The sequence below is a fragment of the Lepus europaeus genome, chromosome 10 (assembly GCF_033115175.1).
Source record: "Lepus europaeus isolate LE1 chromosome 10, mLepTim1.pri, whole genome shotgun sequence".
Lineage (NCBI taxonomy): Eukaryota > Metazoa > Chordata > Mammalia > Lagomorpha > Leporidae > Lepus > Lepus europaeus.
The window spans coordinates 52,518,775-52,590,863 of NC_084836.1; the positions used below are offsets into that span (position 1 = coordinate 52,518,775).

Sequence of the window (72,089 nt, forward strand, 5' to 3'; positions counted from 1 at the left end):
AGAGAAAGAAAGAGAGAGCACGCATGAAAGGAATCTTCCATCTTCTAGTTCACTCTCCAAATGCCTGTAACAGCCAGGGCTGAGCCAGGCAGAAGCCAGGAATTCAGAACACAATCAGGGTCTCTTATGAGTGTGGCAGGGACCCAAGTACTTGAGTCATCTGCTGCCTCCCAGGGTGTGCATTAGCAGGAATCTGGAACTGAAAACATAACTGGGACTTGAACCTGCACTCCAATGTGGGATGCAAGCACGCCAAGTCCTATCTCCTTCCTTCCCTCTCTCCCTCCCTCCCTCCCTCCTTCCCTTTTTCCCTCCTTCTTTCCTTCCTAATATATTTAAAAAATATTTACTTGAAAGGCAGCACAACACAGAAAAAGGGAAAGGGAAAGGAAGAGAGAGAGAGAGAGAGAGGTTCCATTCGCTGGTTCACTCCCCAAATGATCGCAACATCCAGGGCTGGGCCATGTGAAAGTCAAAAGCCAGGAACTCCATCCGGGTCTCCCACGTGGGTAGCAGGGGCCCAAGCACTTGTGCCATCTTCCATTGCTTTCCCAGACATGTTTGCAGGAAGCTGGATCAGAAAGGGTCTTGAGCTGGTGGTGTTGCAGGTGGCAGTTTAATCAGCTGTACCACACTGCCAGCTCCTCAAATCAAGTCTTTCTTAACCAGCACACCAAACACCCGTCCCAGTAAGTATGTTCTAATTGGAGAATCTATGAAGATATATCGTTAAGAGGATGCATCATGCATCCACGATGCCATGAATCTACTTAAAAACAACATTTTCAAGGTGTTAATGATTGAACATGTAGCATATTTAGTTCATAAATCAAGAGCAGGAATTGACCTTTAAAGCACTTTGATCATATTTTGAGCTACAAACCCACTGACATCCAAGAGCAAACTATGCAGTCTATAAATAGCAGTGCATTTATAAGCATAAAAGGGTGGAATGTAAGTGCTGGCAATGCAACATAATGCTAAGGAGAAGTTGTGCGTGTCACGAATGTTGCCCTTGGAATTTGTTTGGGACCTTGAGTCTGTGTTGCAAAAGGACATTAGGTAGATTTGTGCTTCAAAATCCATCCTGGCTTCCTGTGTGCGATTGAAAATGATTGAGTTTAATCCTTAGGAAAAGCCTGCCAGCCTAGGAGGGTCCTCCTGCCTTTTTGTCCTTCCTAAGATCAACTGAAGTACTTCAGCTGTACAAAAAAGTTGATTTTCAGGTGATAGAGAAAGGTAAGCTCCTTCGGCTATTCGAATGTTTCTTCCCCCTGATGTATGAAGTTCTGGTAATTATTTTGAACACTCTTCCATTATTTACTTAAATATAGAAGAACAATGTTCAGGAAAAAGAAAGCGTTGACGTCTTCCACGTTCCTATTGCTAGCATAGTAATTTTTATTTATTTATTTATTTATTTGAAAGTCAGAGTTACACAGAGAGAGGAGAGGCAGAAGAGAGAGAGAGAGAGAGAGAGAGAGAGAGAGAGAGAGAGGTCTTCCATCCGATGGTTCACTCCCCAATTGGATGCAATGGCCGGAGCTGCGCCGATCCGAAGCCAGGAGCCAGGAGCTTCCTTTAGGTCTCCCACGTGGGTGCAGGGGCCCAAGCACTTGGGCCATCCTCCACTGCTTTCCCAGGCCATAGCAGAGAGCTGGATCGCAAGTGGAGCAGCCGGGACTCGAACCGGCACCCATATGGGATGCTGGCGCTTCAGGCCTGGGCGTTAATCTGCTGTGCCAAAGCGTCGGCCCCATAGCGTAGTAATTTTTATTATTGCACAGGATCCCCGCCATGAACCTACATTCGTGCTTTCCACATAATGACATCCATATAGCCCCTAAAGCCTCATACCAGAACCTTGCTGTTAACAATGAGGACACCCCTCCAGACCCCTTGGTGAGCTTGCTCCCTGTCCTCCCAACTGCACAGCCCTGCTTTTCTGCACTTCCTCACCCCTCCCTTCTGCATCACCATGGGAGCGGCAACCCACCCGGACCACCTGGGCTGTACCCTCCAGCCCCTTTCCCAGGCTCATGTATCACACAGACAAGCATCCCATGGCCTTCTCTGTTTTGCTGTGCTGATTTCTGATACTTCATATGAGTAGGCTACATCATCCAAAGTAGGGTTGTTGGGTCCAATACGCTAGTTTGAATTTTAATAGAAGTTAGCCTATGCTAAAGTTCTTCCCAAAGGCTCTACAATTCACATTTCAGCGATACGTGACTCCTTCCTTGCCCTGAGTCTCCTCCCGGGACTGGAGCCTTCTCTGTAATTTCTGCCCAGGGTTCAGGATTTCTGATATTTTGACATGCCTTTCTCTGGCTATAGGTTAGAGCAACTTTGTATGCTTATGGGTCATTTGGAGTTGCTCTTCTCTGTACTGTCTAGCTCTTTGACTGATTTTTCTTTTGGATTCTCAACTTTTTTTTTTTTTTCCAGGATGGATTCTCAACTTCTAAGAATCCTTTTTATGTTATAGACATTAACCCTTTGTCTTTATTTATACATTGTAGAATATTTTATCGAATGTTTTAAATATATACACATACATTTTTACCTAAATATAAATGTTTTAGATTGATTTATTTATTTGAAAGGCAGAGTCAGAGAATCTTCCATCTGCTGGTTTACTCCCCAAATGGCTGCAACAACTGGGGCTAGGCCAGGCTGAAGCCAGGAGCCAGGAGCCAGGAGCCAGGAGCTTTTTTTGGGTCTCCCATGTGGGTGCAGCGACCCAAGCACTTGGATCATCCTCTGCTGCTTTCCCAGGCACATTAGCAGGGAGCTGGATTGGAAGCGGAGCAGCCGGAACTAAAATCTGCACCCATATGGGATGTCGGTGCTGCAGGTGGTGGCTTAACCCTCTAAGCCTTAGTGCTGGCCACAAAATATAAAGATATTTTAACTTAAAAATAGCTTCTGTGTTTTTAGAACTCATCAAGAAGATGGCTTCTTCTTCTTCTTCTTTTTTTTTTTTAAGGTTATTTATTTGAAAGGCAGAGTTAGAGAGAGGCAGATGCAGAGAGAGAGAGAGAGAGAGAGATCTTCCATCAGCTGCTTTACTCCCCAGATGGCTGCAATGGCCGGAGCTACAATGATCCGAAGCCAAGAGCCAGGAGCTTCTTTAGGGTCTCCCATGCAAGTGCGGGGGTCCAAGAACTTGGGCCATCTTCTACTGCTATCCCAGGCCATAGCAGAGAGCTGGATTGGAAGAGCAGCAGCTGGGTCTCAAACCGGTGCATGGGAAGACTTGGAAGAAGCTCCTAGCTCTTGGCTTGGATTGGCGCAGCTCCGGTTATTGCAGTGGATTGGGGAGTGAACTGGTGGATGGAACACCTCTCTTTCTGCCTCTCCTTCTCTGTGTAACCCTTTCAAATAAATAAGTAAATACATAAATCTTAAAAAAGAAAAGAGAGATTTCTGTATTTGAAAGAGTGATAGAGAGAGAAAGAGAGAGAGAAACCTTGCATATGTAAGTTTACTCCCTTAATGGCTACAATAGCCTGGGCTGGTGGAGTCAGGAATCCAGAACTCCACCAGGATCTACCATGTGGTGACAGAGACGCAGATGGTCCTCAGGCCACCTTTCACTGCTCTTAGAGGCATTAGCAGGGAACTGGATCAGAGGTGGAGCAGTCAGTACTCTAATTGGCGCTCTTATGTGGCATACTAGTGTCACAGGTGGTGGCTTAACCCACTGAGCCACAACACCAGTCCCAATTCATGTAAATTGCTTACTGGTGCAATGTCCAAGAAAATAACTATTATTTCTCATCTATCAGGCATTGTCAGTTTTTCAATCTTGAGTCTGTTTCATGGAAACATCAAGAGAATAAATTAATCTTCTTGGTTTTTTTTTGGCTTGTTATTCCTTTATCATTCTCCATTTCAGTTCCTTTAGGGAGCCTAGCATGACAGCTTTCTTAAGACTATTTATTTGAGAGGTAGAGGTAGAGAGAAGGAGGGACTAAGAAAGGCCTTCCACCTGCCAGTTCACTCCCTAAATGACCACAACAGCCAGAGCTGGGCTGACCTGAAGCCAAGAGCAGAGCTTCTTCCCGGTCTCCCATGTGGGTGCAGGGGCCCAAGGACTTGGGCCATCTTCCACTGCTTTCCCAGGCCATAGCAGAGAGCTATCCAGCAGCTGGAAGAGGTGCAGCTGGCGTATAAACCAGTGCCCATCTGGGATGCTGGCACTGAAGGCAGAGGCTTAGTTCCCTACACCATGAGCGCTGGCCCTGACAGCTTTCTTAAACTTCTATTTGCAATGATAGATCTTATCTTAAGATGATGGCAGAAAAGAACAGTCTATGTATGGAGATGGTTTCAGATTATTAGGGTTACTATCCTTTGGAATAGATGTCATTTAGCTTTGGGGCTGGTGCTGTGGCACAGTGGGTTAAGCTGCCACCTATGATGTTATCATCCCATATGGGTGCCAGTTTGAGTCCTGGCTGTTCCACTTCTGATCCAGGGTCCAGGTATGTGTCCAAGAAAGCCATGGAAGATGATCTGATTGCTCCCATATGGGAGACCTGGATGCAGTTCCAGGCTCCTGTCTTGGCCCAGCCACCAGCAGATTGAAGATAAATCTCTCTCTTCTCTCTGTGTCTGTCTCTCTGTAACTCTTTCAAATAAATAAATGTAAAGAAAAAGTCACTGAGCTTTAAGGTTAGACACTACACATATTCTGATCTAATACAGGTTGTTTGTTTTGTGCAGGTTGACAACCAGGCCACAAAAATCTTTTGCTTCCTAGAACTTGTACTTTTTTCTTTAAAGTGAGATAAACACATAATAAGGAAGATGGGCATTGGGCAACTGCCTGTTTGATGGCAGTGGTGGAGGGCACTGGAAAATGTCTTACTTCCCAGGGCTGTCCTGCTTGGCATTCTACATCCATCCTCCCTGGATGACATCCCAAGTCCTGTCCTCTTTACTGTCCCTTGAACAAGACATTTGGCAGGGTGCCCAGGCCAACCACATCCTTAATTGTGCATCTGTCATTAGCCATATCCTGTCAAGGGGGGGCCTGGCCCATGTTTGGTGACCTCTTTTATGAAAGCATCAGTGGAATGTTAGCGGTACGGTAGGGGCTAACAATCTTTGTTTCTGCAAAATGAGGACTCCTAGGTATCTGCTAAGTAGGCATTACCAGATAGTTCAGCTTCTGCATCCTACCATGATGTATTTCAGGAAGCACTATTGCCTTTCAGTCTAATAAAGCCAATTCTGCAGTCTCCAGTTGAAATCTTGTTACTGAAGTCGGGAAATTCAAATGAGTGAACTGAGAATCTTTTCCACAATAGCTCTATAGAGAACGACTGAAACAACTTCTGGGAACCTGAAGTTTGTATCTCAAACACGCAAACCACACAGATGGTTTCAAGCCCCTTACTTCATTACTTGAAATAATGAATGAATAAACAGGCTATCTGAGAAGGTTATTTCATTTCTGAGGAGTAGAGAGATACCCCACTCCTAGTGCTGGTTGTATATAAAAAGCACAAAACTCACTGGGGAAAAGTAACTCTAACTTGTTCAAATATTCACTGTACTTAATTCCAATGACAGATTTTGTCATTTCATTCTATGCTTGTCCCTCCTTCTCGTTTCTTAAAAGACAAAAACACAGGCTGGCGCCGTGGCTCACTTGGCTAATCCTCCGCCTGCGGCACCGGCACCCCGGGTTCTAGTCCCGGTTGGGGCGCCAGGTACTAGTCTCGGTTGCTCCTCTTCCAGTCCAGCTCTCTGCTGTGGCCCGGGAAGGCAGTGGAGGATGGCCCAAGTGCTTGGGCTCCTGCACCCGCATGGGAGACCAGCAGGAAGTACCTGGTTCCTGGCTTCAGATTGGTGCAGTGCGCCAGCCGTGGCAGCCATTAGGGGAGTGAACCAACAGAAGTAAAATCTTTCTCTCTGTCTCTCTCTCATTGTCTATAACTCTCTCACTGCCTGGCAAAAAAAAAAAAAAAAAAAAAAAAAAAAAAAAAAAAAAAAGCATTCGTTCAGTACAAACAATTGCTTGCAGAAGCACTCACTGTTGTCTAATATGAACCACAGAGGTCTGATTAGGTGGAGGGAGATGTGGAACAAAAACCTGCTGGACATGTCTGAAAATAAAAAGCCTGAAAGTTAAAACTTCCTATTTAGGGCTAGCATTGTAGCACAGTAAGCTAGATGAGCTGCCAATCCATACTGGAGCACAGGTTCATGTCCTGGCTGCTCTGCTTCTGATCCAGCTCCTCACCAATGAGACTGGGGAGGCAGTGGAGGATGGTTCAAGTACTTGGGCTCACCCACCAGGGAGACCAGGATGGAACTCCGAACTCCTACTACCTGTGGCATGGGCCATCCCTGGCCATTGCAGTCATATGGGGAGTGAACCAGCAGATAGGACATCTGTCTGCCGTGTTCAAATAAACCAATCAATCTTTAAAACAACCCCAAAACTCAGTACTTGTCATCACTTCTAATCCAAGTCAGTACAAGGAGGAAGTTTCTATCACTGAATGCTACACAGAACGTGCAGGGAAGACAGGCTATACAACAAAAGTGGAAGATAATTTTGTGCGATGACAATGGTTAACGGCATTCCATGGCCATTATATTGGTTCTGGAATTGTGGAACTAACGAGTTTCACCCCAACCTAGGTTCTCGGTAAATCACTTAACCTTGGGGCTTTCTTAGGAGCTTAAGAGCTCTGCTGGGAGACCCCAGTCTGCTGGTTCAGGTATCCTTACAAAGGGTAGGAAGAGGGAGCTCAGACACAGAAGACAGGAAAATGGAGGCAGGGACTGAAGTGCAGGCCAAGGAACGTGCATTTGCTAGAGCCTTTTAGGAGTGCAGCCTGATGATGTCTTGACTTTGGACTTCTGGCCTCCAAAACTGTGAGGGAGTTTATTTCTGTCACTTTAGGCCAATGAATTTGTGATAATTTCTTATTGCAGTCCTAGACAATTTAACACACGAGGGATCTCCATCTTTTTTTTTGTTGCACCAAAATAAGCATTTCTTTCAATTAATAGTTTAACCATGACTTTTTTTTTTTTTTTTTTAAAGAAAATCAGAGAAACAAATCAACATCATGAGAACCTAGTAAATAATAAAAATTTATCTCCTTGGCTGGCACCGTGGCTTAACAGGCTAATCCTCCACCTTGCGGCTCCGGCACACCGGGTTCTCGTCCCGGTTGGGGCGCCGGATTCTATCCTGGTTGCCCTTCTTCCAGGCCAGCTCTCTGCTATGGCCCAAGTCCTTGGGCCCTGCACCCGCACGGGAGACCAGGAGAAGCACCTGGCTCCTGGCTTCGGATCAGCGAGATGCGCCGGCCGCAGCGGCCACTGGAGGGTGAACCAACAGCAAAAAGGAAGACCTTTCTCTCTGTCTCTCTCTCACTATCCACTCTGCCTGTCAAAAAAAAAAAAAAAAATCTCCTTAACATTTGGGGCAAAGCACCAAAATGCTATTTAAGAAAAGTGTTTACATAATTGGGAAAGTATGTAGAGAAACAGTGCAAAAGCATGAATCTGAGATGACCTGTGGCTGTGGTACAGTTGTATTTTAACAGAAGTTAGCCAGCAGTGCTCTGAAGCAGACTTCAGAGTTGCTGCACCGATAGATACACAGGGCTGTTTCCAAAACTACCTTATCAGCTCCTTAGATTAGTGGCAATTCCCCACCAAAAAAGTATATAGCTATAAACTGAAGTTTGGAGAATCACGACACACCAGATTGCTGCTGGCCTGCAGCCAACAAGTACAGGACAACACTCCCTGGCCATCAAGGATGCTGGATTCCCAACTGCAGCACAGCGCTTCCCCTCTCCTTCTGATTTTTTTTTCCTCCACACTCAATTCTTGTAAAATAATTCCATTCACCCTTGGAAGGTTTCAGTTGCCTCCATCCAAGGGCTAACTTCAAATGTGGGTATCTACAATCACCAAAATCTCTCTGGTTCTGCTAATCTAATCATACAGCTCACCCTTTCTTTCGGTCCCTACCTAGCCACTAAGCAACTCCCCAGTTCTTTCTTTTTAGTTTCTTTGGTTTCCCTTCTCACCACAGCCACAACCCTGAATAACTTCATGTTTTCCTTTCAAACACAGTCTACAAATTGGCTAGGTCTACTCCAGTTCTAGCATATTTATCTTTCAGATGACTGACAGATTTTCTTTTAGTCATATTACTTCCATTTAGAAGAGTAGAGGTCTGGCTCCCTCTTAACTAGCCACTTGATCCCACACTCATCTGATCATTTGGACTATGGGAAGACTTCGTGTGTGTGGCTTTTTTTTTTTTTTTGCCATCCGTGTAGTTCTCTCAAACTGCCTGACTTATTCAGGAGTTAACAGTGATGTTAACAGCATGTACTGTCTATGGTTAGATGAGTTATCAGACTTGAGTTTGTCTGGTCTTTCCCACCACTGACTCATTAAACACATCGCCTGTGTGGTTAGGGTTTATTGTATCATTTACTCCTTAATCACCTCTGCCCCAAGTCTGATGCAGTGCACATTAAAGTATTCGACAGTAGTAACAGCTTCCTGTTTTGAAATTAGTGCTCACAAGGGACATAAACTAGCACACTATAAACAGAAATTTGAATGGGCAATAATAGCAGATGACAAAAACATTAAAGGCTTTTGATGTCTGCCTATTTAAAAACTGCTTTAAGCTTCTCACTCATGGAGTATCTTCATAAAAAATTCTGTAAGGGGTTATATTTTCAGCATTGTCTCAGATGCTGAAACTGGACAATTTTCTCATCACTCTGTAAGGAAAATTAGGCTGAACAAGGTTCATAACTAAAAAAAAAAAAAAAAAAAGAAAATCTCTATACCCTTTTGGACAAAAAAATTATTGCCTTTATATAAACAATAAAAATCATTATACAGGGGCCGACTTTGTGGCATAGTGGGTTAGGCTGCCCACTGAATGCCAGCATCTCATGTAGGCAACAGTTTGAGTCCCAGCTGCTCCACTTCTGATTCAGCTCCCTGCTAATGACTAGCAAAGTAGCAGAGCATGGCCCAAGCACTTGGGCCCCTTCACCCACCTGGGAGACCCAGATGAAGCTCCTGGCTTCGGCCTGGTCCAAACCCTGGCAATTGCAACCATTTGGGAAATGAACCAGCAGACGGAAGATCACTTAACTCTGCCTTTCAAATAAATCCTTAAAAAAAAAAAAAACTTTACGTATATGAAAAATGATAGCATATTTTTCTAAAACAATTTAAATTGTCCCATTTGGAAAGCTCTAAGGAAGTTTAAAAGATGGTTACTGGCCGGTGCCGTGGCTCAACAGGCTAATCCTCCACCTTGCGGTGCCGGCACACCGGGTTCTTGTCCCGGTTGGGGCGCCGGATTCTATCCCGGCTGCCCCTCTTCCAGGCCAGCTCTCTGCTATGGCCTGGGAAGGCAGTGGAGGATGGCCCAAGTTCTTGGGCCCTGCACCTGCATGGGAGACCAGAAGCACCTAGCTCCTAGCTTTGGATCAGCGCGATGTGCCGGCCGCAGCGGCCATTGGAGGGTGAACCAACGGCAAAAAGGAAGACCTTTCTCTCTGTCTCTCTGTTCACTCTGCCTGTCAAAAAAAAAAAAAGATGGTTACCAATAGAAAAACTTTGTTCATTTACTGTCAGCTTTTCCCATGTGGGCAGAACATCCCTGCTTTCTCTAGCATCCTCAACAGTCTCTGGAACATGGCAGACAAGTAATAGTGAGAAACCAGTTGGTTTTTTAAGATATAAAACCAGGTAGATATCCCTAATTAGTTGGATAAAAACTTTTAACTCCTGTGATTAGGAACCTTCAGGCCGCTAACAGGAATGTTTTAAGGAAGTAAGTACTAAAAACATGTGACATGTAGAATACTTAATAAAATAAAATATTGCAGCATTAAAAAAACAGACCTAGTTAGCAGTAAGTATTTTATTTCTACTTTTCAAAGATAAACTAATGTCAAGCCTACAGACTTAGTTGCTCAGTTAATAGATTTAAGTAGCCAGGTTGGCAAGTTATCATCACCATCAAGTATCCCAACACAGACTCATGCATTTTTCTCTCAATAGTCAGTTAAGGAAACATACATTAGGTTTAGTTCTCTCAATCTACTACACTTCTCTCATGCATTCATAAAATACCAGATGTACTGATGAACTGAACAATTATGAAGCAAATTTATTTTCAAAAAATTTTATGTTCTGTAAATCACAATGTTAAGGCTCACAGTTTAAGAAGGATGAGCCTGCAAACACTTTGATTGCTAAGATAATAGGAGGATTAATTATAAAATACTGTACTCCTTTTTACATTTCTAAGATTGAAAAGAAAGGAGACAGGATACATGGAGATTAAATTTAATGAAGTCACAAATAAAAAAAATACCATAGTAATGAGTTCTGATTCAGAGTATGCTGCAAAACTTAATTTCATAAATGGAATTTAAAAAGAACTTTTGATTCTTAATATCCACTGTGGTAAAATTATATATTTACATTTATGAGGAAAGAAACTAAACCAACATGAAAGTCAAAACAGTGTTTTGTACATTTTTTAGAAAAATATGTGAAACATTCTGGTTTCCTCCTAAAATACAAGTTTTCCAAGTATTTTTGGGGACATGAAAAGGAATTCAGGACTTTTTCAAAGAATTATTTTGATGTTTTCCCATCAAAAGTACCAGAAAGTTCATCAACATATGATCTACCTTTCTAAGCTGCAGTTACTGTTCTGCATGGAAGAAAAAGGTACTTTTTGCCAAACCATAGCCTTATTTTTTTATGATTAAAAGAATACTTAAGAGGATGGCATGGATACTCACTTCTAACTCCTATGATAGGTGCCATTATCACTGTCATTTTATAGAGGAGGTAACCAAGGTCACATCTAGGAAGTAGCCAGAGCTGGGATTAGAAACCCTGAAAATCCAGGTCTAGAGCCCATATTCTTACTTTCCATGCCCAACCGCCCATCTTCTAACACCTGCTTGTAACTAATTTGCTTGTTTCCTAGCAGATCAGGAAGTCTCAAGCAGGGTGATCTGGACCTTCAAATCTTCTCCTTAGCCCAACTGCAGGACATCTGGCAAAGTCTGGAGACACTTTGGGTCATCACAAGGTGGGATTACTGGCATCCAGTGGGCAGAGATCAGGTCTGTTACTAAAAAGCCTATTATGTACAAGATAATTTCACAACACATGAAATTATTTAGCACAAAATCTTCTGTAGTGCTGAGAATGAAAAACCCAGTAATTGAATATAAATTTGAGGAGGGCATGGTTTTGCTTTTAGTAGATCTTAGTTGCTGCTGTATTCTTAAATCTAGAACAATTCTTGTCATTTAAAAACCTGAAGTTTTTCTTAAGAGCCTAGAATTGTGCCTTGTACACAGCTGGTAGGAAATAAACACTTATTACAGGTAGCTGAATTAATGAGTATGCCTTCAGTGGTTCTAGTGGAACATAGCTTTTTTTTTTTAAAGAGATCATAGTTAATGTTAGTGCTTCCCAGTTGCACTATTTGGGGCTTTCCTCCCTAATGACTTATAAATAAAATCAGTTCTGCCAAAACAAGTCTCTTAATTAAGTGGAACTTCCGGAGAATCTTTTCCTTATACCTTTCAATATATGGGACACTGAGTTAAACATGTAAAGAGTGTTTGTCTTCTTAAGATAGAAGCTTTTCCATGTCCCATTCAAAAAGCATGTACAAAAGCTCTTCAAAAAGTTCACGGATAATGCGTTCTATGAAAAAACAGCATGAGCTAAAAATTTTTTTGCACCAAAATAAAGTTATCTTTTAATCTCATTTCCCACAAACCTTTTGAAAAAGTTTGAGTTAAGAGCTTCTTTACAAATTTCACAAAACTGAATAACAGCATATAAGACAAAGACAGATCTATCTCCAAAAAAGAAAGTAATACTTGAGTCCATGTCATTCAGATTTTTAGAGCCATTAATATTCTACCTTTATCCTACGTGTATTTTAAAAAATCCATAGTATAACATCTGCCAAAGTATTTCAATCCATCCTCATTTATCCAAAAGAGCTACTGCACATACCTAAAGGCATTTGTTCATAAGTAATATTGCTTCATTTACAAACTTCTTTCTTAAGGAAAAGTTCAAAGCGCAGTTACTGGATTTCCAATAACACTAGGAAAAAAAAAAAACAAACAAAACCTGATATCTTTCACTTAACTCCTATACTTAATGAGTCTGTTTTACCCAAATATTAAATTACAAGACCACATTGTGTAAAATGCACCTATTACATTTACAAAGAATGTAAACCCATATTTATTTACTAGCATTGTTAAAACATTACACAAAACACATTCAAGTGGCAAGTAATTATAATGCAAGCCCTTGCATGGCAATCCAAATTTATTGAACTACTGATGCTAAGTTATACAAAATTGCACCACTTTAATTAAGGCTTTTAGTTTACATTTGGCCACCTCAAAAGTAGTTGTAACATTAGGTTGGTCAATTTAAATACTGTGGCTCCCTGTTGGATAGACACACAATCTTTACACCCAAACGTTAATGCATACAAAGCAACAAGGCATTGTTAAATAAAACAGCAATAATTACTGCAAATTAGGCCTTGTGACCAATTACACATGATTAAAATTACTTCCCACATTCACATCCACAGTACTCGTCCACCATTTAACATCTCAACCAAAACGTTACACATGTGAAACAATCACTAACAGGCAAAAGTACTAAACCTGTATATTTGGTATTGCAAATACACTTATGCATGAGCAAGCAAGGGATTCACAGTGAGAATCTACAGCTGCAGAAGCCTGAAAATGATTTACAAAAACTGTTAAATCATTAAAAAACTGTTTGAAAATATACACTTCTTGTTGTAGACCCCCACTGTACACACAACTATAAACATTGTTCCCTATGTAAACAAAAAAGGAAACATATAATAAGGAGATTTGAAAAGTCTGGACATTTCCTTCCCAACAGATATTAAAGGCAACGTCTTTAATCTAAGACATTATACTGAAAGGACTATCATATTTTAAAGACAAGATCACTGTCTCCACAGGTTTTTTAAAAATTAAAAAAACTATATAGCTGTGTTAATCAAAGCGCTTATTTTGTACAATACAATGATAATGACCTTGAATTTCTTAAAAAAAATTACAATAAGCTACAAGTATCAAAGAAGCGAAGTTATCTGGAGTAGTCTATATAGGAGCTCTTTGGACTTTCTTTTATTATGCTAAAATAGTGGTGCTTTTAGGATTTACATTATTGTACTCTCCAATACAAAGTATGGGGCATGTTAAAGTATACAGTACACCATTTTCATACATGTACAACATTGGTGGATGAAGAATGTCTCTTAGCAGTAATACTGGATGTAGCCTCTGGTTTTACCAGCTGCATACTCTAGGGCTATTATATAAGTAAAAATCTCTCTTGTGATACTGGAAAGTGATTAGAATGTGCAAACTGATAGAGTAGCTTTCATCCGCCTTTTAAAGGGTACCACCACAGGAAAGTCCATTTAAGATGTTGGTAGGTTTTAACAAAGTTGGAATGCTGGCACTGTTGAATTGGGCAACAGTTCTTCAGACCTGTCAAAAGGAAAACAACTGAATGAAAACAGCACACTAAAGATCCAAAGAAGCCATAAGACAATAGTTTTATAAATGTATATAATATAGGCTCACATTTTATTTATTACATTAGTAACAATGTACCAAACTTATAGCAAAAACATTTTCATTCAAAACAGATGAATTCTATTTATTCTGCTACCTGCCCTTTTGACCATCCAATGAAAATTTTAGATATAATGTACTTTTGCGCAAATTCCCATGTATTGCCTTCCAAAGATTAAAAAGAAAAAAGCCTCATTAAAATTTTAGGTCAAGTCAACCTTACTGGAATCAGGATTAAAAGGCAGCAATATTAACAAAATGGGTGAATTTACAAATGCTCACAATTCTAGAATTACAACCCAAATATAAAATGCATGTTTAACCAGGGTTTCTACAATCAGAAAACCAAGACCTTTCTTTCTTAGTCTTCCAATAAAAGTTGTTAAAAAGTTCCTTCAGAGGCCGGCGCCGTGGCTTAACAGGCTAATCCTCCACCTTGCGGCGCCGGCACACCGGGTTCTAGTCCCGGTTGGGGCGCCGGATTCTATCCCGGTTGCCCCTCTTCCAGGCCAGCTCTCTGCTATGGCCCACGTGTTTGGGCCCTGCACCCGCATGGGAGACCAGGAGAAGCACCTGGCTCCTGGCTTCGGATCAGCGCGATGCGCCGGCCCCAGCGGCCATTGGAGGGTGAACCAACGGCAAAAAGGAAGACCTTTCTCTCTGTCTCTCTCACTATCCACTCTGCCTGTCAAACCAGACCAAAACAAAACAAAACCATTCCTTCAGAAGAGTAGACAGACCTTACTTCATAATGGCTCTTTGCAGCTTTACAGTTGCAGTTAAGTACTTTCTAATTCTGTATGTAAATAGGCCTTATTGATTTTAAGATGGATGTTAGAAAAAGTTGGTATTACCCTAAAATCACATGTAATTAGGTTGTAAGGTAATATTTGAATGATGTTAAAAGAAGTACCACCTGAACTCCCTGTGTTAGGTAAATACTTTGGATGATTTGTGCATAGATTCATGGACTAAAAGTTTCCTTTTTACTTGGGGATCAGACTTACTGCAAGCTCCAGAAGGGTTGTTAATATAGGTGTGCTGCCAAAATAATTTTCGCAAATGCCTAGAACTTTAGGTCTTCATTCTAAATCTGAATCAGGTTTGTAATCTAATTTTCTAAATCCTAGCAGGCTGAATATAGCAAATTGGAAAGGACAGATGGAGTGTGTGAGCTCAGGCACATGTGTGTTGCTAAGAATGGGCATGTGGTCAGGAATGAGAGGATATCAGAATGAGAGTATCACCAAACAGGTATCTAAATGCAGGGTAGAGATAAAACTCTTAAAAAAAAAGATACAGACTCAAAGTACTATAGTAGTATGAGGTCATTTAACATATGAGAAAGCAAAGCCACAAATGTCAAAGTTTTCAAGGACAATGGTATTGTGAAATAATAACTGAATAGGAAATCATTATTAGTGGCAAACAGCAGCAACTAATAGTTGGGTGTTTACTATGTGCTGGGGACTGACTTAACTGCTTTACAGGTTTATCCTCTTTTAAGACGATTGTTTTCAAAATCTATATAAATGTTGTATATTTGTCTTCCTTTGCACAAGTCTCATCTCTGAGCTGTATTTGTGGGCTCTCTGCCTGGGAACCCTTCATTTACAACAGAGGTAATTTGTATGTGTCCTTCAGATCCAAGCTTAGCAATCTCTTACTCTTGACAGATTTTTCCTGAATCCTCAGTCTGTATCTGACAGGTCTGGCACCCCAATGATACGCTCCTACAGTACCATAATAGCACAGTGGCTAAGAATGGACTCAGGAACCAGCCTGCTCATTCAAATTCTGACTCTGCTACTTATTAAATGGCAGGGCTTAAACCAGAAACAATCTGTGCCTTAATTCCTTCATCTGTAATAACGGGTAATAACAGTTCTTGTCTCACAGGGTTGTCATGAGAATCCAATAAATCAACATATGGACAGTACTTAAGAGTGCCTGGCTTAAGGCAAACGTGTCCGGGATTTTTACTATTACTAAGTACTATGCTGGGTTTGTCCTACCATGTTATTGCTTATCTCTCTCTTCTATACCTTAATTAGCCTAAGGCATTTAAGAGGCAAGTACATAGAGTTGTAGGTGTTACTTACCACTGTACTGCCAGTACCAACCAGTGTTCCATCACAGCATTAGTATATACTGAATGAAGTTATTTAGAATATTCACTTATGTGGAACATCTTACTTATGATGACAAGTATATGAAATAACAGGATATCATACTAACTCATAGATATTTTTAAGAGTAACATTTGTCTTATAGAACAAGAATCTCTCTTTGCTTTTATGACAGTGTCCTTAATGTAGCTGAGTGGTAAAAAGAGGAAAGGTAAGTCAACATACCTACCTGGCTCAGAGCTACAGCACATTTAGTATATTAAAGCAGCTGACATGATGACTTTTTGCGGGCCTTCCCAGGCACTGGGGTTTTTCTGTTAATTTGCCGCACTAGGTCATAAAAGATCTGCAAACAGATTATTACTTTAATTTACAGGAGAAAAAAAATACACACAAAAAAGGGAAAATGTCAAACGAAAGAATTTCCATGGTTTTAAATAAACCCCCCTCCAAGTGCAAATATTCTGTTAAGGAATGAGTGTAAAACCAGGTGTTTTTATAACCGCCAAGTTCTTTTTTGCTTATCTTTTGGCAGAGTTAAAACTGTTCTTAAAATAAGTAGGTTGTTGAAGGAGCTGCAGAGATCCTATCTTAGTTCAATTAAAACATCTATCATTACACAAAGAAAAAAATCCTTTATTCTTCTTTAATATTTTCTGTGTCTTTGTTCAAACTACAACATGACTTTAAACTCCTTCCAGAATCATCCATGTTTTAAAAAATTTTGGTCAATCTTTTAATATCTTTTATATGCCAAAAACTTAATCTGACTCCCCACTTCTATGTTCTGCCCATTTTCATGATAATTTTCACTATACTAGCATATAATAAAGACAATGAGTAGTACTATTGCTTACTTACATGCATATATTTAACATGACTTTTGCCTGCATGATCAACATATCACCCTGAGTACATATTTTTTTTAAAGATTTATTTATTTTACTTGAAAGTCACAGTTACACATAAAGAGAGAAGGAGAGGCAGAGAGACCCTTGGGTCTATGTTATTAATACGCACACATTTTCCCTATTTATTTTAAATCCCATATTCCAGATAAAGGGCTATCTTAAATATATTCAATCATACCTCATTAACATTTATTTTTGATTTTGCAGAAGATTCTAAGAATGCACAGTTGTTCCATTGTCTTGCTAGATTTTGACCTTGTTCCTTTCCTACAACTCTTTCATCTTCCAAGTCACACTTATTACCAACCAGAATCATTGGAACCTAAAAACACATTTGTGAGGGTAAAAATAATTAAGCAATTATGCTATATAATTCAAATAAAAAGAATTCTAAGAGTCAACTCTGTGGATTACTTTTCATATGATGCCAGAGAAAACTATTAAATTAACAATATGTAATAAAAATTACACTTGTAATAATATGAAAGCCTTAACAATGTTAAACTGACTTAAACAATGAGTATTGACTTAACATTGTCAGATATTTTCACTGCCTTCTCTTCTCATAGACATAACCTAGTCAATGCAGACGTAAGAATCTTTCATATAAAATTTTTAGAAACTTATCTATATATAAAAGAGGTGAAAAAAACCCTTACAATTATGTCACAGTGGACTTAATTATAGTAAGCAAATCATACAAGCTTTTAAAAAGGAAGTGCCAAAGGTGTTACTGTGAAGACCAATGTATGTTAACCTTTTAAAAAGTTTCTCTCAAGGGTATGAATCAACTTCAAGTTTTCTGGTTTCCTGACATGTAGTTCTCAAATAAACATTCTCAATTGCAAACCACTAGAAGAAGAAATTTGAAAGCCCCTGAAGTAGAATTTCCAGTTTCTCACATATTCTTTTTTTTTTTATTCTAAAGACTTTATTTATTTCTTTGAAAGGCAGAGTCACAAAGGGACAGAGGGAGATCTTCCATCCTTTAGCTCATTTCCTAAATGGCTGCAAAGTCCAGGACAGGGACAGGCCCAAGACAGGAGCAAGGAATTCCATCTGGCTCTCTACTTGGGCCATTTTTTGCTTTCCCAGGTGCTTTTGCAGGGAGCTGGATCAGAAAGGAGCAGCTAGGACTCAAACTGGTGCTCACATGGGATGCTGGTCACAAGGGCAGCCTAACCTGCTGTGTCACAATGCTGGCCCCAGCGTCTCATGTAGTCTTGCATTAAAATAAGAACTAAATACATTTAATTTACTAAAAATAAAGACTATTTATTACCTGCATCATGTATTTAGATACATGTAATTCTTGCAATTTTAAAAGAACATTATAGGGAAAAAGAATATTTATTCTACAAAGGCACTACCTTGGGTTTTAACATCACTTTTGGAAAATCTCAAGCTAGAAAAGCAAGAATTTTAGCCTCAGAATAAGAACAGACACAGAGCTTATTATTAGGCACTTAACAAATTCTTATTTAAAGCAACTGACAGAGGAAAACTATAGTAGATACCAGACAGTTAAGAAACTGATGTACTACTTGAAAAATGCTCAGAGGTTGCTATAAATATGTAGGGTTCTCCCAAAATTCACTTGTTTCAGAAGTCCAGAAAATGGTGGCATTTACCATGGTGTCTCCCAGCACTCAGAACATTTCAACTGCTGTACAGTGGTTCTTAAGCTGTAGTATCCAGATAAGCAACATCAATACCACCTGGAAACTTGTTAGAAATGCAACTTCTCTGGCCCTACTCCAGCTCCAGTGTCCAAAGCTCCAGGGGTCGAGCCCAACACCAGGTGACTCTAATGCAAGATCATGTTTGAGACCCACTGCTGTATACAGTATAGTATGACAAGGAATTGAAATAATCTTTTTGAAGCTTCCTTAGGATTAAATTTGATTATGGTATACACTGCAGAGGTACCTTAATCTAATGTCAGAATCTAATATATTCGTTGCTTTTTTTTTCTTTTTCTTTTTGATGTAGAACATTTATTTTTCCATGAAACACACAAAGTTTAGGACAATGGGAAATAATTTTAATCAAAGAATTGTACATTTTCTTCCCACATATCCTGCTTTGTATTAGGAAATGACATCGTGATCCATTTCACTACAAGTAAAATATTACAAAATATTTACAGGAAAATATTAAAAATAAATCAAACACGAAAGGCAAATGAAATAAACTGGTTTATTCCAGTGCCCACAGCACACAAGAAGAGAGTCAAAACAAATAATAACTAAGATTCCCCTGATCACAAATTTCCAACGAGCTGGAGAAGGGGTGAAACAGGATGAAATTGGTGGTGTGACAGGGAATGGTGTTAGCAGCACTGCTTCAATAGCCCATCTATTCTAAATGCAACACCCTCTCTTGTATGCAGTAAATTCCGAACATGGCTAAACTTTAGGATATTCCTTGAACTGAAATTAGAAAATACCCTGACAATGGAAGAAGCTCTTTCCCCTAAGTCTAATAACAGCCTCTTTCTCCATGAGCTGCTGTTGTAATAGAAACCTGCTCGGGCATCAAGCGCTGTCACAGTAGCCCTTCCTTCCTTCCATCTCTTTCATGAAAGCTTCATAAACACCATCCTTAGTTTGTACTGACACAGGAACAGCAGGAGACCAGATTTGGGGGCTGCTTTGGCAAGAGGCACAGCAGAATCTGACTTTCTTTGGGGAGCAGAGCAGTAGCCCCTTTATTCTCCCGAAGTACTCTCATTGTAGTGGGCACAAATCGAGTAATCTCTGCCTTGGGATTAGTGATCTGTGGCTTTGTTGCCTTTTTTTTTTTTTTTTTTAAGATTTATTTATTTATTTGAAAGGCAGTTATGGAGAGGCAGAGAGAGAGAGAGAGCGAGCACCGAGCAAGTGCGCATGCATGCACGCTCAGTCTTCCACCTGCCGGTTCACTCCCCAGATGGCCACAATGGCTGGAGCTGCACTGATCCGAAGGCAGGAGCCAGGAGCTTCTTCTGGGTCTCCCACATGGGTGCAGGGGTCCAAGGCCTTAGGCCATCTTCCACTGCTTTCCCAGGCCATAGCAGAGTGCTGGATCGGAAGTGGAGCAGCCGGAACTTGAACTGGCACCTTTACCAGCTCTACTAGCTACGCCACACCGCTGGCCTTGCCTTTCTTTTTAAATTATGTCCCTTCTGTCAGTTGCTTGAGAATGTTCATATCTAAATCTGATTCTTGTTAAAAAGGCCCTAATATCTGCCAGAAACACAGCCAGATGATTTGCTCTATTAGTAACACTTGCCTCCTACATCCTTCCTTCCTCCCTACTGAATGATTTAAAAACAGGAAGGGGATGACTTTTTTTTTTTTTTAAGATTTATTTTATTTATTTGAAAGAGCTAGAGAGGTAGACAGAGAGAGGTCTTCTATCCGCTGGTTCAATCCCCAGATGGCTGCAATGGCTGGAGCTGAGCCGATCCAAAGCCAGGAGCCAGGAGCTTCCTCTGGGACTCCCATGTGCGAACAGGGGCCCAAGGACTTGGGCCATCTCCTACTGCTTTCCCACGCCATAGCAGAGAGCTAGATCAGAAGAGGAGCAGCTGGGACTAGAACTGGCACCCGTATAGGATGCCGACGCTTCAGGTCAGGGCTTTAACCTGCTCTGCCACAGTGCCGGCCCCAGGGGATAACTTTTAGTTTTCACAAGGTAAAGGAAAGGAGGGAATTTTTCTCACACAATATATATTTGAAAACGTGAGGAGTGGTGAGATGGTGCACCAATATAGGACACCTGTGTCCTATATTGCAGTGCGGTTTGACTTCTGGCTACTCTGCTTCTGATCCAGCTTCTTCCAATGTATCCTGGGAGACAGAAGATGGCTCAAGGGGAGTGTTGTGGTGTAGCAGTTAAAGCTGCTGCTGGTGATGCTGTTAACCATGGTTTGAGTCCTGGCTGCTCTACTTCTGATCAACTTTGTGCTAATGGCCTGGGAAAAGCAGAAGATGGTCCAAATGTTTGGATCCCTGACATCTATGTGGGAGACCTGGATGAAGCTTCTAGTTTCTTGCTTTGGCCTGGTTCGGCCCTGACTATTGTGGCCATAAGGAGAGTGAACCAGGATGAAGTCTCCCCCATTCTCCCAAACTCTGACTTTCAAATTAAATAAATAAAAATAATAAAGATGGCTCAAGTGCTTGGGCCCCTGCCATCTACATGGTAGACCTGAATTAAGTTCTGGGCTCCTGGTTTCAGCTTGGCTCAGCCCTAGGGGCACTTGAGGAGTGAACCAGAGGATGCAAGAGATCTCTCCTTTCCCTTTCAGGTAGATAAAAATAAACAGGAAGTCAGCTTACATCATCAGTGTCTTTAACTCGAAGAATCTGTTCTCTCAGATCTTGTAAATCATTAAATGTGGACTGTGCTGTGATGGAATAAACTAATGCAAATCCTTGTCCATTTTTCATGTACAAATCCCTCATTGCTGTAAATTGTTCCTGTAATAGAAAGAAAAGAATATTAGAAAACAAAAATGTTTTGACAGTTTGACAATTTTCAAAGTCTAAAATTATAGCTTAATGAAGAATGTCGTAGTATTATGTAACTTTCCTTAAGATTACAGTTCATGGTCAGATACCATTTGGAACTGATAACAGTCTGTCCCCAAGAGCTACTTAAAGAGATAGCTCTTTAATATATCCAAAAGAGCAGAGTGCCCCAAATGTATCCCCCATTTATAGCTAACTCATAGTGATCTTTTCTGGGGTCCATCCATCAGTATGCTACCTGTATCTGGTCCCTTCCCTACACTCCTCCTTCCCTACACTATCAGCACTGGAGGGTAAGAATATAGTGCCTGAGACAAAACAGGTACTGAAACACTACCTGAATGAATGCCATACACCAGGAATAATCTTTCCCTTGCCTTCTGATACGTACAAATGTAGTTTGTCTATAAATATATTGGAGGGGTTTTAAGGTACCAATTCAAAAATTTTATGCAGCCTATGTTGACTGAATGTATGTCCTAGTGTTTTCCACATTATTTGAAACATGGTAATATATCAAGTTGTTTCAAAAGCACTAGTGGAATTATGAAAATTTTCATTCTAACCAATTTTCTGATTAACTCTTCAATAACTGACCCAGTTAATTACAACCTGCAATGTAAAAAAAAAAAAAAAGAATTCAAGAGAATAAGAGCTTTTAAGCTTAATGCGAGTAGAACATTTAAGTTAGTTCAACTAATATTTATGTATAAAGTACTAGCATTTAAAAAGTCAGTATTATACAAATGGTGCATTTACTATTTCATTTTACATACCGTTCCCGCAGTATCCAAGATTTCAAGCATACATTGTTGTGCATCTACTTCAACTTGCTAGGGAAAAATTTAAAAATACACCATCATCATTTTTTATGCATGCAAGACTATGTTAATATGCACAAAAGCTAAAATAGTAAAAACAGAGACACAGACTATGGTAATTTACAAGCTAATTTAACCAAACAATAGTTTAATAAAACAGGAGAAAAAAAGTTAAGTAATCAAGACTCAGAGACCTACAAATTGCATTTGGTATAAAAATCATGTGTTCTCCAATCAACACAAGGATACCTATGATATCTATTCTGTCTCAATATAAATAATTCAGCAATTAATTCGGGAGAAGAAATGACTTTAAAGTAGCTTAAACAAATATAAGAGAAACAGTAGTTCCAACAATATCCGAAATAGAAACTCTATCTATCTTAATTGCCTTGTAAATCTTTAAGATATACCTTCATTTTTCTAGATCACTATATCCCCCTTACCACACTGGAACAAGAACAGGTAGCCAAGGAGGCAGTATCATGGTTAATAAATAGGAAGGAGGAATGGAAAAGTATTTGCAAAAAAGCTAGGCCTAGGATGGCTGCTACATAAATGTGGAGAGACAACCTCTTCTGCTACTAAGTCACAAATGCACACACACTGACTTATTGTCACATGTTAAATTAGTGTACATTCTTTTTTGTGTTGTAAGCAGAGGCACTTTCCCAAAGAATTAATAAGTGGGAGAGTTAGAAAGACTTTGCATGTTTATCTACAGGATAAAAAGGAGTTTGAGCGTAATCATTCTAGAGGGATGGAGGGGAAAATGGGGCTACCATTTGAAATGGATGGCTTGGCTATAAAGTTTGTGCATCAAATTGCAATTTTGGGTTCAGGATAAACTTAAAGTTCTGTAAGAGTGTGTGTAGGAGTGTCTGGTTCTCCTAAACTGGTAAACATTCAACACTAGGAAATAATAAAGTGTAAACTTTTACCGCTAATTTTACAAATTAACTGTCTCTTTATCCTGTTTTTGTATACAGTATTCAATAATTATAAAGGTAAAAACAAGTACTAATGTTTAATTTCAAAAGCAAATGGGCTTCTAAAGTAATACATACCTTTCTGTAAGAATCTTCTATCGTAGGATCATATTTTTCAACAAAAATTCCTTGAACAAACTGTACAGTCTGAAAAAAAATTAACATACTATCATAAGTCTAAAGAAAAGAACAAATTCAAATCTTTAAATTTCAAACTATAGTAGGCTCTCTGCATCCAGATTCAAACAAGCACAGATCACAAATAATTGAGGAAAAATAACCTGCATTTGTACTGAGCATATAGAGGCTATTTTAAAAAATCATTTATTCCTAAATAATACAGTATAACAACTATTTACATGGTATTACATTAGGTATTGTAAGTATTCTAGAGATGATTTAAAGTATACAGGAGGAAGTGGATAGGTGCAAATACCATAGCCTTTCACTTAAGGGACTTCAGTTTCTGAGGATTCTAGTATTCTCAGAGGATCCTGAATAAAGCCCCCAGGGATACCAACAGATGAATGTAGTGATTTTACAGTAATACCACTGATGAAAAAAGAAGCATAACCAATACAACATGTGAATGTGTGCATTTGGTTAAAAATTACCCTGAAGAAGCCTGTCTTTAATACACAAAGACTTACATTTGAATTGTAACTAGAAATTGGCTAGTTATTGTATAGACACATTTAACATTCCTTTCCATCACTTTATACACAAATGAAAAAGCACTCATTTCACATTGTATACATTTCTCAGGTTGATCCAAAAAAATCAAGTGCTGTGCTAGGTGTTTATTCTAAATGTGTTATCTCATAGGGAGAAAGAGAAGGTCAGTTTCCCTTCTTGTGGAGCTTTGTTAAACCCTGAACTATTCATCAAGTTATGTTCCCTTCATCAACCTTTACAGGTTTTATCTTTATTCTTGATATATTATTACTTGATGCAGAAAACATGGCTGTTAACTAGACAGTCAAAAGCACTATTTGAAACATTTTGTATTTTCTTAAAAAATATATATAGTACGATCCTATTCACGAGGAAAAAGAACCAAAATTCATTACTACTTGACTCCGAAATGCACAGACACATTTAAATGCACAGACATTTATATGCTCTCATCTTCTCTGCTTAGCTCAAACTATATTCTAGTAAACCTCATGCTAGTCTGAACCAGTATTCCAGGGAAAAATGATTGACTTAGATATAACTGAAAGTTGACTAAAATTACAAGAAAAAGCTTCTAATATCATTATGGGATTTCAACTTAACAATAAAGACAAATAATCAAAACCTAAAACTTAAAAATATGCTGGAATAAAAAGTTCAGGTACAGTGAGCATGACTTACCAGAGCAGACTTTCCAACACCTCCTGAACCAAGAACGACTAGTTTATATTCACGCATGATGCAACCTTTCTAAAACTTAGTACCCTGATAAAGAAAAAAACAGTATTTAAATAAAGTCTTTGTATTCATGTACTTCTTATAAGACATTCAAGCAAGTACAATTATTTAAAATGATTACCATGAAAATGAAGCACTCTAAAAACAGACTTAAAAGACTTGTACAGAGGTAGAAGCAAACTACACACTAACAGATACTAACTTTCTGCCACATCCCAACTTCAATTAGAATAAAGTATTAGGGACTGGTGCTGTGGCATAGCAGGTAAAGCCGCTGCAGCATCCCACATGGGTGCTGGTTCAAATCTTGGCTGCTCCACTTCTGATCCAGCTCCCTGGTAATGTGCTTGGGAAGGCAGTGGAGAATGGCCTGGGTGCTTGGGCCCTTGCACCTCTGTGGAGACCTGGATGAAGCTCCTGGCTTCAGCCCTGGCTCTTGCGGCCTTTTGGAGAGTGAACCAGCAGAAGAGTTCTCTCTGTGTCTCTGCCTCTCCCTCCTATAACTCTCTATTTCAAAAAATAAATAAATCTTTTTTTTTTAAGAGTAAAGTTTTAAGGAAAAATGGGAGCACTGAAAAACAGCAAAAAGGCTATTCTATTGGTTATGACTATGACGGGTTATGTCTACCTCTTTCTCAGAAGCCATCTACTCCAAAGACCAGGAAAATAATTACAAGCATGCGATAAACCACCTGTAACTGAGCCACAAGCAAAAGCAGAGTGTCTGAGTGCAGAGATATATGATCAAAATTTATCTAATGAACGAAACAGACAAAAATCCCTGCCCTCATTGAACTAATGTTCTAGAAAGATGAATGGGATCCAGCAGAGTCTGCAACAAATCTAGCCCCGCATTTGTTATGTAAAGTTTTATTTAAACACAGCCACATTCACTCCTTTGTGAATTGTCCCTGGTTTCTTTCATGTTGTAAAACAGTGTATAGTTGATAAAGCCCAGTTATCTAGTCCTGAAGTGAGGGAAGATATAGATAAGGAGACAGTAAATGGGTCTAATCAGGTGCAAAACTAGAGGATGAGTTCCCACAGTGAAAAATTCTGAGTGTTCAGTATGGTACAATAAAAATCAAGAGAAAATAAAACCAAACCAAACAACTTCCTATTATCATTAGGAAATCTAAATATAAGGCCAGAGAGAAGATTCTAAGTTTTCATGGCAGGGGATTAAGTGAGAATAAAAAGTTCCCACATCGGGGCTGGCGCTAGGGCATAGCAAGTAAAGGTGCTGCCTGTAGTGCCAGCATCCCATATGGGCACCGGTTCGAGTCCTGGCTGCTCCACTTCTGATCCAGCTCTTTGCTATGGCCTGGCAAAGCAGAAGATAGCCCAAGCCCTTGGGCCCTGCACCTGCATTGGAAACCCGGAGCAGACTCCTGGCTCCTGGTTTTGGATCAGCACAGCTCCTGCTGCGGCCATCTGGGAAGCGAGGATAGAAGACTAGTCCCTGCTTCTCCTCCCTGTAACTAAGAAATAAATCTTTAAAAAAAGTTCCCACATTCCTAGAAACTAAATGGCCAGTAGTTATGGGAGAAAAGTAGTTAACAGAACTGGTTTTTTTTTTTTTAAGATTTATTTATTTTACTTGAAAGAGTTACAGAGAGGCAGAGAGAAGGGTCTTCCATCCATTAGTTCACTCCCCAAATGGCTGTCAACAGCTGGAGCTGGGCTGATCCAAAGCCAGGAGCCTGGAGTCTCTTCCAGGTCTCCCACAAGGGTGCTGGGGCCCAAGGGCTTGGGCCATCCTCTACCACCTTCCCAGGACATTAGCAGAGAGCTGGGTCCGAAGAGCAACAGCCGGGACTTCAACCAGTGCCCACATGGGATGCCGGCAGTGCAGGTGGTGGCTTTACCCAGTAGGCCGCAGCACCCCAGAACAAGTTTTATAAAATCTTTTTTTTTTTTGACAGGCAGAGTGGATAGTGAGAGAGAGAGACAGTTATAAAATCTTAATCATGGTAACAAGTACCAGAAGCCTCAAATTTAATCAACCATTAACAATCTGAACTTGCTTAAAATTAACCAACTACTGATGGCCCCTTACTTCTGAAAGTCAGCCAATCAAGAATATACTCATTTCAGTAAACACACTTCTGAATGCCAAAAATCAACAATGTCTCACTTGAATGACAGGCTTCTACAGCTAACATAATTCACTAGTGCTTTCGGGAATTTGTTAGTCTCTGAAACAGTTTCCAAAAAACCTACAAGACAGCAAGCAGTCTGCTCTGCTCAGGGAGGCAATATCTGACCCAAATAGCTTTTCTCTTAAATAATCAATAACTTCAGCTTAGTGTTGTTTCAGATATTGAATGTCAATATGTTAAGACTCTCATTGGCATCATTCCCAACAGTTGTACTGAATGACTCCTTGTGTCCAATTTGTCAGTCTCACCATCGACAGAGGCTCCAATTTGGCTCAAGTTCATACCACCGAATTAACTGTTCATCATTAGATTTGTAACCAAATAGGTCTTTTTTTTTTTTTTAAGATTTATTTATTTATTTGAAAGTCAGAGAGTTAAACAGAGAAGGAGAGGCAGAGAAATCTTCCATCTGCTGGTTCACTCCCCAATTGGCCGCAATGGCCAGAGCTGCACCAATCTGAAGTTAGGAGCTTCTTCCAGGTCTCCCATGAGGGTGTGCAGGGGCCCAAGGACTTGGGATATCTTCTTCTGCTTTGCTAGGCCATAGCAGAGAGCTGGATAAGAAGTGAAGCAGCACATGGGATGCCGACACTGCAGGTGGTGGCTTTACCCACTACGCTACAGTGCCGGCCCCCTAAATATGTCTTTGTATTCCAATTCAAGCTGGTCCCAAGCATGCCAGATTGAAGAGGAGTAAAACTAGTAACCAATTAAGGAGGCAGAAGATGATGGCAGAAGATGTAGCTGGGCTCCTGCTACCCACACTAGAGACCTGGATTGAGCTTCAGCCTAGCCCAGCCCCGGCTGTTGTTATTTGGGGAGTGAACCTGCAGGTGGGAATTCTCTTCTATCTCATACAAATAATATATAGAAAAAATGAGTTATTTGAGTTTTGAGATATGGCAATATCCACTTAACCCAGAACATACAGCTCATTAAAATTTAAAACACTTTTACCAGGCAGAGTTAGACAGTGAGAGAGAGACAGACAGAAAGGTCTTCCTTTTTCGGCTGGTTCACCCCACAAGTGGCTGCTACGGCCGGCGCGCTGCACCGATCCAAAGCCAGGAGCCAGGTGTGCTTCTTCCTGGTCTCCCGTGCGGGTGCAGGGCCAAAGGACTTGGGCCATCCTCCACTGCCCTCCCAGGCCACAGCAGAGAGCTTGCCTGGAAGAGGGGCAACTGGGACAAAATCTGGCACCCTGACCGGGACTAGAACCTGGGGTACCGGGCCGCAGGTGGAGGATTAGCCTATTGAGCCGTGGCGCCGGCCCACATGTCTCTTAATAACCATTTATACCAAGACCCCTTTTCTTGACTGTAGTAATCTTTTTTAATTAAAGAGCCGGCGCTGTGGTATAGGTTAAGCCTCTGCCTGCAGTGCAGGCATCCCATATTGGTGCTGGTTCAAATCCTGGTTGAACCACTTCCTATTCAGCTCCCTGCTAATGCACCTGGGAAAGTAACAGAGGCTGGCTCAAGTACTTGGGCCCCTGCACCCACGTGGGAGACCTGGAAGAAGATCCTGGATCCTGGCCATTGTAGCCATTTGGGGAGTGAACCAGCAGATGGAAGATCTCCCTCTCTCTCTCCTTCTATTACTGCCTTAATAAAGAAATGAATGTTTAAAAAATTATAAAGATTGCATTTATTTGAAAGGCAGAGTGACAGAGGAAAGGAGGGAGAGACAGAGATGATACCCATCCACTGCCCACAACAGCCAGGGCTAGGCCAGGCTGAAGTCAAGAGTCAGGAACTCCATCCAGGTCCCCCATATGGACTGCAGGAAACCAAGCACTTGGGCCATCTTCTGTTGGCTTCCAGGTTCATTAGCAGGAAGCTGAATACAAAGTGTCGACAGGACTTGAAGCGGGCACTGATACGGATGTGGGTGCCCCAAGCGATGGCTTAACCAATCAACCCACAACACCTACCCAGGTAATCACTCTTATTTATCATAGATTTATGTGGTCAAAGCCACACTTTCCTCTTAAAACTATTCTTGTGTCTTTTAGAAACAGCCAATATTGCCGGCGCCGTGGCTCAATAGGCTAATCCTCCGCCTTGCGGCGCCGGCACACCGGGTTCTAGTCCTGGTCGGGGCACCGATCCTGTCCCGGTTGCCCCTCTTCCAGGCCAGCTCTCTGCTGTGGCCAGGGAGTGCAGTGGAGGATGGCCCAAGTGCTTGGGCCCTGCACCCCATGGGAGACCAGGAGAAGCACCTGGCTCCTGCCATCGGATCAGCACGGTGCGCCGGCCGCAGCGCGCCAGCCGCGGCGGCCATTGGAGGGTGAATCAACGGCAAAAGGAAGACCTTTCTCTCTGTCTCTCTCTCTCTCTCACTGTCCACTCTGCCTGTCAAAAATAAAAAAAAATAAAAATAAAAAATAAAAAAAACCACAGTCAATATAAACTTAACTTTTACAGTTAGATTGGTAAGTGATGAAAACTGTTGCCCTAAACAATTGGACTAGTTCAATCTGTGAAATGTCATGATTAATGCTTTATGAGGAATTATACTGACAAAAAAATGGGACAAAATACCATTAAATACTTTTTCACCTGGCATTCCAGGGCCTCAAAATAAAACTAAGATATTCCTTTGTTTGTTCTTCCCTAGCAAACCTTGGGAATCCAACTCTTTGTGAATCACTTTATCTCTTTTCTTTCTGCTCTTTTTCTTTTACCTGTGAAATGAACTACTGTCCTTGAGGGTTTCTTAGGAAAGGAACAATCACATCACATAACAGCCTCCTTGAATTACCATAGAAGGCATAGAAATTGAATCTAAATTCTGGTCTAGAATTTAGTTGAAGTTATACTTAACAATTTTCTGGAGTTCAGGAAGACTGACAAATCTGATGCAGAATTCAGGGATTTGTTAGATGGTTGCCAACTTAATTGCTACCCCTCAACATATAGAAAATAGTTAAAACCAGCAGAATAGCAAAGATAAAAAAATTTAAATGACCCAGCGTATTTAAAAGACTTGACCAGGTCAGGCATTTGGTATAGCAGTAAAGATGCCTCTTTGACATCCATACCCAATATGAGGGTGCCTGGGCTGTACTGCTGGTTTGTATCTGATTCCACCTTTTTGCTACTATATACCTTGGAGGCAACAGGAAATGGCTCAAGTAATTGAGCCCTTACCACCCATACGGGAGGCCTGGGTTGAGTTCCTGACTCATGGCTTCTGCCTGGCCTAATTCTCACTGTTGCTGGCATTTGGGGAGTGAAATGGTGGATAGGAGGTCTTGTTGTCTATGTGTCTCTTTCTACCCTTCTGATTAAATAAATGAATAAAGGAATTACAGAGATCAGCATTGTGGTGGAGCAGGTTAAGCTGCCACCTGTGATGCAAGTAATCTATATAAGCCCCAGTTAGAATCCTGGCTGTTCCACTTCTGATCCAGCTCCTTGCAAATGTGCCTGGGAAGGCAGCAGAGGATGGCTCAAGTGCTTGAATTTGAATTAATATGAATTAATTTGCAAATACAGTTATCTGCACTAAGCTTCATATTAACTAATGAAGAACACCTAGATCTTCATCTTCCTTGGTTAAACAAGAAAGAATGTAGCATACATCCAAAATGAATTTCGGAGTGGTCTCTATAGTGCTACTAAAGACAATTGTTCATCTTCATAAGCAAAAAAGTGCAACTTCTACATACATTAAGTAGGCACTTAAATAATTCCAAATATGACATGATTCACACTTTCTAAAAATCTATGCTTACAGTTGAAGAAAATTAAATTTCTTTGAAAAACTATCAAAACACTGAAAATCCCACTAAAAATGCAAAGCATTTTCTATACTAACTTTCCAAATGCATAAGTATTTGTTACTTATTTTTAAACAAAGTTCATTTTGGGTAATTTTTAGTACTACTAAAGATTTCTGGGGCTGGCGCAGTAGCGTAGTGGGTAAAGCCACGTCTGCAGTGCCAGCATCCCATATGGACACTGGTTCGAGTCCTGGCTGCTCTACTTCCGATCCAGCTCTCTGCTATGGCCTGGGAAAGCAGAAGATGGCCCGAGTCATTGGGCCCCTGCATCCTCATGGGAGACTCGGAAAAACCCCTGGCTCCTTGCTTCGGATTGGCGCAGCTCCAGCCCTTGCGGCCAACTGGGGAGTGAACCAGTGGATGAAGACCTCTCTATGCCTCTCCTTCTCTTTCTCTCTGTAACTCTTTCAAATAAATAAATGAAGGTTAAACACACACACACACGGGGTGCCATATTCATTTGTTTAAAAGTTGCTTACTTAGTACTTTTACAACTTTCTCTATTTACTTCATATATCATGGCTTTTCTTGCATTGGTTCTTTTAAACAATTTAAGAGATTACTTAATTCGAATCTCGGAATAAACCATTGCAAAGGTATGAAAAGAAAGAAAATAAAGCTTCCTAGGGTTCCTTTCAAACTCAGCTTTCACTGACTGCTTCATAACTGCTTGAAATCAAAGTGGAGTAAAACAGACAAAATCATATTCTAAGTTCACTAAACTTACTTGAGTATTATTTTTAAAAAAGATTTATTTATTTAAAGTCAGAATTAGAGACAGAGAGATCTTCAACCCACTGGTTCTCTCTCCAAATGGCCACAACAGCCAGTACTGGGCCAGGCCAAAGTCAGCAGCCAGGAGCTTCACCCAGGCCCTCCATGTGGGTGCAGGGACCCAAGCACTTGGTCCATTTTCCACTGCTTTAACAGGTGTAACAGCAGGGAGCTGGATCGGAGGTAGAGCAGCTGGCACTTGAACCAGTGCCCATATGGGATGCCAGTACTGCAGGTAGTGGTTTAACCTGCTATGCCATTGTGCTGGACCCTTTAAGGGGGTATTTTAATCAGTTCTTGGTTAACTATTTGGTATAGACATTTCTAGAGGATACACTCCATTCCAAGAACTGCACTAGAAATGGAAGATTAGAAAATAAAATCTAAGAAGTGAGACCTTCCACCAAAGCTATTTAAATAGAGCATTCAATATTTCAACATCAATAAATATACATTGAGAAGCTATATATGTTAGGGGCTGTTCTAGGCAATGAGAATAGAGCAATGAACAAAAAATCCTGTCCTCAGAATTTATAATCTAGAAGGAGAAAACAGTCAATATGAAATATGCAAAGATGTGATAAACAGTGTAGAGAAAAAAAATACAGCAAAAAAGATGATTATGAAAATATGTGGATTACTTTATATAAGGTTTTTTTTTTAAAGATTTACTTATTTGAAAGGCAGAATTACAGAGGTGAGAGAGAGAGACAGGTCTTGCATCTGCTGTTCACTCCCCAAATAGCCTCAATGGTTAGAGGAGGGACAATCTGAAGCTGGGAGCCTAGAGCTTCTTCCAGGCCACAGCAGAGAGCTGAATCAGAAGTGGAACAGCTGGGACTTGAACTGGTGCCCATATGAGATGCCAGCACTGCAGGCGGTGGCTTTACCCACTTAGCCACAGCACTGGCCCCTATGAGGTGGTTTTAATAAAAGACTTCTAGGGGCTGGTACTGTGGCCTACTAGGTAAAGCTGCCGCCTGTAGTGCTGGCATTCTATATGGTCACCATTTTGAGTCCTAGCTGCTCCACTTCAGATCCAGTTCTCTGCTACGGCCTGGGAAAGCGGTAGAAGATGGCCCAAGTGCTTGGGCCCCTATACCCGTGTGGGAGGGAGACTGGGAAGAAGCTCCTGCCTCCTGGTTTTGATTGGTGCAGCTCCGGCCGTTGTGGCCAAATGGGGACTGAACCAGCGGATGGAAGACCTCTCTCTCTGCCTTTCCTTCTCTGTATAACCCTTTCAAATAAATAAATAAATCTTTAAAAAAAAAAAAAAAGATTTCTATGTGGAAGTACTATATGAGTGTAGGCTGAATATCCAGAATTCTGTTAATGTACTTTTTTTTTTTTTTAAAGATCTATCTGAAAGGCAGAGTTACAGAAAGAAGGATAGAGAGGTCTTCCATCTGCTGGCTCACTACCCAAATAGCTGCAATGGCTGGGGCTGGGCCAGGAGCTTCTCCCAAGTGTTCCATGTGGGCACAGGAGCCCAAGCACTTTGGCCATCTTCCGCCGCTTCCCCGGGCACATTAGCAGGGAGCTGGATTGGAAGTGGAGCAGCAGGGTCTGGAACGGGTGCCCATGTGGGATGCAGGCAATGCAGGCATCCCAGGCAGAGGCTTAACCTGCTGTGCTCCAACACCGGCCCCTCAATACACTATTAAATTTAATCCTGTTTTTGACAAAAGGCTTTACCAGTAGGCTTTGTAATCATATTTGGTAACAATTTATTTATGGTTGATGTTAAATTTGGATTTGGAAGTTGGAAATTCACCCAGAATCCACTGGAATAATGGCTTTGGAGGCCCCTTCTTCTTCTTCTTCTTCTTCTTTTTTCCTTTTTCTTTTTTTATTTGACAGGTAGAGTTATAGACAGTGAGAGAGAGAGAGACAGAGAGAAAGGTCTTCCTTCCGTTGGTTCACTCCCCTAATGGCTGCCATGGCCAACGCGCTGAGCCAATCCGAAGCCAGGAGCCAGGTGCTTCCTCCCGGTCTCCCATGCGGGTGCAGGGCCCAAGCACTTGGGCCATCCTCTACTGCCCTCCTGGGCCACAGCCGGTGCCCCAACCGGGACTAGAATCTGGAGTGCCAGCGCCGCAGGCGGAGAATTAGCCAAGTGAGTCACGGCGCCGTGGAGGCCCCTTCTTTTGATAGGAGCAAAAATGAAATTTCTGGAGGAATCTAAATGTAGGTTACTTGGTTTTATGAGGTCCTATTTTCCAATATGTATAAAAACCCCTTCAGTGATTTCCTCTGTTGACTTTTTAAAAATTAATTTATTTATTTGAAAGTCAAAAGTTACACAGAGAGAGAAGGAGAGACAGAGAGAGGTCTTCCATCTGCTGGTTCACTCCCCAATTGGCTTCAATGGCCAGAGCTATGCCAATCCAAAGCCAGGAGCCAGGATCTTCAACTGGATCTCCCATTCTCCTGCTTTCCCAGGCCATAGCAGAGAGCTGGATTGGAAGTGGAGCAGATGGACATGAACTGGCATCCATATGGGATGCTGGCACTGCAGGCAGCAGCTGTACCCGCTACACCTTAGCACCAGCCCCTCCTTTATTGACTTTTTTTAGGAGGACATTCCTTCTTTTCCCCTACGGTGCAACATTAAACTCATAGGCTAAGGGTGCTCCTAATTAGCACACCCTAAGGATGCAGTGTTTGGGAGGGCAGTATCAAGGAAATGTCTGAGAAGTATTCATACACTTGTCCCACAGTGTCCCTCCCTTGTCAGCCTGAACACCAACACTTTAGGCCTTTGATTATGTACCATCTTGTATTACTTTATGAGACAACAAGCTATAGAGAGCATACCATTATCTTGGGATTTAAGAGGCTTGGCTCTATTTTAAAAGTCATACGTTGTGAGGTAAACTACTTAATTCTCTTTCTAGGTTCCTGGCCTGTAAAAGGAGGGAATGAGGGAAGGGAGAAATACTGAACAATCAAATGACTTATATGCTAGGTAAGCATGCAAATGTCTGAAGCAGCAAGTGTTTAGGGAATGGTGTGGACTGTGGCCAAATGGAGAGCATATGCTTATACAGGTAAAGCCCTTTCAATTCTAAAAATTGTGACTATTGTGCTAATCAACAGACATGTTGATTTAGACTCTGGGCCAGCACTTTGTAATGTTTCTAGATTAGCAGATCTCTGAAGTCTTTTTCAATTCTAAAATGTATTATAAAACTGTAATGTGGGGTCGGCGTCATGGTGTAGCGGGTTAAGCAGCAGCTTGTGATGTGGACAAATTAAATAAGAACGTACATTGTTGTTAAAAGTTTTAAATGCTAGTCATTACCATCATTAACCAGATGCACAGTGGCTCTATTTACTTTGCTATCTATTATTTGGTTTAGAAATATTTCTTCAATCAATGAATAGCTAAGGAATAGAAATTCATGTTCAGCAAAGGAAAAGAACTATGTAGATTTTTATGTTTATTATTTTTATATTTTAAAATATTTATTACTTTTTTTTTTGAAAGGCAGAAATACACAGAGAGAAGGAGAGAGAGAGAGAGGTGTTCCACCAGCTGGTTCATTCCTCAAATGACTGCAATGGCTGGAGCTGGGCTGATCAGAAGCCAGGAGCCAGGAACTTCCTCTGGGTGTCCCACATGGGTTCAGAGGCCCATGCACTCAGGCTATCTTCTACTTCTTTCCCAAGCACATTATCAGGGAGCTAGATTGGAAGCAGAGCAGCTGGGACTTAACTGGCACCCATATGGGATGCCAGTGCTGCAGTGGGAGGCTTAACCTGCTATGCCACAGTAGCAGCCCCAGAACTATGTAGATTTTTAAAAGACCATTAACACCTTTACCTTTTTGTAGGTAAACTGCCATTGAAGTTCACATCAATTATTCACTGATATAAATCTCAACTAAGGATGAATTATCCAAATCTTGGCACTGAAAATACATACTTCTTATATTGTCCTTTAGAAATTATATAGCCCAGTAGAAAGAAAATGCCCTGGGACAGAAATAACGTTAAAACCAACAACTTTGTGGCTCCAGAAACAAAAATCTGATTTATTCTTTAAATCTCATTTAAGAAAAATAGCTACTATAAGAATCAAATCCTAGGGCACCAGTTTGAGTCCTGGCTGCCACACTTTGGATCCAGTCCTCTCCTATGGCCTGGGAAAGCAGCAGAAGATGACTCAAGTCCTTGGGCCTCTGCACCCACATGGGAGACCCTGAAGAAGCTCCTGGCTCCTGACTTCAGATTGGTCCAGCTCTAGTCATTGTGGCCATTTAGGGAGTGAATAGAGGATGGAAGATCTCTGTCTCTCCTTCTCTTTCTCTGTAACTCTGCCTTTCAAATAAATGTTAAAAAAAAAATTCTAATCCTTAAAAAGTGATAAACATTTTTAAAACTTTATTTTTTTCCGTTAAAATATTATGTCAAAGTGCTTCTACATGGCTATAATCAAATTAATTTTTTCCAAAATGCTGGTAACAAGCAGTTCTCCTATATGCAAGTTGTTTAGTTACAATCTCCCAATCCCCCTTTTTTTCAATTCTGTGATCTTAAATTATAAAGAAAGAGCTAAGTAGAAACACTTAACTACTGGTTTCTGATGTCAAATGACATTATTTCTCCCACTGAACACTTTCTGGAAGAGAATATACATGATTTCTCCTTTCCACCTCCAAGTAGTATTTTAATAGCTAACAAAGTTTACTGTGTTCTCTTCTTATTCCCAAATAAAAGTAACTTATTCAAATGTCAGCAGAACCTGGTACTAATATGTTGGACATAATCAATGATAGAATTCAAAACTCCTGTGCAAACTTAAAAATTATTTTGGACTCTTATCTTGTTGAGGTCAGCCATTAGTAAGTGTCTGGCATGTAAAAGTGTTTTGTTTTGTTTTGTTTTGTTTTGACAGGCAGAGTTAAGACAGTGAGAGAGAGAGACAGAGAGAAAGGTCTTCCTCCCATTGGTTCACCCCCCAATGGCCACTGCAGCCGGCGCGCTGCAGACAGCACACCGCGGCCGGCGCACCGCGCTGATCCACAGCCTGGAACCAGGTGCTTCTCCTGGTCTCTCATGTGGGTGCAGGGCCCAAGCACTTGGGCCATCCTCCACTGCCTTCCTGGGCCACAGCAGAGAGCTGAACTGGAAGAGGGACAACCAGGACAGAATCCGGCGCCCCAACAGGGACTAGAACCTGGGGTACCGGCACCGCAGGTGGAGGATTAGCCTAGTGAGCCGTGGCGCCAGCCAAGAGTTTTAACATATAACAGTGTATAGGTAAATGTCAAGACATTATAATTGTATAAATCCCACTGGCAACAAAATATAATATATATAACTGCTATTATAAGACAGATGATGGCTAAATTTAAAAAGAATATATTCAAAATGAAACTGGTTTTCCAACTAAAACATTATCCGGATTTTAAAAATATTCATTCATTCATTCATTTATTTATTTTATTTGAAAGAGACAGAGATTTCCCATTTGCTGGTTCATTCCCTGAATGTCTGAAACAGCTAGGCTGGGCCAGACAGGAGCCAAAAGCCTAGACTATAATCTGGCTCTTCCATGGTCCGTTCTAAGGCCCCCTTATTAGAAAATTTTACATCAATTTACACGGATAGGAAGCAGATATTGCATTTTACTAAAAGGACGATGGGCCCACAAGTTAATTATGGAAACTATTTCTCTTCAGATGCATTTTCCTAGTGAATACAGTATATACAGTAAAATGCTATACATTAAAAATAAAAATGTTGGAGGAAAAAAAGTAATAAGAGGCCCAAACACTAACTCTTATATACTTTTTTTCAAAACAAAATTTCTGGGGCTAGCCTTGTGCAAGCTGCCGCTTGCAATACCAGAATCCCATACTGGAGCACCAGTTTGAGTTCCAGTTGCTCCACTTCCAATCCAGCTTCCTGCTGATGTGCCTGGAAAGGCAGAGGAGGATGGACCAAGTACTTGGGTTCCTGTCACCCTGTGGGAAATCTGGATGAGTTCCTGGCTCCTGTGGCCATTAGGGAGTGAACCAGTGGATGCAAGATCTCTTGTGTGTCACTCTGTCTGTTAAATAAATAAATCTTTTAAAAAAGAAATCTAACAAATAGAAAATAAAACAGAAAGCTGTTCAAATGAATACTGCTTATCATATTTACTTTCTGATTTTCTTGCCTCTCTAGTAAGGAGAAAAAAAAATGGAAAATATTTCCATTCTTATTTATATTCTGCCAGGAAAGACCTTCTCTCTGAACCAGATTTCAAACCTAGTCCATGTATAATTTATAGATCATCAAACTATTGGCAGCATTTTCTCTATTCTGACAATATTTATAATGTTTCAAGTAGGAAAATTCTTCCCTTGCTCTCATGTATTAATATGGGTAGCAAATAAAACTTACTCCAATTAATCACAACCTTTCACTGAAATATTCAAATATAATTTGACATGCAATTTAAGGTAATCTTTTTCAGTTTTATAACTGTGGTTCCTTTCACTTTAGTATGTGATCACATCTTAGATTATATTAACAATTTATCAGTAATCTGACAAATGCAGAAGAACTAGTTTTTTTACAGATTTCTCAGCTGAGTCAACAAAGGAGCAAGGGAGTTAAGCAACCAGAAAGTGGAGGGACCAACAATATCTCAAAAACAGGCAAGAATAAATAATGTGGGCTGAAGAACACCCAGATTTCCAGCAGCTCCTTCCAAAGGAGCTACTCCATCTCATCACATCTAGCAACAACTCTACCAGCATGCATACAAACTCAAAAATGGTCTTTCACACATGATTGAGAAAAACAAGTATGGTCATTAGCTTTATTATTTGTTATTTGTCTTAAGATCTGATTTATGCATATTAATATGCAGTCTACTCCTAAAATGCTTGAGTTGACTTGCAGCAACAACCTATATATTTAAGATGGTGAAAACAAAAATTAAGAGGTTAGAAACAGTATACCACATAGAAGAAAAAAAAAAAAAACTACAGGAAACTAACATAAGGATAGTTAAGACAACTGGTAATTTAGGCTTTAGTCAACACCACTGTATGGATATTAAGGGCCTACCATACATAGCTAGTGTGGCTATGATATGCACACATCTCAGGATCCCTATTTTTAACAGGATGTTAACTCACCACTACCATCTAACATGGACCTATTTGGCTAAGATCTCACATTTTTTCTTTTAAAGATTTATGCACTTGCAGGGAAGAATGACAGAGAGGGGGTGGAGAAAGAAGGAGATCTATGTGCTGGTTCACTCCCTAAACGGTTGCAATTGCCTGGGCTGGTCCAGGTTGAATTTAGCAGCTTGGAACTCCATTTGGGTGTGCCTTGCTGGTTGCAGGGGCCCTAGTACTTGGGCCATCCTCCACTGCCTTCCCAAATGTATCAGCAGAGAGCTGGAGCTAAAGTGGAGCCACCAGAACTCAAACTGGCACTCTGATATGGGGATGATGGTGTCACAAGGCTGTAGTTTAACCCACTATCCCACAACACTGGTCTCCTCATATGTATTAACAGATTAAGGCAGATATATGGAGAAGGTTTTATTTTTTTAACTCAAGAAACTGCTTTGGGTATCTGTAAGTTCATAAAGAAAATGTTAGGACTTAACACTTCACAGTCTGGGATCTATGTATAATGTTCAATGCTACATAAGCAACACTTTTAACACAGACCTTGAATATAGGACACTTATTTGTTAAGTGAATCAAAATCAGTTTCTTGCCCTACAGTGGGGTTGGCAAACTACAGCCTCAGGCCAGATCCCATCTGTTGCTTGTTTGTTGTAGATAGTTTTTCTGGAACACAGCTATGATCATAAAGTCTTATTGGAATGGAACCATACTTATTCAAAGCCATACTCATTATGTACTGTCTATGGTTGCCTTCAGGCTACAATGGTTATGACAGAGATTGTGTGGTCAATAAAGCCTAATTTTTAAAAATCTGGCCCTTTCCAGAAAAAGTTTGTCAACATCTACCCTACAGATGAGTGCCTAAAAGAGACAAAGATAGATCTATTCGTAGGTAAATGAGTTTCAGCTCAAATACCAACTTAAAATACTAATGGCTATCTATAGTTGAGAATGAGTTTGAGATCAACTCGGGCTCAAAAAGACTCAAAGGGAAAGAGTACAGTTCTCAACTACCAATATCTATCTACTGTGTTAACAAGGAGAAACTACGTTGTAACTTTAAGAACACCTGAATTATTTCTGTCATAGAATATTTTACTTTTAGTTTCTAGTACTATTTTTTGATAGCTACACAGACAAATTAAATTACTTATAAAACAGATGCCAAAAAAACCAGACTGAAAGACACGTAAAGAATTACTGAGAATGATCTACACCTGAATGTTGAAGACTGGTTTCCAAAAACAATGATTTTGGTTCTGGACTAGTTGATCTCATTCATTTTTTTTTTAAATTAATTTATTTATTTGAAAGTCAGAGTTCTCCAGAGAGAGAAGGAGAGGCAGAGGGGGAGAGAGAGGTGGGGTGAGAGAGAAAGAGAGAGAGAAAGAGAGAGAGAGAGAGATCGATCGATCTTCCATCTGCTGTCTCACTCTCCAATTGGCTGCAATGGTTGCAGCTGCACCGATCCAAAGCCAGGAGCCAGGAGCCTCTTTCGGGTCTCCCACGTAGGTGTAGGGACCCAAGGACTTGGGTCATCCTCTACTGCTTTCCCAGGCCACAGCAGAGAGCCTGATCGGAAGTGGAGCAGCTGGACCCAAACTGGCGCCCATACGGGATGCTGGCACTGCAAGTGCCGGCCCCTCACTCATTCATTTTTACAACATTCATTTACCAACTTGAGGTACCAGGAACATAACTGAATCCATCAATGGATTCAGTGTTTAAGGTCATTATGAGGATTATAAAATAGCATTATATTGTGAAACTAAATAAGAAGGTAAGCCTAGAATAAAATATCTAAAAACTTCATCAAGTTTTATAGATAAATTTGGAAAGGACAAGTTGGGTAAAGTATAATTTACATTTAAAAATGGGTATCAAATCTCTTAAATTTGCCAATTCTGATTCTTGAAGTGGTTAATCTAATATTAAAGCATTCATGTGGGCCTGGCGTTGTGGTATAGTGGGCTAAGGCTCTGCCTGCAGTGCTGGCACCCCATATGGGCGCCAGTTCGTGTCCTGGCTGCTCCTCTTCCAATCCAGCTCTCTGCTATGGTCTGAGAAAACAGTAGAAGATGGCCCAAGTGCTTGGGTCCCTGCACCCATGTGAAAGACCCAAAGAAGCTCCTGGCTCCAAATCAGGCCTGCTTCAGCTGTTGTGACCATCTGAGGAGTGAACTAGCAGATGGAAGACCTTTCTGTCTCTCCATGTCTCTGTCTATAACTCTGACTCTTAGACAAATAAATAAATCTTAAAAAAAAAAAAATCCATATTGCTGAGGCTCTGAAGTTTTTCTTCAACATATTTTTTGGAAAAAATCCTTTGATGGCCAGCAAAAACATTTCTGATCTAGAACATTTTAGAAATGTTCTGTCTATAGGAAGTTATCTGTATGATTCTTTAAAAAGTTTACATAGTCCTCGCACATATCCGATTTCATTCAATCTTCAGGACAACCTTATGAAGACAAGGTATTGTCTTCAGCCAAGGATCTGAAATTAGGTTACTTACCCAAGGTTGCATAATTACAATACTGTAGAATTAGGACAAGAATCTAGACTGGCGCTATTCAACAGAATGTCTGTGGTCAGGATAATGTTCTATATTTACAATATCTAGTACAGTGTATCAAGTGATTGAAGTATGGTTAGCATACCTGAGAATCTCTAAACCACTAGGTTTTTGCCTGTGAAACTATGGGATGAAGCATCCAGAGCTTCAACACTTGCCTTTCTTTTCTCTCCAATATGCCTCTGATGAGAAAGTTTTCCTAATTTTTTTTTTTTGGACAGGCAGAGTGGACAGTGAGAGTGAGAGAGAAAGACAGAGAGAAAGGTCTTCCTTTTCCGTTGGTTCACCCCTCAATGGCTGCTGCAGCCGGCGCACTGCGCTGATCCAAAGCCCAGAGCCAGGTGCTTTTCCTGGTCTCCCATGCAGATACAAGGCCCAAGCACTTGGGCCATCCTCCACTGCCTTCCTGGGCCACAGCAGAGAGCTGGACTGGAAGAGGAGCAACCGGGACAGAATCCGGCGCCCTGACCAGGACTAGAACCCGGGGTGCCGGTGCCGCAGGCGGAGGATTAGCCTATTGAGCTGCAGCGCCGGCTCCTAAAATTTAATGGACACATAACAGATAAGATTTTCTGTTGGAAGTAACAAATAAAATTTATATAGAAAAAGGAGTCATTAAAAGCTATCAAGCAACTATCAAAATTATTGTGAGAACTATAGAATCAAGCTCTGGGTGTACATAGCCATAAACATTCAAACCACATTAGAAAATTGGTCAGGTAAGGAAATTACTGTCAAGGCTATCCACCAAGTCTGATTTAGGTCTTTTTTTTTTTTTTAAAGACACTGAAGAAACTCTCTAAAGACAAATCACCCCACACATCTGTACACCCAAGTAATAAAAGACGTTTTTAAGACAGATACGATGTTAGATGGAGTCTGGCTGTTACATGCTACAACCTGGGACAAGAAGCAAGGAGCTACGCCTAGGGTATTTGAAGAGGCAGTAAAACAGTCACTGATGGGAATTGTGGGAAAAGAGGTCTCAAGAGGTCAAAGTTAAAGCTTTTTTAACAAAAGATTTATTTATTTGAAAGACAGAGTTATAGAGAGGCAGAGACAGACAGAGGTTTTCCATCCATTGGTTCACTCCTCAAATGGCCACAATGTCTGGAACTGAGCCAATTCGAAGCCAGGAGCTTCTTCCGGACCACCCATATGGGTGCAGGGTCCCAAGAACTTGGGCCATCTTCCACTGTTTTCCCAGGCACATTAGCAAGGAGCTAGATTAGAAGTGCAGCGGCCAGGACTAGAACTGGTGCCCATACACATGCTTGTGATGCAGGCTGGGGCTTTCACTCACTGGTCCCAGGAGCAGATCAAATTTAAATGTCAAGGCTCAAAAGCCTAAGAGGGGCAAGTGATTTTACAGCACTGTTTGGCCAAACCATTCACACTTCTAACATTAACATCAACAATCTCTCCCATTACAGTAGGAAAACTGTGTGTCCAGGTTTTAAAAATCATCTCTGAAAAACTTTTTTTAAACTTTTTTTTTTTTAGATTTATTTATTTGAAAGTCAGAGTTACAGAGAGAGAGGAGAGGCAGAGAGAGAGAGAGAGAGAGAGAGAGAGAGAGAGAGAGGTCTTCCATCTGCTGGTTCACTCCCCAGATGGCTGCAACAGTTGGAGCTGCATGGATCCGAAGTCAGGAGCCAGGAGCTTCCTCCAGGTCTCCCACATGGGTGCAGGGGCCCAAGGTCTTGGGCCTTCTACTGCTTTCCCAGGCCATAGCAGAGAGCTATATTGGAAGAGGAGCAGTCAGGACTCTAACCGGCACCCATATGAGATGTCGGCGCTTCAGGCCAGGATGTTAACTCACTGCGCCACAGCGCTGGCATCTGAAAAATTTTAATACCTTCCCTCCTCCTCAAGATCTCAAAGCAAAGAAAGATCAAGGTCTGTCTACTAGATATCATTTTATTTATCTTTTTGCCTGTAAACTGATTTTTACCTAATTTAATACAGAAAAGGAGGGCCTGTGTTATTCCTCCGATCTCCAGAAACAAGATTCTTCAGGAATTCAATAAATTATTCGTGATGTCTTAACCTTCCACAAGTCATAGACAGAAAAGAGATACCATTTCCAAAGGGACGTTCTTTATAGGGGGAAAAGGAGCTATCGGAAATGGTTTTCTACATCCAGAATTTAATTCTACCATCAAGGGTGCTCAAAAATGTTTGCTGAACAAGGTAAATACATCGGTGCCAATGCTGTGGTGTAACGGGTGAAACCGCCACCTGTGGTGCCGGCATCCCACATACGGCACTGGTTCTTGTCCTGGCTGCTCCATATCTGATCCCAGCTCTCTGCTATGGCCTGGGAAAGCAGTAAAAGATGGCCCATGTCTTTGGACCCCTGCTCCCATGTGGGAGACCTGAAGAAGCTCCTGGCTCTGCATCAGGCCTGCTCCAGCCATTGTGGCCATCTGGGGAGTGAGCAAGCAGATGAAGACCCTCTCTCTTTCTTTCTGTAACTCTGTGTTTCAAATAAATGAATACATCCTTAAAAAAAAAAAAAGATAACTACATCAAACACAAAAGGTTTGCTTTCATATATTTTAAGCTAATATCATACTAAGCACAGCTTATGAGCTGTTAGAACAGAGGTACAAGAAGTCGTAAGTGAGGCACTTTGGTACTAGGAGATAAATAATAACTCCAGGATAAGGAAAACATTGCCACATTATTATAAATATCTATTTTTTTTTCTTTAACAGTTTACCACCCCACAAGAATGGGTAAGCATTTTTTTTAAAAAAAATTTATTATTTTTTTTTTGACAGGCAGAGTGGACAGTAGAGGGAGACAGAGAGAAAGGTCTTCCTTTTTGCCGTTGGTTCACCCTCCAATGGCCGCCGCGGCTGGCGCACCGCGCTGTTCCTATGGCAGGAGCCAGGTGCTTCTCCTGGTCTCCCATGGGGTGTAGGACCCAAGCACTTGGGCCATCCTCCACTGCACTCCCTGGCCACAGCAGAGAGCTGGCCTGGAAGAGGGGCAACCGGGACAGGATCGGTGCCCCGACCGGGACTAGAACCCGGTGTGCTGGCGCCGCAAGGCGGAGGAGGATTAGCCTACTGAGCCACGGCGCCGGCTCAGGTAAGCATTTTTAAAAAACATAATCTACAGTCTGCTTCAATATAAAGTAGAATTCAGAAACAGAATTAGTATCTTCCATGAGAGAAACAAATGACTACAAAAACTTATTTGATTTTACAATTAACCTCATAACTAGGATTGAATACCTAGCTTAATATGATTTCCCTAAAATGCATTTGAACCCACAAGAATGCTGATTTTAATGTTAAAAAGATTTTTGTTTCTTTACTTTCATTTTATTTGAAAGGGAGGGGTGTGGAGATAGGAGGATGGGGGAATAGGGATGGACACAAACATAGAACTTGAGCAGACAAGTGCTTCTGTCTGCTGATTTACTCCCCAAATGTCTGCAACAGCTGGTACAAGGCTGAAACTAGAAAAAGGGAACTCAATCTAGGTTTCTCACCTAGGTGGCAAGACACCACCATAGGTGGCTGGAGGTAGGAGCCTCAGTCAGGTATCAAAATCCTGATAATTCAATGAATTTAACTGTAAATTACCTTTCATTCCAAGCATCTCAACCAGTATCTTAAGCAAGTTCAAATACTTGCCCCTTTAATAATCTTTTAATTTTTATTTATATTTTGATCACTTTATTAAATGATATTAAATACTTTTAAATTTTAACTACTAAATAACACTTTGAATAGTGAAAACATAGTATACTGTCCATAGTCGAATGCTTTCTTTAAAAATACAATTCCAGTCCTTATAACATTTAATAATTTTAAATCTCAATCTAAACAGTAGTTTATATTAGCAACTTAACTAGCCATACTACATTGTGTAGCTGACTATAACACTATTTTTGACAAACAGTTCTTCCTTTTATAGTCTACCCTCTAGTTTATTTAAAGATGTGATTAGTATCCAGTAAAATAAGGTCCACTTGGGAAAATAAAAGGCATGCCATAATTCACTGGAAGCCATTAATAATGTTTACATATGGCTTTCACGTATGAATAGCACATAATTACTTACTTGCGTAATTACTAGATCAGTGAGTATTTTTTCTTTATTTTTAAAAGGTAGCTTCTAAATATTGTTTTGTCAACTCTACCAGGAAGTCAATATCCAGTATGCATTCTTGAACATCAATATATATATATATACCAAACAAATGGATAAAGGCAATAAAAACTGAAGTTTGAGTGTTAATTAGGTTGCTATAGTAAGCAGAATATATGAGGGAAATATGGAAAAATGGATAGGTATTTCATGTAATCAATTCTGAGTTTCAAAGCAGCTTTTTTAGATATTTGTGAAGAAAGTTCACAGAAAACGGAATTAACAGATAAATTTTATAGGTGCAAAAATTTCAAAATTCACGCATAAGTACTTCTTTCCACATCACAACTAAGGGTTTTCAAATAGGGATTGCATTAGTTCTATTCTCTAACACTTCTAATCTGCTACTGTACTCTTATTTTACTATTAAATACATTATATAGTTCTTAGAAATCTTATCAACTGGGAGACAAACTGTATTTTATAAAATACTTTAAATCTGGCTGGCACCGCAGCTGTTGAGCCTGTTGAGGCTAATCCTCCGCTTGTGGCACCGGCACACTGGGTTCTAGTCCTGGTTGAGGCGCCGGATTCTGTCCCGGCTGCCCCTCTTGCAGGTCAGTTCTCTGCTGTGGCCCAGGGGGTGCAGTGTAGGATGGCCCAAGTGCTTTGGCCCTGCACCCCATGGGAGACCTGGATAAGCACCTGGCTCCTGCCATCGGATCAGTGCGGTACGCCAGCTGCAGCGGCCATTGGAGGGTGAACCAACGGAAAAGGAAGACCTTTCTCTCTGTCTCTCTCACTGTCCACTCTGCCTGTCAAAAAAATAAAATAAAAATAAAAAATAAAAACTTTAAATCCTTAAAAAAGACATGAACTTTCAATATTGAAACACTTTTAAAAACACTATTTGCCAGGTACCAATATACACAGATGAATCTTCACCATTTCAAAATATTTAACTGGATTCTGAAACTATGAAATTAAGGTGGCTATTCTATAAGGACACATCACTCTTCATAGTGCATTGTATCCTAGACAGGGTCAAAAAGAATTCTTTAGCAGAGGTGGTTTCTAAGCTAATTACTTCAAAGTCACAGTTTCAGACTCTACTGTATTCCCCCAACACATACGCTTACTTCAGAAAGTTCATAAAAAATGTTAGTAAAAAGGTGTTTATTTTGGTGCAAAATGTTTTGAAATCCATCAACGGTTTTTAAGACCCCATGCATAGAAGAGTAACAATCATACATCAGAAGTAATGAATAAACCTTTGCAACTCATTTCAGATCCATTTCTTAGATATTGTGAAAAACGAAAATATCTGCAAACTGAAAGTTTTATAACTGATTTACCTGCAACATTTGGCCTGATACAAATTTTTTTAACAGTAAAACTTCACCTAACACTGATAAACAGTATTTATATTTTTTATTTATTTATCCTATTTAGTGAGACTACTCATGTTTCATGTCAACAGTGTTTTATTACTCTTATTATATCCAAAAACAAATCTTTTTTTCAAATTCTGAACTCCAAATACCTAGCACAAAGGGTGATAGGTAAGAGATTACAGCCCTATCATCCATCTCACAAATATCTACTAAAGCAAAGCACTTTCTGGAACCTACTTCAGTTTGTTTTGTGGCCCACCATGATTCACGGTTAACCTAATCTAAAACTTACATACCCTTTTGTTATGATGCACAGATTCCATCTCATTTTTACTGTTTTCTAACTAGTAGACACTAAGATCTTTTTCATTTCTTCCTCTGACTGTATAAGCACTCATCAATTATCTGGATATTTTGAATGCTATTTACATCTCATATTGATTAACTTTCTGTGCCTTTGCTGAAAATCTTCTGCACATAATTACTAAATTTAATCCTAATATACAGTAACTGAGACCAATTAGCTCTCAATAACATGTAGTCAGATGAACTAGTCCTCAAGAGACAGATGTCCTACATAAAAAAATTGAAGAATTATAGTTGGACATAAACTTTAAAAATTAGTGTAAGAAATAGCTTATGATGAGAATAGATAAGGACAAACATTGCAAACTTTAAACACATTTTTCAATTAAAGTAAAAATTTTCAAGCACTTGTCAATTACTCAGCCATTTGAGTTAGTAGTGGCAAAGTGAAAGTATTCCTGTCCTCCTGAAACACTTTAGAGAGAAAAAGATGTAAACAAATAGACAGATATAATTACTGATTATATTAAGAGTGAGATCTAATGTCGAGAAAGTAGCAAGCACCAAAACTCAGAAATTGGTAAAGGGTTTGTTGGATCAAAATCAGAAAGTAGTACAGTGTGGTTTGAGCTTAGCAATAATGGAAAAGAGGTAAACCTGTGAAGTAAGGAAGAACTGGATTATTCTGGATCTTGCAGGATGCAATAAGGAACTGGTTTTCATTTTAAGTCATTGGGGGAAAAATCGGGACCAGAGGGTATGCGTGATCTGACTCATATTTTTAAGAGATCACTTTGTTTTCTGGGTAGAGCCTGACACGAGGAAGGACAAAAACGGAAACAAGTTGTGAAGCTCCTACAGGAGTCTAGACAAAGATGACTGTGGCTTAAACAAGGGTGGTATCACACAAACAGGATTTGAGAGCTCTAAACAGTAGTTTATATTAACAGCCGTTTAGTCAAACTTTCCTGAGATAAAGATAAGATTCTGTAAAGAAGAGTTAACTAGCTCACGGTTTCATGGACAGTGCCATCCAGAGAGAACTGAAAACTAATTCACCTAGGTCAATGATCACCACTAAACCATGCAATTTAAAGACAGCAGAGTGAAATCAAAGACCTAACCAGCACTCTAAAAAGGTACATAATTTCTCAGATTTAGTCTCATGGCCAAAGGAATCAGCTCAAACTTTTAAGGATAAATGAAAGGGTCTATTTTGGGGACTTGCAGGTTTAGACAAAAGTACGTAAGGGTCTGCTGGGGAATAACAACAGCAAAAGTGTTCTCTACTCAAACTCAGTGATGAAACATTAAGACCATAACCTCTAACCAACAGATAATGACAATTTATCCCCTACATACTACCCTCTGGCAGATGAGATCTATTCATCACTTAAGCAACACAAGTGCTTTTCAAAGTGACATTTATAATTCATGTTTAACCAAACCTGTAAGGTGCACAGCTCTAACAAGCAGTCCTGCTTATTAGAAAGAAAACTTCTTAATCACCACCTACACACTCCTTGCTCCTTTCTGCTCTATTCCCTGTCCTCTTACTTCTTCACTGCCTAACATCTCCATCATCACTTTAATCTAAACAATACAAGTGTTATGAATACTTTTCTATCCATAGAAGTTTGCAAACCCTGTCTTATTTTTCTTTGTTGGAAGGATGATGAAGTAACGTGATAATGCTCTTTGAAGAAAAAAGGCATAAGTATAAAAAAAGCTAAAATATAAAGGATATCATGCATTTTTTCCCAACTAGGAACTAAAATTGCATGAACAATAGCCAATGGCAACCTTGTGACTAATATGGATGACCTGGACATAAAATATTATCTCAGTATGTTCCCTAAATCAGAACTGCTAGAACAGCTGACCAGTTAATTATTTAATATAGGGAGCACTAAAGATTTCTATTAAATTCCCTCCCTTAGTGGGATTAGTTCATGTAGGCAGAAGTTCTGTAATGCTTAATCCCTGAAGTTAGCAATTTCAATTTATTCTTTCCCTAAACCCCTCCACATCCCTTCTTCTTCCAACATCGACCCTGTTCTTTCAAACAGTGATGATGAAACTCAATATTCTTTCCTCACAGAAATACCCATTTTATTATCCCTTGGGAAAATAACTGACCCTAGATTTCCTAGAAACTAAATCCAGTATAAAATGTAATTTGCCCTTATTTCTTATTACTTTCACAGTCTGAAACTGACTGCCTGATCCAAACACAGGCCAGCCTAAAAAAATTTTTTTTAAAGGTTTATTAACTTATTTGAAAAGCAGAGTTCCAGAGACAGGGAAAGAGATCTTCCATTTGCTGCTTTACTCCCCAAATAGCCACAATGGCCAGGGCAGGGCCAAGCAGAAGCCAGAAGTTTCATCCCGGTCTCCCATGTGGGTGCAGGGACTCCAGGACTCAGGCCATCTTCTGAGGCTTTCTCAGGCCATTAGCAGGGAGCTAGATCAGAAGTGGAGCAGCCAGGACTCAAACCGATGCCCATATGAAATGCCGGCATCACCCTGTCCTAAAAATTCTTAATATCTGGAGCTGTCCTCATGACGTGAAGTTTATAAAAAAAATTATTTAACAAGGATTGCCACATTTTTGTTAAATAAGGACAAAAAAAGAAACAGTACTCTTCCCCAAAGGTAAGAACGTGATCACTCCAGAGTTGTTTTCAAGTATCTAATTAAGGTAGGGAACACAGCAAACTCAGGTTAGACATTAAAACAAAGAAAAGCAGACTTATAAAATAATAATTACCATGAGGAAGGCACTTGGTGCAGTGGTCAGATGCCACTCAGGACAGCCACATCTCACATCAGAGTGTCTGGATCAAGACCCAGCTGGGCCTCTGAATCTAGCTTCCTGCTAATGTAAATCTTGAGAAGCAGCAGGTGATGGGTGAGACACCTGTTGGGAGGCCTGGATTTAGTTCCAGGCTTCTGGCTTCAGCTTGGCCCAGCCCCAACTGGGCTGCTACAGGCACCCGGGGAATGATCTAGTGGATGGGAGATCTCTCTCAAATAAATAAAAATAAATAACATTTTAAGAAATTACCTCATCTATTACCGTGACCAAAATTAAAGACTGCAAGGAATTAAATCCAAAAACGATAATAAAAGAGTTCAAGGGCTGGCGCCATGGCTCACTTGGCTAATCCTCCGCCTGTGGCGCCGGCACCCCGGCTTCTAGTTCCAGTTGGGGCACCGGGTACTAGTCCCGGTTGCTCTTCTTCCAGTCCAGCTCTCTGTTGTGGCCCGGGAGGGCAGTGGAGGATGGCCCAAGTGCTTTGATCCTTGCACTGGCATGGGAGACCGGGAGGAAGCACCAGGCCTGGCTTCAGATCAGCACAGCGCTGCCCATAGTGGCCATTAGGGGAGTGAACCAACGGAAGGAAGACCTTTCTGTCTGTCTCATGTCTATAACTCTACCTGTCAAATTAAAAAAAAAAAAAAAAAATTCAAGAAAAAAACATTGCCTCACATAAATCAAATCTGTGGATGTAGTTCTCTATCTCCCCCACAATAAAAATATAAACAATTAATCAAGGGTACTAAATATCAAGTGTAAAATATAGAAAAATGAGTAACTCAGAAAGAACATATCACAAAGACTGTTTGGGATGTTTTAACAGCCTTTTCAGAAAAACATAGCTATTCATTATATATCACTTCTTAAAAATGCTCATTAGTATAATCACAAAAATATTTAAAATACTAGGAAACTATCAACAGCACGATAGTTGACACAGCTTTCCAAATTTCTAATTTCACTTAGCAGCTAGAATATCACTGACCTTAAAGGAACAGGCTCATTTTTTTGTGCAAATATAGTCTAATACTCAAGTATGAGTAACTGCAGTCTGTCAGGCATTCTTTTCAGTACAAATGGTGTGCCATGAAAAACCGTGGCTTTTTACTAGAGACAATCATTATATTTCAATATATAGCCAAAATGTTTTAAGTATACTTCCCATCTTGTCACAGTATATTAAAAAATATGTGCAAGGGTAAAATTTAATTAAAAATTTTTTTTTCCATTTCATCAAGGGCATTTAGGTGAAGCTTAATTGTGAGTAAATGGCAGTGAAGAATACAAGGACTATCTGAGGTGCCAACTTTACCTACTGTTGCTTTTGTGCCATAGGTGCAAATGCAAATGTCAATGCAGTGAAAAGGTGAAGAACATCTTAACTAATTATTATAAGAACAATTTTGCAGTTGGAGACTCCCTGAAAAAATGTCTAAGGAATCTCTAGGATTCCTTGGACCATACATTTAAAATCACTCAGATAATATAATTCATTTAATAGTTAAAAAAAAAACACCACAATTATTCTCTTTGTCCATATTTATAGCTTAATGGGAATCTTAAGCAATGCTATAAGGGAATAAGAGCTTTATAGAACAAAAACTAACACTGCACAGCATATTCTTTTATGGTTTATAAAACATTTATGAATATTTCACTTAATCCTCAACAATTCCAATAAGTCTATGTCATCGTTTTCATTGAGGAAGCAAGGAAGTAGGAAAACTTCAGAAAAGTATACATTTTGCCTGAAAAACATTTTAATAAGAAATTAAACATACAAACACTGAAAACAGCCCCTCTCAGCAATACAGATTCAATGTAATATTTCCAGTTTAAGAATTTCAAGGGCATGAGAAAACAGTATACAGTACGTAACATAATTCATCCCTACTCCTCTTTTTTATCTGCTTAATGCAGAGTTCAAGACTGCAGAGTTTTGCTATTGTTACCAGAAGTTTATTGATAAATCCTAGAAAAAGTAGCTTTAGATGTGTAGCACAGTGTAGTATCAGGATACCACATTCCCACTGCAACTTTGAAATTCAAGGTAACAAAAGAATCAGATGAAGCATTATTTGACACCTAAAAATATTAAATAAAGTAGCTTATACTTACAGTCTTTTTTATGAATCAATGCTATCAGTTCCATGAACTGAGAACTTAGTATAAAGTAACTGAAAAAACATATCTAATACAAGAAGGATAAATTCTGGAAGACATAATTAGAATTATTTTACCTAATGTTTTCCATTTCCTTTCCAGAAGCTTTGCCATAAACTGTTATTTAAATACACAAAACATTGTTTACTTTCATCTTTTTACCTCCCCACAAGGCAAAAAAGAAAAACAAGAGGCAATGGTAACTCACTAATGGGACAACCATTAGTTGTCTTTTTTAAGATAAAGTTACTTTATGATATGCTAAACAAGTTTTAAGTAAATGAGGAAATCTATTGAAAGAATACATTTACTGAAATAAATCTCAGAGCAACTGCTGAAAATTCACAGAAGTTCTGTGATGCTTTCAATGGGTGCTCTCTTCCTTTAATATCTTTATTCAATCTATCTGTTCAATTGCTAAAAAAATTCAATCCCCCATCACTGGAAAAGATCACCCAGCAAGGATCTCAGGACAGCAGACTCCAGTTTAAATTTAAAAGGTCTCACTGATATTGAATATATATCAAGTAGCATAACTACAAGAGTAAAAGTGTAAAATAGCATAACTACAAATGTAAGGTTTAGGAATCAGTTTAATATAAAATTCAAACTCAGAACATTAGGTAATTACTCTTCAGTTAGAAAGACTAAGATTCTTAATCTAAAAATGAATTTATTTCTAGTATTCAAGCATCTCATATATAATCAAACAATATTAAGCATAGCAATGTTTTAAAATATTGTCCTACTGTATAACAAAAAGGAAATGAAAACTCTGCAGTTGACCTTGCAAATGTTTTCACTTCAGATAAGTAAACTAAATGCTTCTTAAAACCAGTACATGTTCCTTAAACTTTCATTTCATTTTCCTCTAAATTTTAAAGTTCCTTGGAAATAGTTTTTAAAAATGTTTAATCTTCTACTGACACAAAGGGAAAAAACTTTCTTAACTGTTACTGAATCAATGAGTGTTGTGCATCATTCATCTGAGCAACATCAGGAATCAGCACTACACCATTAGGAAGTATGAACCATTAGTGGTACCTTTTGTTTGTGCTGAATTTTAAAAAGCAGCATAAAATTCCTGATAATTTTTAACTACAGGGTTTTCTATGACTACAGGGTTTGGTCTTACAACCCAGTGCTCAAGTGGGTTCAAATAAAGTACAATAGTTTATATATAGCAAGTCAGTTTTTACTGCAAATGGATAAATTCATTCCATTCTTTGTAGCTACTGCTTCTACTACATTTATGAGTTTTCCAAAGAACTAATAAATTAAAAGACCCAAGTCCTCAAACAGTAATTAGTACCTTTCCTATGAACACTGAAAACCATTAGCTTTCAACACAAGGGTAAGCCATGGTACAGGTCTCCCATTTATAGATGGCTGAATTTTTAAGTCTGTACAATGCTACGATGAATCATTGCCATCAGCCAAAACACCTATTTTTAAACTAGTTTTGAAAGAAATTCAATTTGAAAGGGCTAAAAGTAAAAAGTTCAGGCTAACCGCTAAGCTTATGGAGTCCTTTCACAAATAATAGTAAATAAAAAGGGCATATATTTAGGCACAACCCTATAAAATCTTAAGACAACAGACATACATAAGAACACAGTATTTTATTAGAATAGATACACGCTGATCAGTAAATCTCCTTGATATTCAATAATAAAGTTGCTTATTTACACTTTCAGCAAAAGAGACCTTTGTAAAATCAGCCAAAATCTCTTTATGAGCTACAATTTTACATACTGATTTCAATTCTCAATATCTAACAAATATCTAAACAAAAGGCAAGGAATGTGAACACAAGCTTTGCATCCAAATCTCAAGACAACTGAAATATATAAATTACCACATTATCCATCTCTGCATAGCACTTCCACCAATCTTAAATTACAAGATACACTAGGAAAATTCCTCACATACATGGGTCAAGTTTTTAAAAAAATTCTTTATTATGCCTTGCTATACCTTCCTGACAAGGCAGCTCTTTACCATGGGGCCTTCCTTTTATGTAGCTAAGAGAAATTACTGGAATTCTATTTAGAAGATTGTTATTGAGTATAAAATGAAAATCAATTTGTAAACTAAAAGATTTCAAAGACAATGTAGAAATATATTTTTCAGAATCATACTGTTCTCTTCAAGTATCCTTCCTGAGTGTTTATCACCATTAATCCTGCAATTTCCCTACCCTCAGGATGCTTAAGTTTCAAGGGCATTGAGTGTCTATGTGCACAGCACCACACCAGTGCTCTGAGGCGTACAAAAGAACATACAATCTCCACAGAGTTTCCCATTTAGTAGGATAACAAAAACAGACAATGGTAACTGAAGATAGGAAGTGATATGTGTCACAGAAAGGCAGAGAGATGACTTTCATGGGGTTGGAAGTAGGCGGGAGAAGAATGACAGAAATCACATTCGTGTCCCACACATTTTAAAATTAAACCAGGTTGGTATTGGGCTCTTTGGCTGTATTTTGACACCCAGTACATTAAAACCAAACTGGCTACAACTGTTCCAACGATCTTCTTTGGGACTTCCTTAGATAAGGCAGCTTTACAATTTACTAAGAACGTCAAACAAGAAAATGCAAATGAACTCTTAATGTAGTGAAGATATGAAAGCATTCAGGACTCTAAATAAAATTGCTGCATCTCTCGAGTATTACTTCTCTAACATTTTGTGATGAAAAACCAAAGTGGGTCTCTCACACTGTGTGATTAAGGCACCCCTTTTCTGGGGGTATGATAAGAATAGTAATAGTAATAATAATAAAATAATAATGTGCTGCATTTCTTCCTTCAGGCTGTCTATTATGGATAGACTATTGTCCTAAAAGTTAGGAGACCCACTGATTATTTTATCTACTGTAGGCCTCAGTTTCCTCTTCATGACAGGGTGGGACTGAATGATCTAAATAATCCCTTCCGGCCCTTAAAAAAAAAAAAATCCCATGACTCCATTATGACTCAATTAATACTATTTTAAGAATTTTAAGAGTCAGTTTTTAAGAATGATAAAGGCTTTAAGTTAAATGAACATCTTCTTCTATAAGTTAGTTCTTGCTAAAATAAGGTCCTGTGAACAAGTCCAAAAGGCACTCTCACTACCAAAAAAAGGGGGGGGGGGCCTTAAAGATGAACTCATGAATTAGAAACTTATATTATAATGATTCCATATATATTCGATGTTTCCAGCAAAAAAAAAAATCCAATTAGCCTGAATTTAAAAACATTAAGATCTCCATCTTCACTTGGTGTCAACTTTCCACCCATAAAAATGTGACTTTCCCGTTACTGTAGTACAGAACTGCTTCTATTCATACCAATCAGGAGTTCCAGGGCCAAAATATTTGTCTAAACTCTTGAAGAGGGTGGGAGGGACACCAGCGAAGGGGAAGCAAACCATCTGCTCAAACTCGCAAGGATGATCTTTTCTCCAAAAGGCATTCCCCCCCCACCCCCACCCCAACTCCGAGCAGAAGAAAAAAATCCGGGGGGCCCAGCTCACCGGGGGCGGGGCGGGGTGGGGTGGGGAGGTTTCCAATAAAAATCCCTGGCGCTGATGATCAGTTTCAGGATCAGACACACCGAGATGGCGAAAAAGAGAAGACGACAAACTTCCTGGATTTCCTCCCCCTCGCTACGAGAGAGAGATTTCCTCTTGCTGACGAAGGGAAAGGCCCCTTTAACAGTTTTTCTCCGCACCGCGGCTGCTGCCAGACTAGGTGGGGCTCCCTCCGCTGCCTTCCTCCTGCCACTTCCCGCAACAAATGGAGCAAGCCAGCCCCGTTTCAGGCAAACTTTTTCCCTGTCAGGCTGGAGCCCGCGGGGCGCCGGGGAGTGGTTTCCCCCGAAAGCTCCTCAGCCCCGGCTCGGGGCTGGGGGAGGCTGGGTGTTCGCAAACGACAACTTTCTGGTTTCCGTTCTAACTTCCACCCACCCCCGGGAGGGAGCCCAGGCGGCCAGCGAGGGGGGCTCCGGGGCGGGGAGCGAGCCTTCGGGGGAACCGGCGGGGGAAGGCGGGCGGCGGGAGAGGCGGCGGCGGCCGCCGGCAGGAGGGAGCGGGCGGGCGGGGGGGGGGTCCTCGGGCTCTCACTTCCTCCGCCATATTTCAGACATTTGACCCCTTCCGCAAAGCGCGCTGTTCCCCCGCGGCGGCGGTGGCTGCGGCTGGCCCTCGCCGGCCTGGGAGGCAGCGCGCTCCGCGGCCGGGCTCGCGGCCCCCGCGCCACCTGCCGCGCGCCGAGGGGCCGCCGGCGCCCCCGCCGCCCCCGCCGCGGCCCCTGACCGCCCCGCCCGGCCCGCGCCGCACCCCACCCCAGCAGCTCCCCTCAGCCGGCGCCCGGCCCCCGCCCCGCGCCGCCGCCGCCGCTGCCCTCGGCGGCCACGCATGCACGCTGCGAACCTCTCACGCTGTCACCGGGTCCTCGCGGCCGGCGTCGCCCTGCGCTCCCTCCGGGTCACTGCTCCCGGCGCCACGGCGGTACTGCCGCTGCCGCCGCCGCCGCCGCCGCTCCGGCTGGTTTACACGCCTGACTCTGGGCGAGGTTTGGCGGTGTCGCCTTGACGTCAGGCGTTCAGCCTCGCTCTCGCTTCCGCCCGCGGGCGGGGCGCGCGGGTGCGCGGCCCGGGAAGGGGCGGGGCCGCGGGGCGGGGCCAGGGCACCGGGGGCGGGGCCGCCGCGCGCCGGGTTCTCGCCGTCGGCCTCGCGCCGGCCTCCGGCGCCGCGCGAGCTCCGGCCCGGCACACGTGGCTCCCTCGCGGCCTGCGCTGCGCGGTGTTGCTCGCTGACCTCCGCAGGCTGGCTGGTGGGTGGAATCACGGGTGGGCCTCCGAGTGGGCTGCGGTGCAGATCAGGGGAATCAGGAACCCTCCGGAACCCCAAAGATGTCTTTTAATGTAACCCAGAAATCAGTCGCCCAGGCCTCCAAACGTTTGGTGTTGGCGTGGTCCTTTGTGCTGGGAAGTCACTGAGCCCCCGCGGAGGAGCCTAGGCCGGGGCACAGCCTCTTCATTGCTGGAATTTGCCTTTCTCTGGAAGTGTCTGGTTCACTGGATGAACTCTTTCCAAATTACTCCTGCCAAGCGCAGTTGGCAGATCGACCATCCCCACACAGGTTTGCACCTTGCACCCACAGCGATATTAAGCGAATGCAATAAATTGCGTATTCAAATGCGTGACTCCAGTGACTTTATAGGATTGTCCGTAAGGTAGGTTTTTTTCATGTAACTTCAGGGCATCAGAAAACATTTTCTATTCCAAAATGCTTTGATCTCAAAAAGGGCGGGAACTTGACAAGGGAATTTGCCATCGTTAGAGAAAAGATGAAACGCAAGTACCTTTGGTACAAAATTTGGAAAGTAAAAGTGTGATTGTTTTCACTCCTTTTAATCCTATATTGTAAGTGAAAACTAAGCTGACCTTAATGGTTAAAGGAATAGAGAAGAATGAACTATAATTATCTAAAACCTTTGTATGTGTGTTTTCTTGGTTATTTTACAATTGAGGTTAATTGGGTATGTTATATATTTTGATAATTTCTGTTTCCCTAGAAACTTTTTAATGACAGTTTCCAGAACACATCTCATAACAATCTATTGGAACTACTATAAATTCTGAATGAATTAATTAAAAATAAATTTCAGTTTTCTACCTTATCAATTATTACATGAAAATTTGAAAGTCTGAAAGCCTGAAACTTTGGGCTCACAAAAAGCACTGTTACCTGAGTATTCATACGCATGGATTACAGGATTTTTTACACTAAAATAAGCTTACCTTTAAATCCATTTTCCATGAACTTTTTGAAGTACCCTCATACTGTGTAGGGTTTTTTTTTTTTTTTCCCCAGTAACTGTGACCTATGGGCAATTGATTTCTTTCCAGAAAGAAGATTGAAACTAGGATTTTTAGAGTTTGAGAGAATGTGTGAAATGCCTTATTTAATAAAAAATACATTTATTCGCTATTAGATGGGAAATCATTGCACTTGTATTAAATAATCCTCAGTATGCAGAGCACCAGAATCTGCTCCTCTTAGTGCCGGGTTTGCTTCTGAGCCCCTTGTTCTATGGATTTCCTTGCCATCTTCACCAGGATGTTCACTTGGCAGCTTGCATAGATCATGTGTGCAAACTGAACCCAGTTCCTTTGTCACCAAACCAGTTTCTCCTCCTTTTCCTTTGTGAATTGTATCACCACCTTTACAGTTACCCAGCCTTCAAGCCTGAAGCCCCTCTCTGCATTTTCTGAAATAACCCATCAATGAACTTAACTATTAGATAGCAATTCAACAAGTTCTTTCACTGTGTTTCTCCTTTGCCACTTCTACTAAGACAACACTTGGCTTAGGTTGGCAAATTTCTCAGCTCCTGGAGTTTTTCATTGTGGTAGCCTCAGGTCTGTTCCTGGTGTGATCTATTCTTCACATTGTTGCCAGATGAATTATCATAAAGCACACAGAGAACATCACTCCCTTCCTCAAAGAGCCTTTGATTACTCCCCCTGCTCTACCAAAATAAAGTTAAAATCCTGTGTCTCACTTTTTCCCTTGACTTAAAACTGCTTTACAGGGACCAGCGTTGTGGCGTAGAGGGTAAAGCCACCAGCTGCAATGCCAGTATCTCATATGGGTGTCAGTTTGAGTCCAGGCTGTGCTTGCTTGCCCGCCCTCTTCCTTCCTTTCTTCCTTCCTCCCTCTCTCTCTCTCTCTCTCTCTCTCTCTCTCTCTCTCTCAGATTTAATTATTTATTTGAAAGGCACAGCTACAGAGAGAGAGAGAGAGAGAGATCTTCCATCCGCTGATTCACTCCCCAGATGCCTGCAACAGCCAAAGTTGAGCTGATCTGAAGCCAGGAGCCAGGACCTTCTTCTGGGTCTTCCACGAGGGTACAGGGGTCCAAGCACTTGGGCCATCTCCCACTGCTTTCCTAGGTCATAGCAGATAGCTGGATCAGAAGTGGAACAGCCAGGACTGGAACCAGCACCCATATGGGATGCCGGCACTGCAGGTAGTAGCCCACGCACTATGCCACAGTGCTGGCCCCTGCTCCACTTTCAATCCAGCTCAATTCAAATGTTTTGGAAAAGCAGCGGAAGATGGCCCAAATGTTTGTACCCCTGTCATCCACATGGGAGACCCAGATGAAGCTCCTGGCTTCAGCCTGGCCCAGCCCTGGCTGTGGCAGCCATTTGGGGAGTGAACCAGGGGTTGAAAGATTGATGTGTTTCTTCCTCTCTGTATAACTCTGCCTTTCATATAAATAATTTTTTTTCTTAAACTACCTGTGTCAGAGTGGACTTTTTATCCTGCTCCCATCTCTAACCCATTTCATTCTGCTAAAACCTTCCTTATTATTCAACATCCATCTATTTTCTCAAAAAAAAGAAAAAAAGAAAAAAAAAAAAAGACCTTCTTTCCACTAATGTGGCCTCATGTTTTGAATTTCCCCTGATACTTTATTGGTTTTTTCTTTTGTCCCTGGTGTCAGACTCTGCTATGAAAACAAGGGTTTGCAGATTTCTTTCTGTCAAGGGTCAGAAAGTAAATACTTTATGCTTTGTAGGCCAGATGATCTCTGCTGCAGCTACTCAGCTGTTGAACTCTGCATTTGTAGCAGAAAAGCAGCCATAGGCAATACATTAAAAATGGATGTGGCTGAGGCACAAGGGTTAAGGTGCTGCTTGGGGTACCTACATCCCACTATCAGAGCTGCTTTGAGCCTGGTTACTCTGCTTCTGATCCAGCATCCTGCTAATGCCCCTGGGAAGGCAGCAGATGATGGCCCAAGTGCTTGGGTCTGTAACACCCTTGTGGGAGGTCCTGATGGAGTTTCTGGCTCCTGGTAACTGGCTTAGGCATGGCCCAGCCCTGACTATACAAACCTTGGGGGAGCAAGAGTTAACCAGCAGATGGAGCATTTTTCTGTAACTCTGCCTTCCAAATAAATAAAGCTTAAAAAAAAAAAGGGGGACGTGGCTCAGTATTCTTATGAAACTTTATTTATGGACCCTAAAATTTAGATTTCATGTAATTTTCATGTGTCATAAAATAACTCTTTTAAATAAAAATTATTCTATTTATTTGAAAGGCAAAATTAGAGAGAGAGCAAGAGAGAGAGGGAGAGGTAGATAGATCTTCAATCTGCTGGTTCACTATCCAAAGAGTGCAATGACTGGGGCTAGGCCAGACCAGAGCCAGGAGCCTGTCTCCCACATGGTTGGCAGTGACCCAACACTTGGGCCATCTTCTGCTGCTTTCCCAAGCATATTAGCAGGGAGCTGGATGGAAAGTGGAGTTGAATCGAAGCTTACTGTGGGATGCCAGTGTCACAGGCAGCAGCTTAACCCACTGTAACAAGATGGTGACCCCAATAGACGTAATGTTTTTGACCATTAAGAAGTATGAGAATCATTCTTAGCTCTTGGCAGCAGATTGGGTTGGACAGTTGGCCCATAGTCAGGGTCAGCTTCGTGGGCCTGCGACCCATTAAGTCTCACACAGCCCTGTATGTAAACAGGCTCCGTGGTTGGATGTTTTAATGTCACTGTCTTGACTTTCTGAATCATTTAAATGAGAAACCTGCATTTTCATTTTGTACTGAGTCCCACGGATTATGCCTGTACTGAAAGCTAAAATCCAGACCTTTTGAGATTGATGTATATTTCTTTTCTTTTTTTCCCGTAGGATGTATATTTCTTATCTTGTCTCCTTTAGTACTTGGCAGAGTGCCTTTCACACAGTAGGAATTAATAATGTAATGGTTGAACTTTCTGTTCCTTAAAGTGGCATGGGCTCATGGAGAACGTGAGAGCCTGAGTTCAGCTCCATCACATGTTAGCAGAGTGGTCTTGGGAAATTCCATAGCCGTGTGGAGCCTTGGTTTTCTCATCTATGCCATGTGGGTAGTAACATCTGCCTTACACAACTGTTGTAACATGATGTGTGGATAATAGCCATGTCCCAACCCCTGGCACAAAAAGACGTTCAAAGTTTTTTTTTTTCTCCTTTTAGAGAAAGGAAGTTAATAGTGTTCGCACTTGTAACTATTGCCATGTTTAACCTGATGTGTAATATCCAATTCTTTTTTTTTAAAGCATTTTATTTCAGAATAGTTTTAAGTCTATAAAACCAAAATTGTGAGGTAGTAATACAGAATTTCCATATACTCATCACCAATTTTTAATTTTATTTGCTTTTTAAAAAGTTTTACTTTAAGTGACATCTATACTTCATTAGTAGCATTTCAAAAGTTCACAGAAGTAGTGATCTTATTGCAAATCCAAAATTGAATTTTTAAAAATCCTAAATTTATAATTTTCCAATTAATAATCAATGATCACCAGCATAAATGAGTCCTAATATTTAACTTCCAATTAAGCATGGTTACCAGGGGCATCAATGCTTATCAACTTCAAATATCATTGTCACTCACAAATGAACAATATTGAAATTTGATCCTTGCAAGACTCATATTGGCTGTTCCCTCTGTTATGTGTATGTGTGTTTATGTGTGTGTGTAAGTATGCATGTGTGTGCATGAATATTTGTACCTGTGTATAGTGTATGGAATACAAATATAGTTCTGGACTTTTGCAACATCCTGCATGGACAGGATAGGAGATTGAGAAAGCTGCTTGTTAGATAGAGGAAAAACCGTAGCTTAAACGCCCAGGGAGTTTCATTCTGTTTTCTTGATCAAAGATTGTGTTCCAAACCCTATTCGGTTACTTAAAAAATTTTACCACTTAATCACACAGGAGATCAGGTAAGAACATATTAGATCATTGCTACTATGGGAATACAACTTAGAACTCAACTCTCATAGGGTTTAAGATTTCTGTTTGGAGGCGACCATGTACTTATATATAAGAAAAATGAAGCAGCTTGGCACGTTTTCTGCTCTGTGTAATAACAGTAATAACTACTCATTTGTCTCAAGATACGTTTCAAATTCCAACTGTAGTCTATTTCAGCACTGTGGGCTTGACCATCAAACCTGCTTATACCACGTTAAATAAATCCAACAATTCTGTAATTTTGTCTTTTCTAATGTCTGTGATGTTAGGAACAGATTATAGTTAGAACTTACCCTTTTCTCTGGGAGCAGGCATTTAACTCAGTGTTTAAGATGCTTGTGTCCCACAGAGGAGTTCCTAGGTTCAATTCCCAGCTCTGGCTCCTGACTCCAGCTTCCTACCAGTAAGGACCTTAGGAGGCAGCAGACTATGGCTAAAGTGACTGAGTTCTGCCACCCATGTGGGAGACCTGGATCGAGATCCTGGCATCTGACTCTGGTCCTGGCCCAGCTCTGACTATTGCAAGCATTTGGGGAGTGCCAGCAGATGGGTGCTCTCTGTGTCTGTCTCTTTAAAGAAAAAAAAAAAAAGTTTCCTTCTCAAGTATTAGCTGAGAAAAGCCATAAAAATGAAACTGGCATCCCCAGAGCCATCATATAAATGAATGTTAAAAGCAGAAAACCAACGGAAAAACCAACTTCATGAAATACCTCCTGCCATGGAATTTTCAAAGGAAATTAAGAAAATCTTCAGAACCACATATAAGGACTTTCAAGATCTGGGATATACCCAGAGGAAAAGCTAATACCCCAGAGATACTCAAGAGTCAGCTCCCCTTGGCTTTTGCTGCAAAGGTAGCGCTTAGCTTTGAGGCTCAGTTACCCCCAAGTGCTGTGGATGAATCACATACTTCAGTAAACAGACAGGTTTTTAATGACTCATTATGCAGATGAGAAAGTGAAGACCTAGAAAGACTAAGTGCCCAAAGCCATATAAATGTATGAGAAATGCTGAAATCTGTATCCTAGTTTGTCTGCCTCCTGTTGGCATCACGTTGCTCTGTGCAGTCCTTCATTAATGCTATCCTTCAAGCCAGAAAAGTCTCTTCTGTTTTGTGTTTATCTAAATCTTAGACATGCGTCAAGACCCAGTCGTCTCTCCTTTCTCTGAATTTCCTAATAATTGCTGCTTGTATCACTCATTTGGCACTTATCAAACATTTCTGCTTTCTGAGATCCTTGAGAACTGAAAGGCTATCCTACACCTCATTGTATCTACCATACTTCCTGGGGTCACATATCTGAAATAAAACGTGGAGGGGGGGGGCAGTGCCATGTTGTAAGGGATAAAGGTGCACACTGGCGATTCTGGCATCCCATATGGGCACCGGTTCATATCCCGGCTGCTCCACGTCTGATCTAGCTCCCTGCTAATGGCCTGGGAAAAGCAACAGATGATGGCCCAAGTACCTGGGCCCCTGCCATCCACATGGCAGCTGAAGCTGTTGGCTCCTGGCTTCAGCCTGGTCCAGTGCTGGTAGATTCTCTCTCCCTCTCTCTCTCTCTCACTCCTCCTCTCTATGTGTAACTCTGACTTTCAAATAAATGAATAAATCTTAAAAAGAAAGAAAGAAAGAAAGAAAGAAAGAAAGAAAGAAAGAAAGAAAGAAAGAAAGAAAGAAAGAAAGAAAGAAAGAAAGAAACTGTGGCTTGGGGGGGATCTTGCTAATCTTGATTTTTCTCCAAACTGATTATGGTCGATTTGTGTCTCTTGCCAGTTATATCACTTCCCCGAGTTTCTTTTTATTAATCTTTAAAATGCACATAAAAACATCCATAATGTGGCCCTTTGAAATAGGGGGCCAGGTATGAAAATGGAAATAATGCTCAGTGCAGGAGCGGACTGGCCGCAGAGTCAGACAGCAAGTGTTCAAATACAGTCTCCATTCATCCTGAGGAATTTACTTCTGCCTTAGTTTCCTCCTTTGCAAAATGGGTACAATAATAGAGCCAACATTAAGGGGTACTGTGAGGACGAAATGGCTTTCCATGCTTTGTGTGGTGCCCACCACAAAGCAAGCACTCTGGAACTTCTAGCCATCATCATCCAAAAGATTCTCCATAAATATTGGTTCCTGCTACATCCTGGCACAGTCCACATTACTTTGGACACAGAATCCAACAAATGGTTATAGATAGTTTAAACAATACATTTTTTTCTATGAATTCTGTTCTTTTTTGATTCATTTATGTATTTGAAAGGCAGAGTTACAGAGAGAAAGAGAGAATGAGATCTTCCATTGGCTGGTTCATTCCCAAATGGCTTTAATGGTTGGAGCTGGACCAGTCGGAAGCCAGGAGGTAGGAGCTTCTTCTGGGTCTCCCACGTTGGTGCAGGGGCCCAAGCACTTGGGCCATCCTGTGCTGCTTTCTCAGGTGCGTTAGCAGGGAGCTGGATTGGAAGTGGAGCAACCAGGTCTTGAACTAGTGCCCATAGAGCATGCCGGTGCTGCAGGTAGTGGCTTTACCCAGTGTGCCACAGTGCCAACCCCAACAAATGACTATTAAACTTTGACTTGGCTTTGCAATGACAGGCCTCAATTAAGGATCAGTTGTGTTCTAAAGTTTCTTGATGTCAGTAGTTTGTAACTTGAAAATATTTATGCAATGGAAAAATTTGATGATGTTTGTAGCATTGTTACATTAAAATGTGACTTGGTTAATAGGAAAACTAAAAAGAAAGGCCCATTTTATTCCATACATATGAAAAACATGGTTCTAGAAGAGCTGTTTCAGTTATACCCATCAACATTTATAACACTGTTCCCTTAGTTTTCACGGCACTTCGTTCTGGTTTTCTTCCTTTCTCTCTGGTTGCTGCTTCCCAGTCTCTCCTTGGGTTATCCCCTTCCTCCAACTGACCTTTAAGGGTTGGAGTCCCCCAGAGCTGGAGGCCCAGTGCATTGCTTGTCTACTTCCCTCTGGGCAATTTTATAGTCTTTCCCACGCCTTTACAGCCTGCTTAGTACCAATGACTCATGGATCTCTATCTGTGGTTCAGGTTTTGCTGCCGAGCTCCAGATGCATGCCGGCGATTGCTTCCTGGAGAGCTTTCCTAGGCTGACCTCTTAAACCTGCTCTTCCTCCAGGAATCCTCATGTTAATCAATGGCGCCAACTCCCTAGAACAGAAATCTGACACTTCTCTCCACCTTATGCCACAGATCAAATTCCTTTCCACGTCCTTTTGAGTCAACCCTCAAAATCACTCAGATCTGACCACTTTCATCCATTGCCATTGTGTGGCTGGTTTATGTCCTTCACTTTTGTTGCCCTCTCATCCGTTCTCTAAATAGTTCTTAGGTTTGAAAAAACGGTTTTAGTGTGGAACTTTCAAGTGTACATAAATAGAAGAGTTTCTCAGTATTTAACTAAATTTAAAATTATTTTATTTATATTTATTTATTTGAAAGGCAGAGCGAGAGTGAGAGAGAGATCTTCCATCTGCTGATTCATTTCCCAAGTAGCTGCAACAGTCAGGTCTGGACCAGGTTGAAGGAACTCTATCCTGGCCTCCCACATTGGTAGCAGGGGCCGAAGCACTTGGGTCATTTTCTGCTGCCTTCCCAAGTACATTAGTAGGGAGCCAAACTGGAAGTGGAGCAACCACCAGGACTTGAACCACCACTTCGATATGGGATGTCGGTGCCACAAGAGGTGGCTCAATCTACTGCACCACAATGCCAGCCCTTAACCTCATTTTTCATCTACTCCCTCCTTTTTTCCCTGGTTGTAGTTGTTTAAAGACAATCCATGATATTTTACTTTACCCATAAAGAATTGAGTATGTATCTATCACAGACAAAGGCATTTCAAAAATATGATGACAATGCTATTATCTCATCAAACAAAAATTTTTAATATTTATTAACTAGTTAATAAAGGTAGAGTGACAGAGGGAGAGGGACACACACACACACACATACAAACATACACACAGATATCTTCCATCTGCTGGTTCACTCCCCACATGACTACAGCTGCCTGGCCTGGGCTAAGCTAAAGCCAGGAGCCAGGAATTCCATCATGGTCTCCTACGTGGGTGGCAGGTCATTTTCCACTGCTTTCCCAGGTGCATTAGCAGGAAGTTGAGTCTGAAGTGTAGCAGCCAGGACTCAAACCACTGTTCCCATATGGGATGCCGGTGTCACAGGCAGTGGCTTAACCTGCTGTACCACAACACCAGACACATCCAACAAAATTAAAATTATTCCTTAGCCCAATCTAATTCTTAGTCCATATTTAAAATTTCCAGGGATGGGTGTTGTGGTCTAGCAGGTTAGGCTGTGCTTGGTACACACTCCTTCCATATCAGAGTGCCTGGGATGGAGTCCACCTCTGCTTCCAATCCAGTTGGCTGCTGATCTGCATTCTGAGAGGCAGCAGATGATAGCTTATGTACCTGTGTTCCTACTCATATGTTGGAGATCCAATGGAGTTCCAGTCTCCTGGCTTCAGCCTGGCCCAGCCCTGGCTATTGCAGGCACTTGGAAAATGAACCAATAAATGGAATATATCTCTGTTTGTGTCTCTGCCTCTCTGTCATTCTGCCTTTCAAATAGAGAAACCTTTTAAAAAAAAAATTCCAGATTGTATCAGAGATGTCTTTTAAGGTTGGTTTGTTCAATTCATAATCCAAACAAATACAAACACAACATTTGATTGGTGTGCCTCTTAAATCTATCTTAATCTTTGATAGTTTCTATTCCCTTTGTTGACTGAATGGCCACTTATACTTTTTTCTTTGGTGATGTACATTTACTTCTTCTTCAGCTTCTGTAGAAAGCACACCACTTCAGGTCGACACCTTCATAAGCGTTCTGTGGCTTTTACGTTACACATGTTTATCCAGCCACCTTTACCACATACAAATACAAGACTGAGAAAGTAAGGCTCTCTCCTAATTTGTAGATATTTATGGGAAGAAAATATGGAAGACGGATTGGAAGTTAGTCATGAATCCCAAAGTCCAGACAAGAAGTGCAATTTGATTCTATGAAAATTTTTAATATAATGTTTATTTACTTATTTGAAAGAGTTACAGAAAGCAAAGGGTGGGGGACAGAGACAGAGAAAGGTCTTCCATCTACTGGTTTACTTCCCAAATGGCTGCAACAACCAGGGCTGGGCCAGGCCAAAGCCAGGAGCCTGGAACTCCATCCAGGTCTCCTATATGGGTGCAGGGGCCAAGTACTTGGGCCATCTTCCACTGCTTTCCCAGGCCATTGCAGAGCGCTGGATTGGAAGTGGAGCAGCTGTAAATGAAACCAGTGCCCACATGGGATGCCGGCACTGCAGAAGGTGGTTTAACCTGCTGAACCACAGCACCTACCCTGAAAACTTTTTTTGAGTTGGGTATTTTTATGGCCATTTTCAGATTAGGAAACATAAGGCTGCAGTGTCAGCAGAAGTCAAACATCTGCTCAAGGGTTAAGGTCTTTCCACATGGCCATGGTGATGTAGAAATGAAGAGTGTAGGGGCTATCGCTGTGGCATGGTGGGTAAAGTCACTGCCTGCAATGCTGGTATCCCATATGGGCACAGGTTCGTGTCCCAGCTGCTCCACTTCCCATCCAGCTCCCTGCTAATGGCCTGGGAAAAGCAGCAGGAGATGGCTTAAATACTTGGGCCTCTGCCACCCACATGGTAGACCCAAATTGAGTTCTAGGCTCCTGGCTTTGGCCTGGTCCAGGCCCTGATGTTGCTGGCATTTGGGGAATGAATCAGTGGGTGGAAGATCTCGATCTCCCTGTTTCTCTTTCAAATAGAATGGAAAGAAATAAAAATTAAAACAAATAAACAAAATTTTGTCCCTAGGCCTTTTTTTTCAGACTGACTTTAATATCACTAGTGTGTTTATACATTTCCTTCCTACCTCTCAGTAGAGCTCAGAACCACCACATTTTTCTCCCTTTCATTGGGATCACTTGCCTCTTCTAATTGTCAGGTAGAGACAATTAGAGGTTCTTCCATGCTGGTCATGTCGTTGGTGACTGAAAATGATGTCTAAGTGTTCTATTGGGGAGGGACATTAACCTTGGCAGTTGGGACGCCCATGTCCCGTACCAGAGTGCGTGTGTTTGATTCCTGGCTCCAGCTTTCTGCTGACGCAGACCCTGGGAGGCAATAGTCATGGCTCAAAAAGTTGGGTCCCTGCCTCCCATGGCCCAGCTGTTGCAGGCATTTGCAGGAGTGAACCAGTATATAGGAGCTCTCTGTCATTCAAATAAATAAAAAAAGTAAAGGGTATGTTAGCCAAGGAAGGGAAGTTATGCTTAAAATATATTTGACCTGAAAAATCCTATTTGGTTCAACAGTCTGCTTGGGTGTGCGGGTGTGCATGATTTAGTCTGTGCGGGGTGGGGGTGGGGGGTGGGGGTGGGGGTGGGGGGGGAGGGGGGAGCTCCAACTGAAAAGGAAACAAGGCCGCTAAGCCTTTGCTCAAGTTTGCTGCACTTCCGCATTCCAGTGACTCATCGTTTCCAACAACCCAAGATGGCCCCCGGGGGAGGTACCTAGCCTGACGGAAGACTTCCGAACTCGAGAACAGTATGTGTCCTCGGCTGTGGTAGGCCCTTGAGGGCGTGCCCGGCTCGTGTCCTGCCTGATCCTTCAGCTGGTTGGCTCAGTTCCCTTGTGCCCTGGACAGCCCCCTTTCTGTGTCTATAAAAGTTCTTCCCCCTCCCAATAAAGTTGAGAACCCGGCTGCACCCTGGGCATTGACTGATCTCCTGGCTCTGGTGTGGTTCCTTTGCCGCCGACACTCATCATCCCAGGCTGGCCCTGAGGAGCTCTACCGAACCTGCTGCCCCATGATGAGCAACAAGTCCGGCCGTGGGCCACCTAGCTTCCTCATACTCTTCTCCACAGCACTAGGTTCGGCTGAGATACAAGGACCTCCATAACTATTTGCACATTTGTCATTGCCTCAAAATGGAGGTGTCTACCAAGCAACAAACCAAGGCAAAGAATAATTGGCTAGAGGCAGAAAGGAGTATTTAAAATATCTTTGTTTTTGTCCAAGCAGGGTCTTCACAAAGCTCATGGGAACAATAGAAAGAACCGTGGAATTGCTGCTGTTTGAAAAGGGGGAACCCAACTAGTAGATGGGACACGGAGTGCCAGGCTCTCCACAAATCTGTCAACTTGTAGCTGTCATCAACTCAGAAGCAGCCTCAGGACTTGCCTGTGTGGGCAGCGAGGTGGAATGTGAACAGAGGTTGGGTTGGCCCCAAGTCCTGTGCCCCTTCTCACAACCCTCACGCCCCAAACCAGAACTTCTTGCCACTGGTTACTGTCTCTGAAGCTAGTGTGGCTGTGCACGCTCTGAAGCCAGCCTTTGGAACGCGTGTTCTCATCGATGGGCAGTAGCAGTGGCTCTTTGCTCTGCCTAGGAAGCAGCAGCTGCTTAGAGAAAGGGAATCATAGGGGGCACAATAAGACTCCCTTTGCCCCCAGATTTGCCTCCTCCTCTCTTCTCCAAGCCATTCTTGGTTTGGAAAACAGCAGTGCCATTGTCTCAGCAGCCCCCTGTCACAGATTGCACCTGCTCCCTGAGAGTGAAAGGAGGATCAGGAGAGTTTCTTCTCACTCACAGCTTAGTTATCAGATAAGTTAGGTGTCTCCTGAGAGGCCTACAAAGGTATTCCAGGGGAGACACCTTTGACAAGCAAGTGTCACCCACACTCCAGGAGAACTCAGACCAGTGGGACTGGGGAGCGGCCCTGAAATGTGAGTGCCGATAGGAAGGGCTGAGCCTCAGCAGGGGCTGCCCATAGTAGGGATGGCTTTTTGGTAGCAAGTAAGAGACAACGACCTAACTGCCGTAAGCAGAATGGGGACGTGTTAGCAGAACACAGAGGTGTCTCAGGAACCTTGGAGTTATTGCACAGCCAGGGCTCAGGAAGGAAGGAGCCAAGGAAAGTGCTGGGGTACTAGTGGCAGCTGATGGAGGCCCCAGACTACATCCAGTGCTCACCTCCCAGTTCCAGTGTTTCCCCAGCTGCAAGCTGAGAGCGAGAAGAGGATATGCTCTGCTTTGATTGCTATTCACAACAAGGGCTGCATGTGCGAGCAGGGGAAGAGAGAGCTTCAGGGGGAAGTTCACACAACAGAAACAGGAACCCGCTCTCTGGGTAGATCAGTTTCAAACACGAGAAGCTGGAGTGACACTACATTAGACCCTGCCCACTCCAAAACAGATTTATTTGGGAAGTCATTCTGTAGGGGAGGTTGCTTAGAGACGGTGTGGCACTGTGATTTGGAACTAGTTTGCCTGAGCTTAAAACCCAGTTCTGTCACTTCTTGGGAGGAACTTAAGTGTATTAAGTAAGGAGCTCTTACTTAAGTATTCTGTGTCTGTTTGATCAACTCTGGAGTGAGGACAATAATAGTACCTATTGGGGCAGGTAGTGTGGCACAGTGGGTTAAGCCACTCCTTGAATCCCATGTTGGAGTGCTGGTTTGAGTCTCAGCTCCTCTGCTTCTAATACAGCTTCCTGCTAATGCTACTGGGAAGACAGTGGAAGGTGGCCCAAGTTCCCCTGTCACCTATGTGGGAGACCCAGATGGAGTTTTAGGCTCCTGGCTTCTGTGTAGCCCAGTCCTAGCACTGAGGCCATCTGGGGAGTGAACCAATGGATAGAAGATCTCTCTCTGTTTCTCTTTCTATGTAACTCTGACTTTCAATAAATAAATAAATCTTAAAAAAACAGCAAGAACTTTTTTAAAAGAAAAACTATAATCTTATGAAAGAGAGAGGAGAGCAATAAGATAAACATTTTGCTGTGAAATACTTATTTAGTTTAAGTACTTATTTAGTTTAATAAGACATAAATGATGATACAACAAGTTAAAAAAATGAATACAAGACTGTTAAGAAAAGCAGTAAACCAAGGGAAAGCAGAAAATATAGATATAACACCAAAAACACAATCCATAAAGAAAAAAATGAAAAATTTATCTTCATCAAAATTAAAAACTCTCATTCTTCAAAAGGTAGAATTAAGATAATGAAAAGACAAATGACGCAGGAGAAAATACTTGTGAATCATATATGTGATGAAGGACTTGTATCCAGAAAAAAATGTTTATAACAGTAATAAGACAAACTTCCTAATTAAAAAAATGGATAGAAGATTTGAAGGCATCAAAGAAGCTGAATTAATGGCTAATAAACACATGAAAAGATGTTCAACATTCTTACTTTGGGAAATACAAATTAAAAGTTACAATGAGATACCCCTCACTATAAACTCACTAGAATAACTGATCCGAATGACTGACTATAGCACGTATAGGAGACATGGAGGAAATGGAATGCACACACATTACTGGTGAGAAGGTCAAATGGTGCAGCTACATTGGCAAATAGTTTGACAATATCTTAAAATGTCAAACACAAATTCAACATACAACCCAGTAATTTGCTTCCTAATTATCTAAGAGAACTAAACAAACATATGCTCATATAAATAACTAAAACATGTTCATAAGAACATTGTTTATAATAGCTAAGAAATGAATACAATCCAAATTTCCATGGATTGTTTAAACAAAATGTGATGTTATATATATATATATATATATTATAAAAAACATAAGTGAAACTCCAGAACAGTATGCAAAATAAGACAGACACAAAAGACTATGTCATGCCTGAGCTGATTATATGAAATTTCTAAGAAAGGCAAATTTGCAGGCACGGAAAGCAGAACAGTAGTTGCCTAGAACTAGAGACAGGACTGAAGATTGGTTATGAATGAGTTTCAGAGAAATTTTGAGGGTAGAAAGAAGTATTGGAAAACTGAGTTGTAGCCATGGCTGCACAACCATGTACATCTACTAAAATCATTGAAACGTACACTTGTTATAGGTGAATTTTATGGTATATAAATTGCACCTCCCTAAAGCTGCTCCGTCCTCTATTTCACTCCTTTTGACTGCATTATCAGTAAAAAGTATAGCTAGAAATAATTAAGAAAGAAATCTTTCTTAGTCCAACACTATTTGCTGAAGCTTTTGTACTTGTTTCATAATATTTAATGTTCAGTCCTGTCCTGTCTCCCCCACAGATCCACCCTAGCACAGTAACTTCTTTTTATCAAAGCTGATAAATTGTGTATGGAAAACAGAGTCCAAGAGAATTCGACACTGAGACTCTATTAGGTAGACAATCTTTATGTACTTTATGTAGTTCTAGCTACTACTCCCTTTCCTCTCTGATACTGGACAGAGCCAAGCATCACTGGAGTGGGAGAAGCCATCCTCCAAGGAAAATTCTCCGGTGCTGATTTCTACGGCTGTGCCTGCCAATAACTAGGAATTTGTTTTCTCGGTCTCCAAGGTGTCAGGATTGTCCTAACCCTGACAGGAAGAAAACAACTTTCAGGTTGAGTGCCACATCAAAAAGACTTCTCCTGTTACAAAAAAAAAAAAAAAAAAAAAATCATTCACTTGATAGTTACTTCCTGCGTCAAACTATCAAAATGTTCTGCTTGACTGCAGC

The 72,089-nt window shown here is 41.1% G+C and overlaps 1 protein-coding gene across 2 annotated transcripts; it reads right to left on the minus strand.

The window, feature by feature from the left end:
- Nucleotides 1–10,166: 10,166 nt before the first annotated feature.
- RAP1B (RAP1B, member of RAS oncogene family) lies at nucleotides 10,167–56,266 on the minus strand. Of its 2 annotated transcripts, none has more exons than XM_062203273.1 (8): nucleotides 56,131–56,266; nucleotides 24,424–24,507; nucleotides 23,146–23,214; nucleotides 22,034–22,090; nucleotides 21,066–21,206; nucleotides 16,919–17,062; nucleotides 16,055–16,175; nucleotides 10,167–13,613 (listed from the first exon to the last, which is right to left on the minus strand). In XM_062203273.1, the coding sequence occupies exons 2-7, from the start codon at nucleotides 24,478–24,480 to the stop codon at nucleotides 16,089–16,091; spliced, it is 555 nt and encodes a 184-aa protein (XP_062059257.1). In that variant the 5' UTR covers nucleotides 24,481–24,507; nucleotides 56,131–56,266; the 3' UTR covers nucleotides 10,167–13,613; nucleotides 16,055–16,088. The 2 variants fall into 2 exon arrangements, with proteins under 2 accessions (XP_062059257.1, XP_062059256.1); XM_062203272.1 differs by having other exon boundaries at nucleotides 16,059–16,175; nucleotides 56,131–56,264.
- Between the last annotated feature and the right edge of the window lie 15,823 nt (nucleotides 56,267–72,089).

What these genes read in the sequence shown, in the direction of transcription:
- RAP1B (XM_062203273.1), bottom strand. Translation starts at nt 24,480, where the DNA reads ATGCGTGAATATAAACTAGTCGTTCTTGGTTCAGGAGGTGTTGGAAAG. An exon ending in TAGAAGATTCTTACAGAAAG is followed by an intron (nt 22,091 to 23,145) that starts GTATGTATTACT and finishes ATTTTTCCCTAG; the next exon opens with CAAGTTGAAGTAGATGCACA. An exon ending in TCTTGGATACTGCGGGAACG is followed by an intron (nt 21,207 to 22,033) that starts GTATGTAAAATG and finishes TTTCTATTACAG; the next exon opens with GAACAATTTACAGCAATGAG.